Source organism: Camellia sinensis, chromosome 6 (assembly GCF_055761805.1).
Source record: "Camellia sinensis isolate YWXY chromosome 6, ASM5576180v1, whole genome shotgun sequence".
In the NCBI taxonomy this organism is placed as follows: domain Eukaryota; kingdom Viridiplantae; phylum Streptophyta; class Magnoliopsida; order Ericales; family Theaceae; genus Camellia; species Camellia sinensis.
Window position 1 is genome coordinate 173,567,604 of NC_138966.1, and position 60,948 is coordinate 173,628,551.

The 60,948-nt window shown below is 38.1% G+C and overlaps 1 protein-coding gene, 1 long non-coding RNA gene and 1 pseudogene across 3 annotated transcripts; 2 read left to right on the top strand and 1 right to left on the bottom strand.

Annotated features, from left to right (window-relative positions):
- Positions 1-5,164: 5,164 nt before the first annotated feature.
- On the bottom strand, positions 5,165-10,817 carry LOC145793030 (DNA mismatch repair protein MSH1, mitochondrial-like). 2 transcript variants are annotated; one of them, XM_082875356.1, is made up of 5 exons: positions 10,572-10,817; positions 7,527-7,665; positions 7,314-7,411; positions 5,678-5,753; positions 5,165-5,503 (listed from the first exon to the last, which is right to left on the bottom strand). In XM_082875356.1, exons 1-5 carry the CDS (start codon positions 10,685-10,687, stop codon positions 5,378-5,380), a joined length of 555 nt encoding a protein of 184 aa, XP_082731482.1. In that variant the 5' UTR covers positions 10,688-10,817; the 3' UTR covers positions 5,165-5,377. The 2 variants fall into 2 exon arrangements, with proteins under 2 accessions (XP_082731482.1, XP_082731483.1); XM_082875357.1 differs by having other exon boundaries at positions 5,165-5,549.
- A 7,206-nt stretch (positions 10,818-18,023) lies between these two features.
- On the top strand, positions 18,024-19,353 carry LOC145793824 (zinc finger A20 and AN1 domain-containing stress-associated protein 1 pseudogene; annotated as a pseudogene).
- A 3,108-nt stretch (positions 19,354-22,461) lies between these two features.
- Positions 22,462-37,018, top strand: LOC114303400 (uncharacterized). Its single transcript, XR_014331866.1, has 2 exons — positions 22,462-22,641; positions 36,441-37,018. It is a non-coding gene; the product is annotated as an uncharacterized LOC114303400 (long non-coding RNA).
- Positions 37,019-60,948: the final 23,930 nt, after the last annotated feature.

Consider the following 60,948-nt stretch of genomic DNA (forward strand, 5'->3'; position numbering starts at 1 on the left):
AAAATAAAGTGCCGGTCGGCATAATATTTTGCCGGTCGGCAAAATATGCCGATAGATGATTCCAATGTCAAAAAACGGCCGGTGGGTATGCAAATTGAAGCCCCGGAAGTTAGCTTTCCAATGGCGCAAACCTTGCATCAAAATTCCTCCTGTGCAAAAAGTTATGCCCTTTTTCGTGAAGCCACGCAGATTCGATCCAACTGGGATGATGCCCGACTTCAACTGATCATATCTCCCCCACCCGGACTTGGCTCTAGGAGATTCTTGAGTGCAAAATGAAGCCCCGAAAGTAAGCTTTCCGACGGTGGTGGCCCCATAGCTAAACTCCAACTGTACAGATAGATAAGCCCGATTCAGCGAGGGCTGCTCGACTCGCTTCTACCCGGATTCATGCCGAACTTCTCCCAAACTAGTTTTCTTCTCTCCTTTCCTCTCTTCTTTAACTCCAAACCCTTGAACAAAGTGCTTTGAAAGATTTGCCTCTCTTCTAGCCGAAGAAACTGATTCTTTGCCCTGCACATCTCACAACACTGAGCAAACCATCAGTAGTGCCCAAGTCTTAAGGGCGGTCAAAAATGGGGTGTCTACAGTGGGCCAACAGCGGTGGGGACGGTTTAACCTCCAGTTTCCCCAATCAAAACCCCCTTCGTAAAGCAGGCAGTGATCCTCTAGATGAGGATACAAAGCAGGAAGCTGAACTAGGGTTTCTCTAAAGATGGGTCGCAAGACGTATTCATGTTATTCATTATGGAAAGGAATAAAAAGGCGACCATCTATGGCACTTGGTTCACTGGCTCTAAGCTTTAATATCTCTTCGTCGATACACCTCTTTAAAGCCAAGGATGGACTCACGTGCTCCACAACTGGTACTTTTAGGGAGGATGAAGCCATTAGTAAGAATTTTCAGAGGACAAAGCTGAGAAAAGAGTAAAGAGGAGGAGAGAGCAGTAGGAATGAAAGGGTTTGTGTTTTCGGCAAACAAGATAAAAGCGCGAAGGAAAGGGATTTTTAAACCCTTTTGTCCAAAAGTTACCCGAACAAGTTGAATGGGTCAGGTGGATCCGAAATGATTATTTTATGGTTTGGGTCTATGTGAAATTAACACCCTTATTTTAAAATATGGAGGGTCCTAAATTTAAAATGGAGAGAGTTTCTGGAGGGAAACATATGTTGAGTATCCAACTTGACAAAGTGTAGTTGGCTTCGAAGTCTCTATAGGTCATTAAAATAAAAGGCTGACTTCAAAGCCTGATTGTCAAATGGTTTCAGGAGCAAGCAATTGACTTCAAAAAAAGAAACATGTCCCAAATTCAAGAGTAATTGGGATTAATTTGGTTTGAAAGACTTAAAAGCATGCTTTTAGGTTTTCAATGAAGGATGAAGTCCTTCGAAGGAGCCTTTTGTAGGAACATGGTTCATGCTTGATATTTTGAACTTTGAGATAAACAAACATTACAAAACTAGTATTTGGTCAAGTAGCGAAGAAGCTCAAAAGAAGCTCACTCTTTAAGAGTAAACGGGGTAAGGAAAATTCTATACTTCGAACCACGTAGATTGTGTTTCGAAGCAAAGTTTGTTAATTCGAAGTTGTTAGTTAAACAAGAACAAACTATGTTAGCCATATAATTGGAACATAAAGCAAAAGTTACCCTTCTTAAGAGAAAATTTCACACTTTGGAAGCTTTTGAGTTAGGCTTCAGAGCAAAATTGGTTGATTCAAAACTTCTTCGAACATAATGAGGAGTTAAGTCACAACAACCATATAAATCAAGCATACAATTGGAACATAAAACCAGACTATGCTGAACAAAGAAAGAAAAACCCAACTTTATTGATATGAAAATAATTACATTAGAAAGCCTTATTGGCTAAAAATTTAATCTCATAAAAATAAGGAGTAAAAATAATAACAAGGTCATGAAATTTGCTCCAGCAGTGGTTCATGAATTTATGTTCCTTCTTTATTCTGTCCTCTGTCCTATCCAAGCTGGGTGGCTGTAGCTGATATGTTCTTATTTAATGGAAAAGCTGTTCAACTTTCGTTTCGAACTTTATCTCCTTCAATCCTTGTTCTATTTCGTCCATCTCTAGATCATCCCAATATGTAGAATCCTTATTCTTAAAGTCATTATATTCGTCAATAAGATTCTTTACATTGTACTGGGTTTGAATTTGTTTAGCCGAGATGTTGTCCAAAGAATTTGTGGTAGCCAAAGAAATTTATTACCAATGGACAAGAAGCGGGAGTTGATACAAAAAAGCCTGAAGCTCTGCTTGAGTAATGGGGCTGAGAACATGACCTCAAATCATAATGTTACAGGCCCATCGAAAATTCTTGAGAGGAGTCTCATCTCTAAGAACATTGAAGGGCAAGTGAGAAAAGGCTGCAAGCAGAAGTTGAGCTTGGTATCGCTCAAATATAGTGGGAAAATCTGGAGGTTGATAGGAAGGAAGAAACTGATTCTCAAAGAGAGTAAGTTTCAGTTCCTCCATCCAGTGAGGATTCGGAGAAAGAGAAGACGTAGGAGGGTCCATCCCAAAGGAAGAAGGGAATTAGGGATTATTCACACATTCAAGCTAGTCAAAAGAGCAAAGTTTTGCCTTCTTGGCCAAGAATGACGGATTATATCCTTGTGCTTCCTCTGGACGAGGAGTTGCTCGCACTATCTTCGTGGGCACGAAAGATGTATACCAAGCCACAAGTAAGTTGTCCTCCAGACTGCGTTGGTGATCAATGGATACATAGGGGTAAATCACTAAGCTCCAAGCAGAAGGAGGAATTGACAGAGGATCAGCGAATTCGACAAATCGATGGGAATTCACTCTCTTAGTTTGGATTCATCAGGTTCTAGTCAGTTTCCCTAGCCAGTAGACCTGGAGGAAGAAAGAGTAATTGTGTCCTATGCAGAGGGTGGTGGGGCAGAGGAAGAAGCAGTTGTGTCCCATGCAGAGGATGGTGAGGTAGAAAAAGAGTTTCCAAGATCCATTTTTGCAAATGCTATATCCAAGGATTTGTAGTTGGCAAACTTTGGGTCTAAAGGTTGGTACGTTGCGAAAGGTTCCATAACTTGCATAAATTGAGGCGAATAGGTGTAATCAATAAATGCATTGAGATTCTTTCGAGGCCTATAATCATCTTCCATAGACTCCTTGTATGCTCGATCAATGTAAGAAAAGGTATGCTTGGCCATGAGAACTGTATCAGCCTTTTCGAATGCTTAGATAGTGGGAAATGTTCAAGGTATAGAAGAGAATTTAATACAGTACAAACACTGCAATGATGGACGTCAATTGCATTTCTAAGAAGATGCAAAGCCCATGCACATCTTAGGACGTGAGTAAAGTGCCTTGATCTACTAATATCACCAAGTATTGAGTATATTAATGAGAGGGGTAATGTTGGCTGTATAATTTGTAAAAGCTAATCACAATTCAAAACGTGGCATGAAGAGGGTAACTTAGGGAGTTAATACAAGTTGCCAACCAAAGTCAGACGCGTGTCAGCCGATGTTGATAATAATAGATCTGCGTAGCACTAGAGCAATCGAGGAATGCAAGGTGATGTGGCCTAACGATTATTCACAAAGTTCAAATTCAAAATCAAGAAGGAAGCCTAACTATAAAAGTGGCATAGTGAGACTGACTGTGAGAGAGCATGTTCAGCAATCATGGAAGGACATTTCGACGGTTAGAAGCCCACTTTGGCGGTTATCATTGAAAAGCATAAATAGCAGAGAAAGCCCCAGAATGAGATATCCAAAACTCAAATCAAAGACAATTGATTCCTATTTTTCTTGTCATTTATATTTCCTGCATTTTATTTTATGTACTTTCTTTTTGAAACATTTATTTTCAACACTTCCTTTTCAGAGCATAGGAGTCAAAGTAAGAAATTGTTACTTTGATTGTTCACTCAATCATCTTTCTCCGTCTCCCTTCTCTTTTTATTTTTTCTTTTCTTTAATACTTGGCAATTTTGAAGTCCCCTTCATTGAAACAAAAGAACTATCAATGTAATCGCGTGATAATTGGTTTGAATTTAATCTGTAAGGATTTTTCAATCTTTGCTAGCACGCTCACATTTATGATATTTTTCTTCGTAAGAAAATTAGCCAACAGTGTTGAAATTAGTCAATAAATGTGTTGACTAGTAAGAAGAGAGAGAGAGAGAGAGAGAGAGAGAGAGAGAGAGAGAGAGAGGCCATTGCTTTTTGTTTGGCTATAACTTTTTGACTAAGGCCTTCTTTGTCATGACTTAAAAAAGTTAAAAAGTTAAAAAGTCACTATCTTATTTAAGTCACATTATCTGTCTACCACATCACTTCAAACCCAACCCATAACCAATCCATATTGCATAAAAAGTCAAAGGTACATTTATTTAGATCATCCCAAACTATTCCTAAAAACACACGAAGGGTTATTTTAAAAAAAAAATAGAGAGATAATACGATTAAAAAAAGTCAAAAAGTTGGCTATTAATCAGCTTGCCAAAATAGGCCAAAAGATAAAATAGGCTAAATAAGTCAATAAGACAAAATTTACCTGTTGACACTGCCACATCAGCGAACACAAATTTGTTTTTTTGTCTTTAGGGGCACCTTGGTCATATAGCATCACACCATCAAACATATATATACTAGCGGTTGCCACACGCCATGCGTGTGCAATTCAAATAAATAAAAATAAAATAAAACATTTATCATATATTGTGTGTTAGTTAAGTAGTAAAAGCCTTATTCATTTGACATAAGTCTAAGGTTCAAATCCCTTCATCTCATCTATCTATTTTTTTTTTTTTACTTCAAATAAAAAAAAAGACACATGACAGCATAAAAAATAAAGGATTCAAGACGCCATAAGAAGTGTTCACTTTATAATAGTATAGATTTTTTTTTTGAACGATGAAACCAATCCATTAAAAACTCTGAGACGATCCACAAGAGCCAAGGGAGGATTCCACATCCAATCAAAGGGTAAAACCTCATTTACACAGGCCTGAGCTATCCAATGAGCAACCTCATTAGCTACTCTTGGGCACTATCATTTTAAACATATTTTTTAATATAATAATTTAGCAAAAAATTTACTCTAATCTTTTTAAATATAAAAATTAAAATAACCTATTAAAATAACTAAATAATTAAAAAATCTAAAAATTAGTCACTTTCTAAACACCTAAATTAATGGATTGCAAAACTTGCTGATAAACTAGTTGAAATTAGTTGATAAATGTGTTGACTAGTCAAAAAAAGACAGAGAGAGAAACTACAAGGCCATTGCTTTTTGTTTGGCTTTAACTTTTTGACTAAAAAAACACAAAGGCGTGGGAACTTTCAATGAGGGAAATCAGAATAAAGAGATATGTAAAGCACACATATCATACCACGACAGGGCAGCCAGCTCTTGGAATACTGTCTGAACGCAACCTACCAAAAGGATTCAAACCAGCATATTCCACTAAAATACAAGCATCAATCCCAATAGCTTCATAAAAATCCCCAACCTGGAAAAGAAAAGACAAATAACTTGTGGCCCCAATGTTTATCAACCTAAGATGAAGATCAAAAGTATAACAGAAACCACAGAAACCAAAGGCATGAGAACTTTCAATGAGGGAAATCAGAATAAAGAGATATGTAAAGCAAGGATAGGAGTAATGGAAATGAAAATGACATACCCTGCAGAGCAAAACTTCACGAGGAAATTTTGACTTGAACTGCAAAATCTCCCAGTTAAGTGTTCCTTCTTTTAGACTACATCAAACAAAGAATAAACATGCATAAATTTAAATTTAAAAAGAAAAATTATTTCAAGAAGTGACTTTTGTGCATTCATGCATGTCTGGCTGCACAAGAAAGGAGACGGACGAGTTTTGTGCATTCAATCCCGTAGAAATGTTTTGTAATATGGTTGAGTTGATTAGAGAACGGATTTTTAACATTTCCCACTGGTCACATTGAAAAAAATTGAATGCATTGGTTGATTCCCTGCTAAAGAGATAAGCAAAGAATCTATCTAAAAACCAAAGCAAAGAAATTGTTTATATCAGAAAGTATCCCCACACCCAAGCACCAATTAGGGCAAGATAACCCAAAGAGACTGCCAAATTCTTCCCATAAAGACTTTCTCAAACTTGGACTAATGTGACCATATACACCCAATAACCACCACGCCAACCCATCAAGATTTGCAAATCTCACCGGCACTATAAATTCTCCTAATACTTCTCAGAGGTGGCATGACAGCGTTGGACACCTACACTCATCGAACACTTCCTGACAAGTGAACACATATCCAAAACATGTCTTGTTATTTTTATAAATAAAAGAGAAAAAGACTTGGACACGCTTTGGAGCCTTGGAGGACACACGTGCCCATCGTTTAGACACAAGTGAAACACATTACAAATTTAAATAAAATAACTTGAGATCTACTGATAAAAGAAAACAATGTAGACTTAAACCTGTCAATTTGCCTTATTTAATCGTTAGAAATATTTATTGAATTTGACTAACCAAATGGTCATTGAAAGAGTTGAGTGGAGAAGAATGATTCATATAACCAACTTCATTTGATAGGACTTAAGGCTTATTTTGGTTTGGTTTGGTTATGACACATTAAATATTTAAAACTATATTTTTGTGTGACCCCCACGTGTATTGTTTTAAATCTCGACATCAGCGTGTTTGTGTCATGTCCGTATTGTGTTACATATCTATGTCCATACTTTTTATTACAACACAATTTAGCCTCCCAAATACTCGTAATTAATATCCTGTCAAGCTTTTGAACTTCTGTTTTTTGAAGAATTACAATATCAAGACTATTTCAAAATGAGCAAAGTGTTAATGTCAAAGACACCAAGTTACAAGGACATATAAATAAAAACCATACACAAAGGAAAATTGAATGTTGTGATGATTTAGTTGTGTAACTCTATTGTAAGGTTTTAGAAATTGAACATTGTGATGAATTAGATGCATCCCCCTATATGGCCACCTCTACTACAAAGATCCCAGTCATTAAATGATTTAAATCCATGAGGGAAAAGAGGCATTGCATTTTATACATTTGCACCAGATCAAATAGTAGTGTACCTAAAGAGCACATATAGTGAACAATATTTGTAGAGATTATACAAACCATTTAAGACTATTTTCTCCATTATTTTTGAAGTAAAGTAATGCAAATATAAAATTTTAAAAAATAAAAATAAAAACAACAACAACAACAACAAAAAAAACCGAAAACACCTCTTTCGAAGGAAATCAAAACAGAGTTCACCGCTAACCTTAACATGATTACGAGCTCACCTTCCATTTTTCAAGTTAACATCCGACCCTAGTAAATTAGTGTACATGAGCCTTTTAATTAGTTGCACAGAATAAGGCTTTCTGCACAACTGCATCCTCTGCAGCAAGAAATATCAATATATATACGAGTATACAAAAAGAATGTCAGTCATAGTCTAGAATTCCAATTATCAGCTCATGGAAAACTCAACAAGATTCAGTCATCTAGTGCACCTCCTTCCACCACAGAATATGAGAATGATCCTTATCATCAAGGACATTGTTCAATTCTCTAAGTTTCCTGGTCGCTTTTGTGGTCCCTTTAAAAAGTTTCCGTTCTTTCAAGCAATGAATCCGTTCACACTGTCTGATACTGCAATGAATAAACATAAAATAATATAAAATCGAATCCTAAGTGTGCTAAAAGAAAATCAGAAATCAAATATGACAAGAAGTTATGGGGAATACAATCAAAAAAAATTCTTTTAACCAAAATCTAACCCTTAATACCTTATAAAGAATGAATTCAAAAAGGAGGTGAAATGCTGATATTGCAACATTTCATTATTTGTAGAAGATATAGAGATGTGAGTTGGTTTTTTGGCTTTTTAGCTAGTCTGGGGCTAAAAAGCCTCGTTTAAGATAGACTTTTTGGCTTTTTTAACTTTTGTGAAAAAAAATATAAAACAATTATAAGTTGGATGTAACATTTTGTCATATCTGGCTAAAATAGCCTATTTTGTCCTATATGGCTATTTTAGCCCCAACCTTATCTCAAACGGGGCTATAGCATCTCTAATGATGCAATTGAAATTTTTAAGAAATCTTTAATTTTAATTTTATTATTTTTTTGGAATTAGTATTTTGATTAGGTATATTTGGTTCAATATGAAATAGCTTAAAATTAATAAGTTTTCAAAATTGTGTTGATTTAGTTTTCCTATTTTATGCTTTTTTTATTCTACCAGAATTAGGTTTAGTTTATTATAAACAACAATGTATGCCTTAGGTCTCAACAACTTTTGATGATTAACAAAAATTGAAGTTATTTACTCTTTCTCCAACTTTAGATATTATGTTTGAATCAACCATTGCTGATGCCTATTTACGGCTAGGAAGCATGTTTGTGTCAAGGTTGTTACGATCGCAATCCAGAATAAATACCATTCGATCCAACTTGTATTTTGGATCGGACCCATGTCAAGATCGTGGCGGGATTGTGGTAGGATCGTAACAGGATCGCGATTCCATGCGATCCTATTTAATTGGATTTTTTTGGCTGCCTTCAAGTCAACCAGACCTTTATCGGGATAAAAGAAGGAAAAAAGAGGAACCTCTCAGATGCGATTAGGGCAAGAGAAATTGGACATTAAATTTCAGATTTTGTGTAACAACCAACCAGGTATGCTCTTCGAATCTTCCTTCTCTGCTTTTTTTTTTTTTTTTGGTGGCTTTTTTTCTTTCTTCTTCGCAACTCTTCTTTTTCTTCACTTCTTCTTCTCCTTTGCAGTTCGAATCACCATTCTTCTTCTTCTATGTGTTCGATTCTTGCTCTTCTTCACCCGACATCTTCTTCAATGTAGCTCGACCTCTTTTTCTTCCCTTCTTGTTCTATTTTTGTTTGTATATTATATACTATATACTATATATATATATATATATATATATATATATTTGTGTGAATGAAAACCAAAACTTCGATTGAAACATTCTTGCTTTTTTTTTTTAAATTTTTTTAATTTTTCCTTTTTCTTCATTTTTCCTACTTTTTTGTTCTTCATGTTTCTGGGTTCTTCTTTGCTGCTGCTGCTGCTCTTCTTTGGTTCTTTTTTCCTGAACTTTGCTGGAAAAAAATCCTATTTATACCAATTTTCCCCTCTTTTGCCTAAACTTATTTGTCACAATTTGCAGCACACAACTAACATCACAACACAATGTCAGCCTCTGGTTTAGGAAGATGGAGGAAGAGAAAAAATGTTGCTGGCCACATATCTGATCCTAGTAGGGAACATGGCATTTAAGTAGATGTTGCTTCCAAAATGGTAAAATGCATGTATTGTAATGTTACTCGTTTTGGAGGAATATTTAGATTAAAATACGATTTGGCATGCACTCATCAAAACGTTGAACCATGTCCCCCAGTTCTTGAAGATGTTAGAGAAAAATTTATGAGTCTTTTAAGAACTCAAACATTAGAGTCTCAAAATATAAAAAAGGAGGATGCTTGATACGAGTCAGATTGAATGGTATTTATTGGATCGTAGAATCGTACGATCCTACGATCCGGATCGCGATCTTAACAACCTTGATTACAGGTTTCCTTTCATCAGTTGGTATCAGAGCTTGTGCTCAAATCCTGACCATGGCACATGGTCGTGAAGAGGAGCACCTGGTGGTTGGACTACTGCTAATGAATCTGAAGAAGAGGTTTTTAAATGAAGAGTCTGATAACATATTCACAAACACGGGTCCATATTTATTGCAACCATAAATTGTTTGGGATTTACCTCCTATATATGATGAGTATCCGGAGGATGAGACTGAAGCAATTGAAGAGGAAGGAAGGTCTTTTCAAACCATGGCGAGTCTTGAAGGAAATTTCATAATTGGTACTACCAAGGGGTTTGGGAATTCATGCTTTCGAGGTTAATGAGTTTAATTCAACATTACAGGGACAATAAATCCACGAAATGAAGTAACACAATGCACCATCATGCATTTAAGGAAATTGGTTAATTTTCTGACTATTTTATCCGCAAACATGCCTGGTTGGCATCTATGACAGATGAATTTCCTTTGTATGTTTCTAAAGAAACCCAGTGCATTAGATGACACAACAATGCATAAATTGTAGGTGCCATCTTTTTTTTTTTTTTTTTTTTTTTCTTCTTGTTTTTCGTAATTTATTTGATAAAAGAACTATACAAGAAAACACTGAGCATGATTAAATGTTAAAAGTACTTAAATTGCATATTAACAGTCAACTCCCAGTTCATTGAACCCTTATGTTCAAATATAAAAAAACCCAAATTTGCAGCGGAATCAGAGATGTATTAAGCTTTCTACCACTGTATTACAAAAGTTAGCATAACAGAATAAGAGAAACAGAGCGACCCACCATATTTATGAAGATAAAGACTCATTCTTTATATCAAATCAAAACCCATAAAAAGTGAGTATAGAATGTATTTCACTACTGTTCGTGCATGTATAGGCATTACTATATATATATATATATATATATATATAGAGAGAGAGAGAGAGAGAGAGAGAGATTACAGTAAGGGAGGAGAGGAGATAAAAGCACGGCGATGAAGAGGGGAACGGAGGAGGAGGGAGAGAGAGCGCCAGCGAGGAGCCGAAACGACGACGGTTTTGGCTGTTAACCAGTACATGGTTTGTGGGTATTGTGATGTATTTGATTTTGGAAATGAAAAATGGGAGCAGAGAGATGAATCGAATTTAGGGATTTCTAGGTTTGGTGGTGGGTTTGTTGTTCCCGCCAGAAAGCAAAAATATATAGATGTTTTTAGAAAGCACTTTCTGAGTAATAATAATAAAATAAAATAAAATATATATATATATATATATATTTGATCATAAAAAAAATATTTTAAAATTCTAATTAATAATTTATGAACTTTAATAATTCTTTTTTTTTTTTTTTGTTACATCGGAAAGAAAGAAGGAAGTAGAGGGAAGGCTAGGCCCTTTCCCTTGAAATTCCTAACAGGTCTGCCAACAGATAGCTCCGCAACTCAGCTGGTGGTTCATTCACCACCAGCATTTCCTCTGGTTGATCTGCACCTAGCTTGGCTAAGGCGTCCGCACACAGGTTCCCTTGTTTCCAGATATGCTGGATGGTGCACACGCAGCCATTGAAGAGTATCTTGGCATCTTCCACTAAATTTTTGAAAGGGCAGTTGCTGGCAATTGGATCCTTCATCAGCTGCACAACCTGGGCTGCATCCGTTTCGATTAGCACGTTATTGATGCCTTTTTGAAGAAGAACAGTCAGTCCTTTATACAATGCCCAAAGCTCAGCTTCGAGACTGGTTCCCATCTGCATTTTCCCATAGAAGCCACACACCCAAGCTCCTCGCTCATCTCTAAGCAGTCCACCAAATCCTCCTTCACCTCCAACTCGCCTACAGCCATCAATATTCATCTTGATTTGCCCTGCAATTGGTAATATCCACTGAATCAGTCTATAGGTTTTCCTAGGCAGAATGATTAAATTAAGAAAAGCTTGGTTGATCTCTCTAGAGTACTCAAAAATGAATTTGAGGCTCTCTTGGGTATTAGTATTTTTGTTCTCAAACACAACATGGTTTCTATTTTTCCAGATTTTCCAAAGGGCCACTGTGAAAATAGTATACCAAGAGATGTCTCCAGAAAAATGTTTAGTGTTTCTAGAATTACACTTGAGCCAATCAGCCCAAGGTTTTCTTGTGAGACTGAAAAACCAAGTTTTATCAAAGAGTTTAATCCATACATCCTTAGCCTTATAACACTCCCTGAAAGGGTGATTAAGGTCCTCAATTCCACTGCAGGAAGGACAGGTGGAATCATTAGTAAGGCCCCTTTTCACCCTCATATAGTTGGTAAGCAACTTCCCATGGCGCACAGTCCATAGGAAAATCTTCAATTTCTGAGGAAGTCTGAGTTTCCATAACCAATTCCAGTCTTCCTCTATTGCATCTGTGCCTTGGAGAGACAAATACACAGATGAGACAGAGAAAGCACCATCAGGTGTACCTTTCCACAAAGGACTATCCATATCAGAAACATTGGGAGATGGCTGACCCAGAATAAGCTCAGAGATGGGAGCTGGGAAGAGAATTTTATTCCCACTCTCATACCAATTACCATCCTCCCTTATCAAGTCTTTCACAGGTAAACCACTTAGTTCATTGTTATGCATAGTCAGGTTCTGTTGTAGGACAATATCCTCAAATGGTTTATCACCACACCACCAGTCCTTCCATGCATCCACAGATGCACCATCCCCTATTTTCCATTTCACCCCTTTCCGGAGAGTGTTTTTGGTACTCAATATCCCTCTCCAGAGATGAGATGCTTTCCTCTTTTGGTTCCATCCTTGAAGAGGTGTGTTTTTTAAGTACTTGTTTCTAAGTACCTCACACCACAAACTTTCCTTATTGCTAACCAGACTCCAGCCCAACTTGGTAAGCAAGGTTAAGTTTTGGTCCCTGGCCTTTTTGAGTCCCAGTCCCCCTTGTTTTTTCACTTTACACACAACATCCCATTTAACCAGATGGACTTTTCTCTTATCCAAGTTGTCACCCCAGAGAAAGTCCCTATTAAGCTTATCAATAACATTGCTAACTTTCTTGGGGATACTCATAGTTTGCATGGACTCACTGATTTAATCAGTGTTGCTCGACCAGCCATGGATAACACACTAGTTTTCCAACCAGCAAGTCTCTTCTGCATTCTCTCGATAATATCATTAAAGTGACGTCTGTTAACTCTACCATGAATTAGGGGAACACCTAAATATTTCCCCAAATCATTGGTTAACGAAATACCACACTTAGAGCTCAAATCTCTAGCTTTCCTCCTGTCAAGATTAGGAGAAACATAAAGTTTGGACTTACTAAGGTTAATTCTCAGCCCAGAAATATCACAAAATTCCTCCAACACTCTCATGATAGTACTACAAGTAGCCATGGTGGCATGGCCAAATAGCATGAGGTCATCAGCAAAGAATAAGTGTGTGATATTAGGACCTCCTCTACTAGCCTCAATACCTTGCCACTGTTTGTTATTAGCTTTGAGGCTAATCATATTAGAGAGACGCTCCATGCATAGAACAAATAAGTAGGGAGATAGGGGATCTCCCTGCCGCAAGCCCCTTTGGGGTTTGAATTCCTCCAGAGGTGCACCATTCCAGATAATAGCAGTACTGACACTAGTGACACAACTCATAATAAGATCAACCAAGTTTTTGTCAAAATTAAATTCTAGCAAAGTTTGTTTTAAAAAGTCCCAAGAAATATTATCATAAGCTTTTTCCAAATCAATTTTAAAAATCATGCCCCTTTTCTTGCCTCGCTTATGACCCAAGGAATGAATGATCTCTTGAGAAATAATAATGTTATCGCAAGTATTACGGCCAGGGATGAAACTACTTTGGTTAGGTCTCACAATTTTGCTCAAAAAAGGTCTAATTCTGCTCACAATAATCTTAGAGACAATTTTATAAGACACATTACAGAGGCTTATAGGTCTAAAATGCTTGATGCTCTTAGGGTTTTCAGATTTTGGAATAAGAGCAATCAAATTTTTATTAACCTTAGGGGGAATTTGTTTTTCAGCAAAGCAGTTTTTAACAAATTCACAGACATCAGGACCAATAATGTCCCAATAGGTGTGGTAGAACAAAGCTTGAAACCCATCCCGCCCAGGGGCTTTAAAGGCATTTATGTGTTTCATAACCTTCCAAATCTCACCATCAGATAAAGGCCGAGTGAGGTCCAAGTTGTCCTCATGGTTGAGTTTACAATCCACCAAGTTGGACCACTAAGCAAGAGAGACAGTTTGAGGGTCACTGAAAAGGTTAACAAAGTAAGAATTGACGAGGTTTTTGAGTTGATCCACTTGGTCAACCCAATAACCATTGTCATCTTTAAGCATCTCAATCGTTCTTCTCCTCCTTTTATTGAGGGTAGTAAGGTGGAAATACTTAGTATTCCTCTCTCCCTGAGTGATCCAATTAGCTCGAGCTTTTTGGAACCACAAGAGTTCCTCTTGATATAAAACAGTATTATACTGGTCAACCAATTCCTCTTCCAGGTTATGGAGGTTATGGGAGAAATTGATGGCTTGAGAAGCTTGTATGCCCTCAATACATCCCAATAACCACCTCTTCCTACGAAAAATGTTCCCAAACACCTCCTTATTCTAGACACTAGCTTCATGGCTAAGTGTTTGTAACTTAGAGCACAAAGAGGTGTGGGTTTTACCCCAGCACACATCCACCACATTCTTAAAATCCTGATGGGTGATCCAGGCAGCCAAAAACTTAAAAGGTTTACAAATAGAAAGTAATGGTGACTTACCTTGAGTGAACACCATCATGGGTGAGTGGTCAGAGTATGTGCGAGGGAGGTTTCTCACAGCTCCATCCGGAAAGGTAGTTCTCCATTCGGTGTTGCACAGAGCCCTATCCAATCTTACCATAGTGTTGGCCCAGCCTTTCCTATTATTGGACTAGGTCAATCTTGGTCCTGCACACCCCAGATCCATCAGCTTGCAGTTGTTAATTCTGTCATTGAACTTACTATTCCTCCTCTGGTCTTGGCTTAAATTCTGGTGGCTCCTACCATGGAAGCTTCTCTTGTCATTAGGGGAGGTAAAATCATTGAAATCTCCAGCAACTAACCAGGGGTCAGTTATGTGCTGAGCAATGGCCTCTAGCTGCTCCCAAAGCTCATCTCTCTTGACACTACTTGGGCTGGCATAGACAGCTGATAACAACCAGTCGGGGTAGTCTTGCCGTGAGATGATCGCTGTAATTTGTTGCGAGCTAGCTTCTACCACCCTAACATTAACAACATTAGGGTTCCAAAGCAACCAGATTCCACCACTTCGACCGATAGGATCCATATGGCTTGAGGCTGTGAAGCCCATACAATTGAAGAACATTCCCGTTTCTTTGAATTCCACTTTAGTTTCCATAAGCACCATCAGTTCTGGTCGGTGAATTTGAACTAATTCCCTCAGATTCTGTTTGAATTTGTGGTTGCCGGCTCCTCTACAATTCCAAATGAGCAAGTCCATTGATGGAATTTCTTTATCAGGTAGGGGCTCCTGGTTGTCAATTCCCAGATAGCCCCGTATGGCTTTGTGATTCGCTTCCATTGACTTTAGAGGTATCATTAAGAGATAATGCAAGTCTTGTTTCGCTGCTATTTGCCTCCAAGGCATTACCCTCAGCTTTACTTCCTCGTTCCACCATACGGAGGTGATGAGGTGAAACACTTCGTTCCCTGGGGACATACTCACCATCACTCTGCTCTGCTCCAGGTTGTGCACCTCGGTCGGGTGGTTCTCTCCGGCCTCCTCCATTTTTGTCTGGAGGGATTCTGGACTTGGGTTTTGAGATTTCCACCCTATTCCCTGTGCTTACCAACTCCTTACTTGGATTGACTAGTTGAACAATGGCCTGGTGAGAAGTAACAGCTGGTAGGGTGATGGCGCTCTACAGATTAGATATCTCACCTTTCCCCATTTCTGTTGTTTGATCTCGTATCCTCCTGTCAGAGAAGTCTTTCTTCCTCAGTCTGCCTGCCTCACCTAGTTGCTCTTTAGTCAATTCAGTGCTAGAATTCACTTTACTCTTAGCTATTGCTTTAGTCTGATGAACCTGATTGCTTGTTGAGCCCACATATCCAAGGGCTTGTCCTTTACCCTTCTCCTTGCCTGAATGGGCTTTAGCTCCATCTTTTCCCCCCTCCTCATTGAGCACTGCAAACCTATTACTCTTTTGGGCCGCTGGCTTAGCTCCCATTGGACCTCTGTTTTTCCTTCTCTGATTCTGAACCATCATCCAAGGGCCAAAATTCCCTGAGTTTGGGTCTGTCATTTCCTCTTCCCTGGGGCTTGGCCTGGTAGCTTGGTGAGCTTTAGTCATCTGATGTACATCTCTATTTAATGGTTGTTCGGTCCTCTCCGGCACCGGGATGCCTCTGTCACTGCATGCTTCCCTCTGATGCCCAAACCTGCCGCATAAAAAACACAGTGAGTGCAAATGCTCATATTCAACTCTATAAATGTGGTTACCTATAGAGAAGTGAGGAATTAATGGTTGTCTAAGATCCATTTCTATGCAAACTCTTGCATATTTTCCTCTCGCAGCCATAGCAGTGTTGATATCAATTTTTAAGGGAGCACCCAACACTTTGGCAATATGGTAGAGGACCTTCTCATTATAATACTCGATCGGGAGGTTAGGGAACCGCACCCAAATCGCAGTGGTATCCTCCTCTGCTTCATCTGGCTTAAAGTCTTGTTGCCATTTCCTCACTGTAACATAATGATCCATGACCACCCACGGTCCCCCAGTGTACACCTTGTTATAATCATTAACCATATCAAATTTGACAATGAAGAATCCATGACCAATATCCAAGGCTTCAAAATTAGCTTGTAGTCCCCATATCTTGGTCATTTTGATCATAAATAATTTGTAACCGATGGATTTCCCCAATAGGCGTACAATCAAACACTTTTTCCATGGTTCCCGAATTTTCTTCAGGAGACTTGGTGGAATGCTAACTTTCGGAATTCCAGTCCTAACTCCCACATCATCCATTTTCTGCTCCTCACCTTCAGGAGCAGCTTCATCCTCATCTGAGGAAATTTCGTCAACATTACAGTCGAAATTTTTTTCGTTGCCATTTTCAGAAAATCGTGATCTTAGCAGGGCTTGCTTGAAAGATTTAGCTACTTCATTGGTTGCCTCTATGCCTTCCATTTGATCGGTACTGATGGTTTCCCTTACATCAGTAGCTTGATTCACAGTTGCATCTTCAACAGAAGATCTAGGGCTTCGCACATCCCTTTCCTCTTCTTCATTTGGAGCAGATTCCTCCATTGATTCATCTTCTGGTCTGTCCGTTGAGCTTTTAATTTTCTTTTTACTTCGGATCAGATGATCAATCTCCTCTTTGGAGCATTCGGGATCATCCCGTTGGTCTGGAGTTTGCAAATTGCCTCTAACGGTCATCTTCTATCTTTGACTGTGTTACATACCTTTAATAATTCTAATTCGTGAGATTCATCTGTGATATTTTTATCTTGAATTTTTTATTTTTTATTTTTAATTTTGACATCCCACCTCATTAAGGCCAAGTTTAGGAAGACTAAATAAATGCACTTTTTGACTTTTTTTATATTATGTGTAGAAAAAATAGAGAGGAGATGTTGATTGATATGACTTAAAAAAGATAAAAAAATGAAATAAATGCACTTTTTTAGGTTAGCCAAACTTCGCCTAAAATTCAATTAAAACTCGAATGTATCATGGTTGTGATTATTATTACATTCTATACTCTGCTTTTTAGGAGGCCACGCAAAACGACAGCAACTGTATACGTTTCGACTTGTCGTGTGAGTGACCATCGTCTGTCTGTCTTCCACAATCCCCTGTAATAACAGTGAGAGCGGATTTGGTAATTCTCACTATTGTAATTAATTTTTTATTTTTTATTGAAAAATGTGTAAAATAAATAATGTAATAAATTGATTTAGCTCTTTGACATACCAATAGTGTCTGAATATTTAAATTCCAAATATCAAAAAAAGAAATTTATAGAAAAATACAACTTATTAAATAATATTACGGATTAATGGAGAATTTTTTATAAATACAGCATAGGTGAGATTTTGAAAAGTAATTATATAATTGGGAGTTTATATTTAGGGAAAATTGGTTTAAGGTCCCTCTCCCACTTTTCGTAAGGGAAGAGGTCCACAAAATTATTTTTTGATGCCTAAAGTTCCTAAACATATATCAGAGAAATTCGACTCTTTGTCCCTGAACTATCGAAGGTTGTTTGTGTGCCCAAGCCAACATAAACCTGAAGGCCGTTTGCTATCAAAGCATCGAACACGAAGAGAGAGATTTTGATTCACAAATCCTAACCTAAATTTTTTTTTGGTTTTGTGAAGGAAGAGAGAGAAAGAGAGATAGGTTCTGAAGGGATGAGCGACAGCACCGACAGCACGAGCTTCCAACCATCGGAGACAAAGCTCTGCCCCAACGGGTGTGGCTTCTTCGGCGCAGTGGCGACGATGAACTTGTGCTCCAAGTGCTACAGAGACTTCCGGATCACAGAAGAGCATACCGCCTTGGCCAAGGTCGCCATGGACAAGTTGGTTGATGGGTTTCGTGTGGAGATCCGTGTTGGGTCGTCGTCTTCGGCGGTTGAAACCGCTGTCGAATCGTCGGCGGCGGCGAAGCATAAATTTCAGCCGATACCCGCTGCTTGGTTGGATTACTAGGCTTGTATGTAATATTTGTTACACGAATAATTGCTTATATAACTGTAGCTTCAAGTCTAGACCCTGCTGCTAATGTTTGTAAAATCAAATTCAGTGTAGCTTTGTATAACAGTTTTTACAAATGTGGTTTCTTTGAAGCACTGCCCACTCCATGACTCTCTGATTCGGGAGAAATTCTAGAATTTCTCTGGAAGAGGAGAACTGAAATTTTCTGTGGTTTGATAAATTTTCTCTGAGTGGGTCAAAAAATAATTTTCTCTGGCATGTTTAATTATCTCTGTGATGTTTAATTTTCTCTGAATTTTTTTGGTTTAGAATTTCTCTGGAAAAGAAGAGAGAACCGTAATTTTCTCTGGACACTTCAACCCAGAGAAATTCTTCAACCACCTCACTGTAGCACACAAATAACACACCGTAGATTTGACTGAGTTGGGTTTTTGGGATTGATGGATGAATGGATGACATCCAATAACTCAAGCCATTGTTTTAGGTTGTTGTTGTTGTTGTTGTTGTTTTTTTTTTTTTTTTTTTTTTGGTGATGCAAAAAATTTCTCTAGTTTTAAAGAATTTCTCTGGATTGAATCCAGAGAAATTCTCTGGTGATGAGATTTTCTCTGTATATATGCATCCAAGTCACTGAAGCCATCAAACTCCTTATTGAATTGCCAACTAGATCGACTCTCCAAAACCGGATTCAAAAGAGACTCCACTAGCGCAGTATGACCAGAGTAACCAGAAGAGTAGAATGATTGTGAATTGTGGATATCTGTAATCATGGATGATTCAATAGAGTTTGCAATTGCTGCAACAGTGAGTAATGCTATCATCTAAGTTGCTGCTTGGATCATCATGGTGCAGTGGCTGACTGGGCAATGAAGGATATTTCTCATTAAGTATTTTATAGAATGATTTCTCAGCAGCATGAAGAGTGAAGTCCTGGATTGTTGATTAAATGGCTTGCTATGTTTCCAGGTATGTTTTCATTGTTTCAAGGGGTTTACAAGTGAATTTCTCTGGTTGGTCATTCTGATTCAGAGTATTCTCATTCTGATTCACTGAATTGAATTTCACTGATTCAATTGAAAATTCAAGAATTTCACTGAATTGATTCAGTGAATCAATGGACTCCATCTTAATCAGTCCAATTTTACCAAAGAATAACACTGAATTGAATTTTCTCTGGTTTTGACCAGAGAATTTCTCTGGATTAAATTGAATTTTCTCTGGGTTTGGACCAAAGAATTTCACTGGATTGAATTTTCTCTAGTTGAATTTTCTCTAACTTGAATTTTCTCTGGTTGAATTTTCTCCGGATCGAATTTTCTCTGCATTGATGTTGAGGGACCTTAGACATTATAAAAATATTGAATGTCCTTTATGCTATACAATAATAATACCAGGGACCTTAAAAAAAAACCCCCTTATATTTACACCCTATAAATTTCTCACTATGGTTAACTTATATATTAACAGTTGTTTTTTTATTAAAAAAATTAAAATAAAAAAAGTATTGTACGTACTGATAAAAAAATATATCCATTAGTATAAACACTCCCCTTGCAAAGCCAATAAATCTCAATATTGTAACACAACTCACTACAACAAAATATACTTTTGGCGATTAAAAAAAAAATTAGTCGCCAAAAGTTATAGAATTGGTGACTAAAAATAATATTAATCGGCAAAAGTCAAATATTTAGTTACTAATTTTTTTTAGTCGGAGAATATTGATTATTGGTGACTAAAAACAAATTTAGTCGCTAAAAATATTATAATTAGCGATTAAATTTTTTTTTTAGTAGCCGTATAGGTAGTTTTGACTACTAAAATTGTTTAGTAGCCGAATGAAAAGAAAAAAATTATTTTTTAACTTTGGGCGACCAAAAGTTTGGTCGCCAAATGTATATTTTCAACAACAAAAGAATATCTTAGTAGCATATAGTTAGTTTTAGCTACTAAAATTGTTTAGTAGCTGAATGAAAGGAAAAAAAATATTTTTATCTTCGATGACCAAAATTTTGGTCGCCAAAGGTATATTTTCAGCGACAAGAGAATATTTTAGTAGCCGTATAGTTAGTTTTAGCTATTAAAATTGTTTAATAGCCAAATGAAAAGAAAAAATATATATATTTTTATCTTTTTGATCGCTAAAAATATATTTTCAGCGACAAAAGAATATTTTAATTGCCAAAAAACTAAAATATTTAGAGGGAGATTTCAAATTTTGGAGGGATTAAAAAAGTTAGTGACTAAAATATTTAGTCGCAAATTGTTATTAATTATATATGTATTTTGTTTCCAACCCAAATCGTAACAAACCAACAACTCTATTTACATTTTTATTTATTTACAGAAAATCATTAATACCATCAAAACAAATAATTTATATAATGTAAGAGAGATGCAGCTATAGTAGTCATGACAATTTATGAGTGAAAAAAAATAGTAAGATTTTATATTATTTGTATATAAAATATATATTCCATATGATTTAATAATCTAAATTACTTTAATATCATGTAATGACTAATAATTTATATGTATATTTAATATTTTTTATATATCTATATATGTATAATTTGAGTTTCGGGTTGTTCGGGTTGTTTGACATCTTTGCCCAAGTTCGTCCAAATTTAATTTAGGTTTCTGAATTTTTGCCCAATCCCGTACCGAATTTGAAAATATCTTGTCAAAGCCCTAAAAAAATTTGGGCTGGGTTCAAGTTGGTTGGGTTAAGCCCGCCCAAGTTGTATCCTTATGTGATATTTTTCCTTTCAAAAATATTGACAACACATAATGAACCGATCACATTGCACTAAAATTGAAAGTATGACGTTTAAATAATTCTAATTGAAATTACGAAAATTAAAGTGAAATGTAACTTACCTCATCCTCATTAATTGGGAAGTATGAATCCTTAGATTTGAATTTCACCAATTCCTATAATCCTCCCCCTTTCCCTACTATCATTTAAGTATTGTTCAAATTTTACAATGACTTTTTTGTCCATAAAATTAAGCTTTAAAAGTTATTAATTTAGATAGTTGTCTTCAATTGTACCACATAAGTTGACATAAAAAATTCTAATAAATAAATTAATGAAAGTGATAACTGAAGGGCGGAAAAAAAAATTTAATTTATGCGATAAAGGTTAAACAAACTTTTTATTTTTATTTTTTATATTTCCTATTAAAAAAATCAATTATATTCACATAAAACAAGCTTCTGTGGAATCCATTTTCATGTGGATTGAACGTGCAATTGAGCCCACAGAGCTCATCACAAATCTTATTCCAGTGATTTAAATAGTTGATTTTATTCTTATTATATTTATTTATTTTGACCCCTTCTATTAGGGGATTCAATTGATACATTTTTATAATTAAGGAATTTATTTGTACACTTTTATAGTTTACATATAGCATTATTGTATATATAGATATTTTCCCTTATCGTATAAATAATTTATTTATTTATTTATTTTTATTTTTTTAACAACTCTTATCCTACTCAGCAAAAAAAAAAAACTCTTTATCATCTTGATGCCCTCTTTTTTTAACCGTTGGCCATTTAGTTGAATTTTTTTTTGATACAAATTGATTTTTTTATATATATATTTTTTGTTTTTTTAGTGAATTTTATAAATATTTATTTTTTAGAAACACTTTATCTAAATATGCTTAAAAAATATAATATCTGTGAAATTTTTTTTAAAAAAATTCAACAAATACAAAGAATATTAAAAAAAAATTAATACATTTTCGTATTTTATTGTATTCAATAAATTTTTTAAAGATTTTTGTATAAATTTTATACTTTTTAATATATCAGGATTAAACGAATTTAAAAAGTTAAAAAAATTGATTAAAATATTTTTTAAAATTATTAAAAATATAAAAATACAAATTGAAAACTCAAAAAAATATTTTTAAAAATTCCAAACAGTAACTAGTTCATCTCCTCCTTATTGTACTTTGCGCCTCTTTTACCGACCAAAATTATTTTTGGTCTCCAAAAACACTTTCGGCGACAAAAATTTTAGTCACCGTTAATTTGTCTTCAGCTACAAAATAAATAGTCGGCATATATATTTCATTTGCAGACAAAAAATTGATTTAGTCGCTAAAATGATAAAAGTTTTGGGAGGGAAACAATATTGTTGCTCGCGCTTCCTTTGTTAGACGAAATGATATTCAAACTCTCTCACACCCAGACTGTCTCACCACCAAACATCACACGAAATCACTTCACCGTACGGAGGACATCGGCACGGCCACTCACAGCCGAAAATCACCACCGCCACAGCCACAGATCACAGGTTCTCTCTCTTACTCTCTCTCGCTCTCGATTTGTTTGTGTGTGTCTCTCTCCCTTGCTCACAGTCTCTCTCTCTCTATCTCTCTCTCTTCCATCCTTTGTCTCTCCCTTTTCTGATTGTTCATTTAGGGTTTAATTTCGTGTTCATTTAGACTGTTCCTCTGTTTCCCCCTTTTCTGTTTATTTATTTTTTTTTTTTTGTGGTTGTTGCGGTTTCCCCCCCTCCATTTCCTCCCCTAGACGTGGCAAGTAATGGGTTGCAATGCAAGAGTTTCAATCTCCCTTTCAATCTCCCTTGGTTGTGCGGTGTCTCCTGTTTATGTATAGTTTATTTCAGTTTCATAGCTTCAACTTTTCTAACAACCTTTAGGTTTGGAAGCTGCTCTGTTTTATGCCCAAATGATTGGATCTCTTTATTTTTCATTTTGTTGATCACTTATGTAATGCTCACAAGATGTTTGACGAAATAATTTAGGGTTATACGGGTTTACATAGATGAATTTTTTTATATTAAGTGTGTTCCCTGAACATGTCATTCCTAGTGCTATTGAAAAACTGATTATGTATACCAATAGTATGCAAGAGTAGAACACCATCCTAAACCTTAGTAAGCAAAAGACAGTACAAAGTAATAAGTGCAGAAAAATTTAGGATTGCAAAAATAGTGAATATCTTTAGCCCAATATTTCGTTATAAGTTGAAAACAATGTTATTTATATAAATTTGAGAGGAAAGTCAATGGCTAGAAATACAATTAGTCCTACATTTTATGCATGGTTGGGTTGGTTTAGAGCCCAAGTGTAATCAATAGCTAGAGATGTTGTATTAAAAAGAATATCACGTTGGAATATAATGAATTAACTTCAGTTCTCTTTATTCTATTTTCATATCTATTTATTATTGCATGAGCTAGGAGAAAAATGATGTTCTTTATTGAGGTTTTATAAGTTGAGATTAATCAATGGAAAGCAAATTTGACAGGTAACTAAGAACCACTAAACCACATATACAACCAGTCAGCAGGTAGTATTTTTTTTTTTTTTTTTGGGAGGGGGGCTGATGGGGGCTTCCATTGTTATTCAGGCATACCATTGTTTTGGAAAAACAAAGCTTCAAATTTTATCTTTCCAAGATCACTAGTCTTTGACTACAATCTTTCACTCTAGCATTGTCATACCCATAGCCTAGCATTCAAAATACTATAATTATAATTTTTTTTTGGGGTACTAAATGATATTCCTATGAATTTTGTATTCCTTTCTTATGGGTTGACGATGACTGCCATCTATATTGTTGTTAATGCTGACAATTTAATTTGGTGAGATGAACTAAATTGAACATCATGTGATGGGGGAGTAATTATGGATCTTCACAGAGACTGAATTTTTCCTTTTGTGTATTTTGGTATGGGATGTGAACTACCTTTATTTCTTATTGAAAGTGACCCTTGCTTATATTTCAAATACCAAATCTGTTGTTGGAAGATATGGACATTTTTCCTTTGAGCATTGAAGTTTTCTAATTCTTTACCTTTCCCTCTCTCTGTCTCCATCTCTTCATTTTTCTTCTTCTTTTTTATTTTATTTTTATTTTTATTTTTTTTTAAGAAAAAGAGATCTGAAGTCTACCTAAGGGAGTTTCTTGAGCTACAACATGATATAATTTAGTGCTTGCAAAATACTGCAATGTCTTTTTTTCAATGAGTTTGGTAAATGAATTTGTACTAGTTAGAAATGTAATGGCCAGGAAAATAAGTGTTACTCTAGATGTCTTTAGGATCTGTGAGAATAATGGCTGATAACTATGGTTTAACAAGGAGGAAAGAAGAGTAAGAAGTGGAATAAATACAAAATGGGGTGTGGATGGGGAAGAAACACTAGAGGCCTGAATTTTTTGACTTGCATGATCTTAATTGGTGCAATCTAGATCTCGGTTAAATAGTTAGTGTCAACAATAAAAAATCAGTATAAAAATTATTGAGATGTTGATACTGTTAAGACCTCGTGCTTTATTGTTGCCTAGAGATAATAGACACAACCATTGTCGTCAAATCGTGAATCGGTTTGCTAAAATAGTGGATAGTGAATTGTGAATTGTATCGAATCTTCTTTAGCATAATACATGATTTATATATGTATATACATATAAAAATACACATACAATAGAAAAATGAAATAAATATCAATATAACTAAATTTATCTATGTTTACTATTATGAGGTTAATTGGTTCATATTAATTTGACTTTGAATATCGTTCTTATTCGTTGAAATGGGTTTCATTGATGGGTTTACATTTTCTCTCTGTACATTGATGGGTTTATATATTTCTATTTGATTGATGGGTTTTGTCAAATAACCTACGATTATAATGGGTGATTGCTAATCAAATATGAGAATTATGTAAAAAAAGAAGAGGAGTGAAGAGAATATGTAATGATGCATAAAATGACATGTTCTCAGAACAATGGAATTCCGTTAGAGCCAAAAACACCTCAAACTTTATCAAAAAAGGGCGTTAAGGGAGAGAAACTATGAAGCAGCGCTCGAACCACCGTGTGGCTGTCACGAACAGCTTTCCCATCATAAATAGAACCTGCGACAACAGACGGAATGTAATTTACACTTGTAGGTTAGGAGTTAGAGCCAAAAACATCTCAAACTTAACCAAAAAAGGGAGTTAAGGAGGCGAAACTATGAAACAGACTTGAACCACCGTGTGGTTGTCACGAACATCTTCCCCATTACGAATAGGACCTGTGACAATAGACGGAATGTAATTTGCACTTGTAGGTGAGGAGTTAGAGCCAAAAGCACTTTAAACTTAACCGAAAAAGGGCGTTAAGGGGGAGAAACTATGAAACAGCACCTGAACCACCGTGTGGCTATCATGAACAGCTTTCCCATCACAAATAGGACCTGTGAAAATAGACGAAATGTAATTTGCACTTGTAGGTTGGGAGTTAGAGCCAAAAACGCCTCAATCTTAATTGAAAAAGGGCATTAAGGGGGCAAAACTATGAAACAACCCCTGAACCATCGTGTGGCCATCATGAACAGCTTCTCCATCACAAATAGGACCTGTGACAACAGACGGAGTGTAATTTGCACTTGTAGGTTGGGAGTTAGAGCCAAAAATGCCTCAAACTTAACCGAAAAAGGATGTTAATCGGGCGAAACTATGAAACAGCCCCTGAACCACCGTGTGGCTGTCACGAACAGCTTCCCCATCACAAATAGAACCTGCGGCAACTGATGGAATGTAATTTGCACTTGTAAGTTAGGAGTTAGATCAAAAAAATCTCAAACTTAACTGAAAAGGGTGTTAAGGGGGTGAAACTATGAAACAGCCCCAAACCACCGTGTGGTGGTCACGAATGGCTTCCCCATCACAAATAGGACCTGTGACAATAGATAGAATGTAATTTGCACTTGTAGGTTGGGAGTTAGAGCCAAAAATAATTAAATAAATAAATAAATAATTCAATGAAATGTTTGTTCTATAATGCTTTCTCCAAACACCAGCAATAATGAAATACTTTTCTAAAGGTATGACAATAATTACATCACGCAAATCATAGAACTAGTAACGTGAAAATTTTCCCATAAAATATGAAGGTACAAGGCCTTGTTTGTTTTACTAAATATAAAATGGAAGATATAATATGATGTGAGATTTAGTCAGGATATATAATGAATAAAATATATGTATTGGATAATATATCTTCCAAATCATGTTTGTTGACGTGATATGTAAGACTGGATATATATTATCTATGTTTGTTTTACAAAATATATTGTGGGATATAAACAAATAATTTCCAAGATTGCCCTCATAATATATTTTAAATTCCCATATTGCCCTTATGTCCATCAAAACCAGATCGTTCAGTTTAGGAAAAACTAATGCAAATAAACAAATTAAAAATTCATATTATTTTTTATTTGAACAAATTAAAGATTTATGTTAAATTCAATTATTTTCCAAAACAAAAAAAATATATATATATATATATATATATTATTTAATGTCAACCTGATAATGATAAAAAAATTATATTATATTAAATTCAATAATTTTACCAAAAAAAAAAAAAACTAATATTCATTCTAAAAAATTCTATCTTACAAAAATAATCATCGTTGAATGAAAAAAAAAAAAAAAAAACATCTTCATTCATTTATTCATCGAGCATCATTATTCTTATAAAATAATCCAAACCATTATAATTAAAAATAACCACCATTCATTCTAAGCAAGTGATAACATTTTTTTACAATAGACAACTTAACATATTAAGCATCATGATTGTCACCATACATCATATTTTATATATGCATGTCCACAAGCTTACTTACAACCCCAACAATTACAACAAAATTAGGCACAAAAGCCATTTTTAGGGGATGTACACTAGTTAGTTTGTCAAAATATATCTAAACCTCCTAATTACTATGCAAAATAGGCACTACACATGTGCCTCAACAGGAATAGCTACAATAAATATTATAATCTATAGATAGATATCTATCATTAGCCTACAACAAACACACCTAAACATACCCAGCCAACAACAAACATACCCATTCCATTTTGTCTTCTTCAAGCAAGCTAAAGAACAAATCAACCCTTTCAGCATCTTTCACAATAAGGGTAGCTTCTCTCAACCTGTCATTCGTGTTCAGTGGCAGCTTGACTAGTTCCCCATTAACCAGCTTCGTAGCTTAAGACAAGTCATGGGCATAACCAATCCTATGAGCAATTTCTTCCATGGTAGTGTTGGTTTTCTCAAAGAAGGAACCAAACTCAATAGCCATATCAGCAAGACCCTTTGCAATACCTTCAGCTTCCCTAGCTCTTTTCTTAGAAGTTGTGGCTGTCCACCTTGGTTGCATGGAGTCTCAGAAGTTGATAAGGAACAATCAGGCAGATCAACAATTAGAGTGTAGCACTCCTTAGTAGTTTGGTTATCTTTTTCTACGGCATCAACCATGTCAGTAGGTCCTTCAGCCAAGACTTCAGTGGCTTTATCCTTGCCAAAGAGAATTACTGTCAGGACCCAAACCCGTCCCTATAGAATTAATGTCATGACCGGCCAATAATCATAGATTACCGACGGCCTCCATACAAAAAATCTCTTAATATAAAGTACGGGGCTTAGCGAAAGTTTAAAATGACAAATAAATTATCCATTGAGCTGTGCGTATATGTAGAGAACTAGTATAATAAGCAAAGTTTTGTTCCAAAAGTACATCCATCGCAGTCATACAAAAATTTAAGTCTTACAAAACATAACCTCAACTATATACAAGTACAAAATTACTGAAACACACAAAAAGGGGTTCGACTAGCATGGCTCCACCCGAGCCTGGTTACTTCACTTGGAAGCTCCACCAAAGGCTGACTTGGGTAGACTCGAGGCTTTCCTAACTCTGTTGCTCGGCTTACCCACCTACATATATATATATATATATATATATATATATATATATATAAATAGTGAGCTAGAGCCCAATGATAACAGAATAAAGAGGTTATATGAATGAAGTTCGATAACATTACAACGTCAATCTTAACATCAATAACCATTTCAAACAAACATGTAGAACATTCGATAGAGTAACAATGTTGTTATAACGATAGCACCTCAAGGATCAATCAATATATCATAGACAATGCGACCATTAAGGTCTAATAACAAAGATTTCTATATTTCAATTGTCCAATGGGCCACGACATTGTTTCCCCCGGGCAAAGGTCAATGGGCCATGGTATTAATCTCCCCCAGGCAAGGGTCAATGAGCCATGGTATTAATTTCTCCCATGCAAGAGTCAATGGGCCATGGTATTAATCTCCCCCAAGCAAGGGTCTATGGGCTATAGTATTGTTTTCCCCAGGCAAGGGCCTCACTAAAGGATGCCAGGAGTACAGTTTCAAAACAGAACTACATTTATTATGAGAAAATAATGTCGACCAGTCCATCAATCATCATAACGTTTCAATAAACCATTCAATCAATCATATATCAATTTCGATGAGAATAACATTTTCGAAAGTAAACGTAACTTGAACATATCTTTATAAAGTTATTACTCGCAATGGTTTGTGTTGTCACTAAGCCTCGAACGTCCACCTAAGGAAAACACATAACAAAGCACAACTGAAACTCCATTTCCTTTTAATTCAATTCTCTTTATGTGTTTCTAATTTATTATATGATTATAGGAGTCCAAATGGTGCCTAAGAATGCTTGGAGTGTCATGAAGATGCAAATGTGCTTTTAAAAGACTTTCTCAAAATTTGCTGAAAACAAAGTCCATGCTCGAGCGCAACTTCCCACCTCGAGCAGAGGATAAAAAACAAAGGTGGTCGCTCGAGCGGTCTGCAAAAGTACTGGTTGTATGAAATTTCCGCTCGACGATCGCTTGAGCGGGTATTGAGTAGAAAAGGTTCCTCGCTCGAGCGCCACTTTGGTAGCTCGAGCGACCTGTAAAATTTCAGAAAACTTCTGGGAGCTCGATTTTCACGCTTGAGCGATGCTTTCCTCGCTCGAGCAGACATGACGAATTCTGGGATTTCCAGAACTGCATTTGAGCTTCAAAGTTGTTGTTCAAAGGCTCCAAACTCATACTGTAGACACAAAAACATGGTAAAACTTTATAAAACATGTAAATATAATTAATTTGGAACCAATTGCTCAAAATCATGAACCAAAATCCCAAAATCCATCTTGAACTATAAAATTGAACCCATGCATGAGACCAACTTTTTAATCTCTTTGCAAAACTTGATCAAATGGTATGAAAAGTGTAAGAACATGAAATCTCTTTAAATGAATGCGTAAGGGTTCCATGCATGTAAAGAATTTCATGGAATTCAAACTCAAATTGGGAATCATGCATGCATGTATGCAATCATGCTCAATTCTTCCATAACCAAGATGATCCTAGCATATACTTTCTAAACTCATGCAATTGGTCTCATAGCTAGGTGAATTCATTTCTTATATGGATTATCTACAAGAATTAAGTGTGGTTTCCATAACTAGAGTTAAATTCAAGTGCAATCCTAGCTCAAATCTTCAAGTCTTCCACAATTCTCTACAAATCTCCTTGTTCTCTCTCTAAAAGCAGAGCTCTCCTCCCTTCTTTCTCAAATTCTCAGCTCAAAGATATGTTTTAGTCTATTTGAGCTTATGTAGCTCATATATATGTATGTAATTAGCTTAAGTTAATTAAGCCTAGTTAGTATTAATTACTCCCACTTCATTCTAATAAACTCAAATCAATCATTCTAATTATTTTAATTCGAATCAAATTTTAATTAAAGTTGCCATAAAATTCTAAATATTCTAATTATCCTATCGGGACAATCAATTTCGGTTTCTAAAGCCGCCTAGGTTCTTAATTTCTAACTCTAAGTTGTCAATTTGAATAGATAATCCATGTAACAACAGATAATTACGAAATTAAACATGCAATCACATAAGTAAACACACAACCATGCAATTAGGCTTATTAAAATAACATAATATACTAGTTTGGAGGTCGGGGTCGTCACAGTCTCTCCCCCTTAAAAAGTTTGGTACTCCAAACTTAAGTGACCTTCAGATGAAAACAAATGCAGATACCGTTGCCGCATCTCTTTGTCTTTCTCCCAAGTGGCCTCCTTCCCATAATGTTCTTTCCATTCAATTTTCACCATAGGGATAGTTTTGTTTCTCAATTGCTTCACTTGCCAATCAATGATTTGTACGGGCCATTCTTCATACATCATATTCTCGTCAAAAGCAATCCGATGGTGATAAATCACATGGAATGGGTCTCTAAGATACCTACGAAGTATGGATACATGGAAGACATTATGCACTTATTCCATTCTCGGTGGCAAGACAATACGATAAGCTACAAGACCCAACCTTTCCAGGATCTGAAATGGTCCGATATAGCAAGGAGTCAGTTTTCCTTTCTTGCCAAACCTCATTTGTCTTTTCATCGGTGTTATTTTAAAAAACACGTGATCTCCCACTTCATACTCTAAATATCTTCTTCGCTGATCCGCATAACTTTTCTGTCGGCTTTGTGCAGTTTCGAGTCTCTATTGGATGATTTTGATCTTCTCGGTCGTTTCTTGCACAAGTTCGGTGCCATAGATAATTCTATCAGCAACCTATGTCCCACAAATTTGTGAACTACACTTTCTGCCATATAGCACCTCATATGGTGCCATGCCAATGCTAGTGTGGAAACTATTATTATAAGCAAACTCAACCAACGACAAATAAGTTTCCCAGCTGCCTTGAAAATCCAAAACACACATACGAAACATGTCTTCTAAGGTCTGAATGGTCCTCTCGGTTTGCCCATCAGTTTGTGGATAAAATGCTATACTAAATCTCAATTCTGTTCCCATTGCCTCCTGCAGACTATGCCAAAATCTAGAAACAAATTTAGGATCCCTATCTGATACAATAGACATTGGAACCCCATTTAGTCGAATAATCTCGTCAATGTAGATAGTAGCAAGTCTATACGCAGCAAAAGAAGTCTTTACGGTAAGGAAATGAGCAGATTTAGTCAGTCTATCAACTACAACCTAGATAAAATCAATACCTTTAGGCGTTCAAGGCAAGCCAACAGTAAAATCCATAGTGATATGCTCCCATTTCCATTCCGGAATAGGAAGAGACTGAAGCAAACCTGCTGGTTTCTGATGCTTCGCTTTTACCCGTTGGCATTGTGAGCATTTAGAGTTGAAGTTGGCAATCTCTCTTTTTATGTTGGGCCACCAATACACTAACTTCAAATCTTGGTACATTTTGGTGTTCCCTGGGCGCATAGCAAACACAGACTTGTGGGCTTCTTCCAAAATTTTCCTTTTCAAATCCGTATCATTTGGAACACACAATCTCCCTTGAAATTTTAATACGGAATCTTTAATTATGAACCCTAGTTTAGCCTTGGTGTCAAGTTCGTCACAAATTTTCTTCAAAAACTCATCATTCATTTGCTTTCATTTAATCTCCTCAATAATGGCAGGTTGGGAAGACATCGCGGCTATCAAGCTATCTTGTTCATAAGGAACCACTTCAATTTTAAGTTTTTCAAGCTCCAGTAGTAGTTCTCTCTGATCTGTGAGTAAACAGGCAAGATTCCCCACATTCTTTCTACAGTATTGGCTCTACCCGAATGATAGTGAATTTGCAAGTCATAGTTTTTGATTAGTTCAAGCCATCGTCTTTGGCACATGTTCAACTCTTTCGGTGTGAAGAAGTATTTCAAGCTCTTATGATCTGTGTACACTTCACATTTGCTCCCATACAACTAGTGACACCATATCTTTAATGCAAACACAACTGCAGCAAGTTCTAGGTCATGTGTAGGGTAGTTCTTTTCGTGTGGTCTCAATTGTTGAGAGGCATATGCAATCACCTTGCCATTTTACATTAAAACACAATCCAAGCCCTTATAAGATGCATCACTAAAGATCACAAAACCTTCAGTACATGAGGGAATAGTAAGGATTGGGGCTGTAGTCAGTCTTGTCTTCAACTCTTAAAAGGCTGTTTCTCTCTGATCCGTCCACTCAAATAGTTCCCCTTTTTGAGTTAACTAAGTCAATGGCACAGCAATTTTTGAAAAGTCTCTAACAAATCTTCGATAATACCTTGCCAATCCCATAAAACTACGAACTTCTGATACATTATGCCAATTAATAATTGCTTCAATTTTATGAGGATCCACAGATATACCATCCTTATTAATGATGTGCCCCAAAAATGCAATTTCATCAAGCCAAATGCACACTTTTTAAATTTCCCATACAACTGTTTTTCTCTAAGTGTTTGAAGAGTTAGTTTCAAATGTCGTTCATGCTCATCTTTACTTTTCAAATAAATCAAGATGTCATTAATGAATACAACAACAAAGTCGTCCAGGAAAGGTTTGAAAATTCTGTTCATTAAATCCATAAATGCTGCGGGCACCTTTGTAACTCCAAAAGGCATGACTAAAAACTCATAATGCCCATACCTGGTCCGAAAGGTGGTCTTTTCAATATCCTCAGCCTTAACCTTCAGTTGATGATATCCCGATCTCAAGTCAATTTTCAAAAATATCTGTGCCTCCTGCAACTGATCAAACTGGTCATCAATACGCAGAAAGGATATTTATTTTTCACCATCACCTTGTTGAGCTCTCGGTAATCAATGCATAATCGGAGAGTGTCGTCTTTCTTTTTCACAAAAAGTACCGGTGCGCCTCATGGTGATGTACTCGGTCTGATAAACCCTTTATCAAACAATTTCTGTAACTGAATTTTCAATTCTTTCATTTCAATGGTAGACATACGATAGGGAGTTTTAGAAATTGGTTGAGTCCTCGGTTTTAGAAGTTGGAGATTGTACCTGACACTACTGCCTCGGTATTTTCCTTGCCTCCGTTCATTTCTTGTGGTCGATGGTGTTGTAGTTGGTTTTGTTGTAGGAATTGATCCAATCGAGCTTGTGGCACCTCGGTTACCATCCTGACGTAAATGTGTACAATCTTTCGCCATGTGTCCTACTTTTCTACATTGGTAATAAGCCCCCATAGTGCGATAGCAAACACCCCGATGTTTCTTTCCACAAACAGTGCAAGTAGGTGTTGAGTTGCCACTTTGGGTTGACGCCGAATTACTAGAATCCCCAGACTTCAACTTTTTATTCGTTGATGGTGTCCTTTTATTGAAATTCTATCTCCTGCCCTTTCATTCCAAGTTCTGCTTACGGTTGGTCACATTTCTCTTTGCTATTAGTGCCCTATCAAGTACATCCATATATGTTGGTAATTTAAGCACATTGATTTTATCTAAAATTGGATCACGCAATCGTCCCTCAAACTGTCTGGCCTTTTTGTAATCTGTATATACCATATGGGGTGCAAAGCGAGCTAACATTATAAACTGAGCCTCATATTTAGCAATTGACTTGTTTCCTTGCTTGAGTTCCATGAATTCAGCTATCTTTCTGTCCCGCACACATTGGGAAAAATATTTCTCGTAGAAGATTTCTAGGAAACGAGCCCAAATAGCATCCTTATTATCATCTCGAACCAACATCCACCAATGTCTGGCATCATCTTCTAGGGCGAGCAGCTAACTGTACTTTCTGAGCTTCAGTACATGGGAATACTTCAAACAATTTTTCAATCCCCAAGACCCAAGCCTCGGCCTTCAATGGTTCAATTCCGCCATGAAACACTGGTGGCTTCATCTTTTTAAATTCTCTAGTCAAAGCAATAGTACAGGTCTCTGGCTGACACCCTAGAACTGGAGGAGGCGCAGGCATTGAAGGTGGGGGTGGTGCTTGTTATTATTGTTGCCATTGCTATTGTTGTCTTATGGCCTCAGCCATGTCGTGCATCATTCGTTCCAGTCTGTCTAGTCTTGAGGAGGATGTCTCCTCTAGCTCATCACCCCTTGTTCTCACCATTTTCTATATAAAATTTGTATTATAATAAACACAACAAATAAAATATGTCCTTATGTACAAATTCAGAACATGTAATCATACAATTTCTCTCACTCTAATATGTAATTGCACATGAATGCAATCCTGAAGTCTATTCTAGACTCTCTATAGCTCAATGGACAAGTGAGTGAGATATAACTCGTGCTCTGATACCACTCTGTCAGGACCCAAACCAGCCCTTATAGGTTTAGCGTCATGACCAGCCAGCAATCATAGATTACCTACGGCCTCCAAACAAAGAATCTCTTAATATAAAGTACGGGGCTTAGCGGAAGTTTAAAATGACAAAGAAATTATCCATTGAGCTGTGCGTATATGTAGAGAACAAAGTTTTGTTCCAAAAGTACATCCATCATAGTCATACAAAAATTTATGTCTTACAAAACACAACCCCAACTATATTCAAATACAAAATTACTGAAACACACAAAAAGGGGTTCGACTAGCATGGCTCCTGTAGACACGCCATTTTTTACAGCCCTTCAAGACTTGAATGCTCTTGCAGGTACATCTGATGATGAGTCTGATTGCTCGCCGAGTGCTCAAAGTCCTCAGCAGAATGCCACAGGTTTGAGCTTTCCAAACCCTGCATTATTTTTGTCTCATTTTTGGACCATGTCTTGGCCTCTCTCCCTTGCAATCTTGGGTGGCTTGCCGGCCATCTATGAGGGCTACCGGCCAAGGCTGTTGGTCTACCGGCCATTGATGTGCCTTGCCGGCCATCACTTATGGCTGGCTAGCCACTAGTGTTTTCTGTAGATATTTTGTGCCAACTGTGCCAGTTGGTTGCACAGAGGCTTGCATCTGCCCACACGTGGAGGGCTGGATCTCTTTGTATGGAATTCATATTTTCTATATTTAGGGAAGCCCTCTCTCATGTTTTGAGGTTGGAAGAATTAAGACACAAATTTTTCTTTCTCTCTCTCTCTCTCTCTAGATTTTCCCTCTCTCTCTCTCTCTCTCTCTCTCTCTCGTATTTCTCTACACCTTTGCCTACTTACACTACACTTACCCTTAACCAAAAGTAATCACCTTTAAGCTGAGGTTGTTTGAGGGCCTCTTGGAGCTCTACAAGTTGTTTTGGCTTGAATTGTTGCTTTAAACCACTCTTCTCTTCAAGAGGTATAATACTAGTCTTTGAAGCTTGCTTTACTTGTTTTTCTATCTTTTTCTTACTGTTATGGGCTGGTTTTGAGCTATAAAAAACTTTGTTTTCATGGACTGAAATTGGTGTTTTGGGCCATTAAAGGTTAGAGGGTGGTTTATCCCTCTTTATTCCTTGTCATTAAGGCCTTTACACCTTTGTTTCCCATTATAAAACCATCTTTTTTTTGGCCCTTTAACCACTGAATTTCAAAGGTTTTACAATTTTTAAGTCCAAAATTGGAGGGGTTAGCCTTCCCTTCTTGTGTCTTGTTTGCTAGTCTAGTTAACTTCATATGTTAGCAGGTTTTTCTAGCTTTGCTTAGCTTAATTTCAGCATGTTTTTGCTTCTGAAATAGCCTGCTTTAGCTCTGTTTTAGGCTGTTTGGGTCAGTTGAGTCTTGTTTTGCATGGTTATAGTGCAATAGTCCTCACAAGCTTGGTGTTTTAGGCTCTAGACACCTTCTTGTTTGAGTTAATAGCATTTGTTTATGCTTTTGTCACTCATTTTCAGCATTTAACCATCTCTGCAATCTCCCTGCTTTCTTGGTTTTATTTTTGCTTTGAAAGTGGTTCAAACCATTTGCTTGTTTAAAACATTAAATTGAGGTTTTATACTTAATGGTTTAATCCCTTTGGAGGTTCATTACCAACGGCATGAGGTCTCTTTTATGCCTAAAACAACCTTCGATTTGAGTTTTCTTTCCACTTAGAGGACTTAATTTACCATTTGGACTTAATGTGATTAAAGGATGGTTGGTAACTAAAATGTGCAAATAAAATTGATAAGTAAAAGAGGCAAGATAAGCATCTCTTTGTGTTGCATTGCATGTGTTCAAATTGGACGTTAGTTTGAGCACAAGGAAAATGGGACATTTCATACTCAAAAGTGATGAAATGTGCCATTTTCCTAGGTCTCCATTGCCCTTAATCATGCATAATAGGGTGATGGTTCTCGAGTGTTTGGCTTTGCATTTATTAAGCTTGCACACCTTGAAGCACAAGCCATCATGCAATGAAATTGTTTTGATTGGTGCTTTGTGATTTAAGTTCACAATTCCTTGGATTTGTCTATAAAAAGGAGAGGTGAATTATGCTGACAACCCTTGAAAAAAATCTCTTTTTGCTCTGTTTGTGCTCTGTTGTAGCATGGTAATCCAATGCATCAGTGGCCGGCAGTGCACTATCAGTGGCCGGCAAACCCTCCCTTTTGGTTGGCAGAAGGCCGGCAGCAGCCATCCATGGCCGGCAGGTCACTGATGTGAACTTCAGTTGATTTTGGTAAAATGGAGCAGAAAGATTCTGGAAATGCTCAACCCTGCAAATAGAGGTTTTCAAGAGCAAAATGGAGGTCTTTTCGGGCCAAAACCAAGCATGTACATCTTGCACTTCCCGAGATGGAGTAGTGGCAACATAGTTTAATGTCTTACATGCTTAGTTCGTGTGCATTTGTGTTGTAAATTAATTAATTAGTTTGCTAGTTAGTTAAAGTGTTGTAATAATTAGTAATTAGTTTAGCTAGTAATTCATTTGGCTTGTAATAATTAGTCTAAATTAGCTTAATTAGATTAGTTTAATCAGCTAGCTAGTTAGCTCTTATTCATTCAGACCCTCCTTCGCGAGGGCGTAATGTTGTAATAAGTCTGCGTGTGTGTGTATGTATGTTTTCCAACCCCATGTCTTTCTTCCTTTTATTTAATCGCTTTTGATGGTTAGTTTAGGGACATGTTTCATTTAGCATACTTTATGCCTTATGCTTGAATCCATTCATTCGTATTGCATGCACTGAGGCTCGGCGCATCATTCTAACTACATTGTAATTTCAATACCTTATTTGAATACGTGTTTAATCGCATGTTATCAAATCGATTCATATGCCATATTAGTAGCTGAGCCTATTAATTGTATATTGCATGTGTTGCATTAGACACTTTGTATAGTTATGAATCATGCATATTTTTCTAACTCTTTTATTTATCTTAGCTCGGAGTACTAGGTGAGTTTTTATATTTTAGCATACTCGCATGAATGTGAATGTTACCACGATTAGCATGCTTACCATGAGGCTATGTACTTAAATGTTAAACTACTTGAATGCCTGTAGATGAAGGCTCGTTGTTTGAATTGGAACGATTCAACAAATGTGTGTTTTAAGCCCACTATGTTTGGTGGCAAATCCGCAAACTTTAAGCCCACTTGAGGTGGTAAATTCAAACATGTAGACACCCCATTTTTGACCGACCTCAAGACTTGGACGTCTTCGTTTGTGCACTCGATGATTGTGCTTGTTCGTGCTTATTTTGAGCGCTCGAAGTTCTCGGCGGAATGCCTTGTCTTTGAGCCTCTAAACTGATTTTGTTTTGTGCTTGTTTTTGGGCCAAACCTTGTTGTCTCTTGCCTGGAAGGGAGAAGGGCCTTGTCGGACACTTGTTGGCCTTGTTGGCCACCTTTTGTTCTTATCAACCACTTGAAGTGGCCAGTCAGCTACTTAGAGTGGCCGACGGCCATTTATGTCTTTTTTCAGATATTTGTTTGCCAGCTGTGCCAGCTGTTATTCACTAAAGTGCATCTCCATACATGTGTATGGAGAGATGAATGCAAGCTTTTCTCTTGATTTTCTATATATAGGGGATGCTCTCCCCCATTTGAAGAGGTTGGATTTTTTGGATCAAAATTTCCTCTCTCTCTTCTTATTTTGTGCCTTATAGTTAGATTTCTCTACACTTTTGCACAAGGACCCTTAACCAAACATTCTCATCTTGGAACTAAAGTTCTTTGAGGTTTAGTTTAAGCTCTTGAGGGAGGTTTGAGCTGGAGTTTGTGTCTGTTTTGTGCTGTGCTTCAAGAGGTATAAGACTTACCTTGTAGGCTTTGTTTTGCTTACTTGCTTTGCCACCTTTTTGTACTGTTTTTGGCCTGGTTTTCAACTACAAAAAACTCTGATTTTTTAGGCTTAACATGATGGTTTGAGGTCATTTTGTGTTAAGGGGTAGTCTACCCTTCTTGTTGCCTAATTGCGAAGCTTTTTGTGCCATCTTTCAAGGCTTTCAAATCAAACTTTTTAGACCTTTAAACCACTGAAATTCAGAGGTATTTCAATAGCGGAAAGCATGTTTTGAAGCCTAAAAATAGAGGGATTGGCCTCCCCTCCTTGTGTCTTACTTGCATGCCTAATTAGTATCACATAGTAGCATGTTTTTATAGCCTAACTTAGCTTATTTCCAGCATATGTTTACCTCTGATTTGGAATGATTTAGCTCTGCTTTGGGCTGCTTTGGTCATGTGAGTCATGTTTTGCATAATTGTAGTGCAAATGACTTCATTAGCTTAATGATTTAGGCCTTTAAAGATGCTTTGCTTGAGTTGGTTGCATGTTGTAGTGTCTTTTTACATATGATTTCAGCATATATAGCTCTGTCACATGCTCATTTGTTTCACTCTTTCTTTGCTTTTTTTAGAGTTGCTCTTGAGTCTTATTTGCAAGCTAACCTGTGAGCATGTTTTTCTAGCATTTTGTACCTCAACCTCAGCATGATTTAGTCACTGTTTTGACTGGTTTTAGCTCTGTTTTAAGCTGGTTTGGCCCTTTGAGGCTTGTGTTGTGTGGTTGTGGTGCAACCTCTTTCACTAGCTTAATGTGTTAGGCTTTCTAACATGAATTGCATGAGTTGCTTGCATGATTTAGTGTCATTTTGCACTCCATTTTAGTACTGAAATCTCTGCAATCTCCCTTTATTCTTCACTCTTTCATTTGTTTTAAAAGTGGTTTTGAACCCCTTGTTGGCTTGAGTGTGGAATTGAGACCCTCATGCCTAATGGTTTAATTCCTTCGGGAGTTCATTACCAATAGCATGAGGCCTCTTTCATGCTCAAGGTACTTGTGGTTTAAAGTCCTCTTTCTATTAGAGGACATTAACCTTTGGACTAACCAATTAAAGAATGGATTGGTAAGATTAAGTATCTTTGTGTTGCATAGCATGTGTTTGGATCGGACGTTAATCCGAACACGAGAAAAATGGGATGTTTCGTACTCAAAGTGATGAAACGTGCCACTTTTCTTCGTCACCGTCACCCTTGATCATGCATGATAGGGTGGTGGTTATTTTGGTCTTGTTTGGGCACTCATTAAGCTTATACAAGCTTGGTTCTCTAGCCATCATGCATTGAAAATGCTTGGTTGATGGTTCAAAGGCCAGGAGTTACCCTCATTTGAGTTGTGCGATGATAAGGATGTTGTACACACATTTCTTGAAAATACATTGTTTTGCCTCTATTTGCTCTCTGTTGTAACAAAAGGAGAAGTCCAGGGAAGAGGTGGCCAATCGGCTAGTTTTAGTGGCCGACCGGCCAGTTGAAGTAGCCGACAGCCACTTTTTGTAGCTGATTGGCCACCAACAAATTTTTGCACAAATGTGCTCCTGAGTTGGAGCAAAGGCATTCTGGGAGTTGGTGCAATTTTCAGTGATCAAAATGAGTGCAAACAGAAGCATCCGATGGCAAGGCAATGGCATTTTTCGGGTGGATCAACCGAGCATGCATGCGTCCCTCGCCCTCGAGGCCATTTAGTCGTTTTTGTTAACTTAGAATAAGTTAGCTATTTCATTCATACAAGTGTTGTAATTAATTAGCTTAATCCGTTTTGTAATATTTTAGCTAGCTTAGAATAGTTAGTTAATTTACTTTAATTTTGGTTTGTAATAATTAGTTAATTAGAATAGTTAATTAGTTTCGTGTTGTAATAGTTAACTTAATTAGCGTAGCTAGTTAGCTCATTCATTCGGACCCTCCTTCGTGAGGACACAATGTTGTAATAAGTGTGCGTGCGTGTGTGCATGTCTTCTAACCCCACGTCTTTCTCCCTTTTATTTATCCGCTTTCGATGGTTAGATTAGGGATCATTTTCGATTAGCATACCTTATGCTTGCATGTTTGCATCATTCATTTGTCTTGCATGCACCGATGCTCGACGCATCATTTAAACTGCATTGTCAATTCAATACCTATTTGAATATGTGTTTCAAGGCATGTTATCAAATTGTGTCATATGCCATATTAGTCGCCGAGCCTATTAATCGCATTATTGCATGTGTTGCATTAGGCATCTTGTATAGTTAAGATCATGCATATTTCTAACTAGTTTTTGTTTTGGCTTGGAGTACTCGGTGAGTTTTGTGCTTTAGCATGCTTGCATGAGTGTGATTGCCATATTGCCATAATAACATGCTTGCTATGAGGCTATTTGGTTAAATGATTAACTGCATGAATGACTGTGGATGGAGGCTTGATTGTTTGAATTGGAACGATTCAACGAATGAATGTCTTAAGCCCACTTTGCGAAGTGGCAAATCATGTTTTAAACCCATTTGAGGTGGCAAATCTGCGTTTTAGCCCACTTGAGGGTGGCAACTTCAAACCATTTTCGAAAACAAACATGAATTGAATTTGTTCCAATTTTCGCGACATAGTCTATACTTGCTTGTGGGCGTCACATAGTAAAGTTAGCTAGATAACCAGAATAAGAACGCATAATGTTTATAAAACAACATATCATGATAGTAGAGGCCGATCTTTGATCGAGCGAGCGGAGGTGCTCATTTCAGGACCTTCCCCTCTCGTACCCAAGTTCCCGAGTAGAGATAACTAATGACAGACACGTGGCCTTTGGCACGAGTTAGGGTTTCCTAAATTTTTCAAAAATAAAATATTTAGGTGGCGGCTCTGTAATTTGGCAAAGCAGTCCAATTTTGGCATTATTTGATTCAAAATCAATTTTCCAAAATGATTTGCCGGATTGGACTCCTTGGTGTTTATCAGTTTTACATTGTACTTATGAAACTAGATTCAGAACCGTGACAGGAGTCCGAACTATAGAACCAATTCGAGCTCTCCGAAAGGGGGCACGAAAAAGTCGACTGAGGGGTGCTGATTTATCAGAACTGGTGTGTTCTCCCTTTCTGGAGTTGAAGCAGATAACTGGGTTTGACTGAGCACAAGTGAAGTAGTCAGTAACTATTGAATTGGCGACTGCTAAACCGGTGAGCTATGCCTGACTCTCCTCCGTCTTATAACCGGAGGTGGCGAAGCAAACATTGGTTGTCCTCCAATAAGATCCTCAGATCGGTAAATCCACCTTATTCAAGTCCAGAGTGCTCGAGGGGTAATTGCCTCGTCTGAAGCAATTGTGAAACACTACCTCTGCAAAAACAAAAATAAAGTAAAAGAAACAAAAATCAGAAAATGCATAGCAACTCGACTTAGCAGAGCAGGTTTGAAGAACTGATGCTGTTCGATGAGAGGATGCTAAAAGCACTGTACCATGTTCAAGGTTATCAACACAGGATTGCTAGGGCTTTTAACAAAAAGGTTAAGTCCTGGAATCTCAAAGAAGGGGATTTGGTACTGAAAGACAATTGAGCTCCCATCCATGACCCTAGGGGCAAATTTAGACCCAATTGGACTGGTCCTTATATCATTAAAACTATCTGGTTGGGTGGAGCTATTATTCTTATAGACCTGGATGGCCTAGAATTTTTCCAACCGATCAATATGGACAAATTGAAGAAATATTATCTCTGAGAGGCTCGCTAGGCCGAAAACCCGAAAGGGCGGCCTAGGCAAAAGTTAGAGCACAAAAAAAATTAGAAAAATTAAAAACTGAGCTCACAAGGTTGAAAACCCTAAAGGACGGCCTTGGAAAAAGTTAGAGCACAAAAGGAGAGCATTAATACTCGAGTGAACCCGAACCGAACTACGTAAGGCCTAATTTCTATCTTTGGGATACGTAGGCAACTTCATTATGAAGTTCGGCCATAAACACCCCCACCTTCAACTGTCTTGTCCATGTGTTGATCAAGCCATCTTTGTCTCTTCTTTATCTGGATGTTCGGTTGTGATCCTCTCTGAGAACTGGTTATAGTGCTGAGCAGTGTTATTCAGTCAAGGGGCAATTTATTATCCTTCGGATATGGGGTTATACATCTCAAGGATAGATTTTGTGCGTATCAAGTGGTGATCCTTATCGAAAATGGTTTTGAAAAGTTTTGATAAAAATTGACTTTGCTCAAATTTTACTTTTTACAACTTAGACCATTTTTGGACCAAAAGGAAAACTTTCAGTGCTCACAACATTAATTTCATTGATTTCAATACAAAGTTCTCAAACTCTCGATACAAATCAAAGCTACTTTTATTATATTCATAAAACTTGAAAAGTGGAATCAAAATAATAAACTAGAGGCATAGATGAGTCAGGTGTTCCTGCGTCCCCCGCTTGTGCTTGTGGAAGCTTTGATGCTAAAGTGGGCCTGGGTTGTGCCTCATCTTAGAGCCAAGTCAGGCACTCTCCAGAAAGTGCGTAACTGAAACTAGGGGTAAGAGCTAGACGCTCTCTCGTCCTCCAAACAGTGAGGTACCAGGCTAAATGTGAACCTTGGACAAGGAATGAAATCGGGTATTCTACCCCCTCCTCTGGGCAAGTCTGATCATGTCCAAATTGACGCCTGAATCAAAACAGAAAGTAGAATACATAGTGTGTTAGGCCAATTAACTCAATGTCATGTTGTCGAGTCATGCGGTAGCTCATTTCGGTCAGATTAAGCCAGGGACATCGCCAAGCAATGTCAGCAGTAGACCTGTTGCACATCCAATGGCACCACCACCCTTCATTCGGGAAATTTACTAGCTATTGGCGAAAAAGTATGCTCGGACTGAGTATACGGGGCAAGAGTCCATTACCTTCAGCTTGTCCATAAGCCATTGTAGGAAGAGATGAAAGAAAAGAGAGATTAAAGAATAGAGGTATGTACACTAAGAGAAAAATGAGAAAAGGGTTTTGAAAGAAAAACAGAGCATGAGTGCCGAGAGATGTGAGAAACACATATCAGAAAGGGCGGGAAACATTACCTGAAGAAGTAGTGGACTTCCCGCAAATTTGGTTGTCTCTCGCCGATGAAAGGTATCTAAGCCCATCAAAGTCTCGGCCAACACCAAACCAACGCAACTCTTGCCCTCTTTCAAACCTTGGGCCACTTCAATTAGCCGGATGTTAGACCCTCCGAAACTGGGGGCAAGAAAGAACTGAGCTAGCATGTACAAACAAAGGGCGTGCTGCCGAAAACCCCGCCAAAGAAGATCGCCGCGGTCTCCAACGGCAAAAACTCGATGAATCAGACTAGGAATGTCCAGTTCTCCGTTATGAACTAAGGATCAGGCTCTATGTAGAGTAAGCTCACACATCCTTTCCAAAGCTAGGATATGACCGAAACGGGCCTGAGACAAGATTTCCTCATCGCGCTGGACTCCATTAACACTTGAAATTCCTTGATTATCGGGCATATCTCTTGTCCCCCGAAGTTAAAAACACGTGTAATCGGGTTTTAACATCTAACCGCGGTATGTAGGAACAGAAAACAAAGCGGAGAACGGCTCAACGGGAATAGTGCATTTATGCCGAAACCCCAGAAGTTCATTTTTTCCGAGCCATCTAAAGTTGCAATCCAATTCGAGAGTTTTTTCGACAAAGAATGGCTCCATTTTGTGAAGAATTTGTAGCTATGAGGTCCAACCTTTTGTAGAAGATAAGGCCGTAAGTGGAAGCCAGGTGTCAATGTTTTGGAGGACTTGCACATTGATGGCCGGCAAGGCTTATTGATGGCTGGCAAGCCACCCTTCTTGGCCGGCACATGGCCGGCAATCACCATTTATAGTCGGCAGTCTCCCTCTCTAGCCTGCTGTCCTTCTTTGTGCTGGAAAGTACTGAAAGCATGTGTTTTGTTTTGTTCTTTGTGTGTTTTAAAAGTCCTGTTTTGAGTCTTTTCAGGCTTTAGCATGTTTGTTGAAGCCTACTTCTTTTGTTTTGCTTATTGAGTTGTATTTGTGTTGTTGTTTATCGAGTTGTTGTTGTGTTGTTTATCAAGTTGTATATCGCTGTTATTTCAGTAGTTGGTCGGTTCATTACCCATTTAATACTGTTGTGGCAATACAAGCATTCGGTTTCCATTATCAAATTCAATCTCATTTCCATGCTAAGTGGTGCTCATGATGCAAAATACAACACTTTTTCAAATAAAAATTGGTTTTCATTTTGATCATGGTTGTTTTTACAAAAAGTGCAATACAAGTTTTTTAAGCAAATAAAACCTTCCTGAAGCTGTACAATATGCTAAAACTATAAGTAAAAAGAAACTAATAAAAAATACAATAAATCAGCGCTAGTCGCTTTAGGCTCGAGAAGCCTTCTTCGTCCTTTTCCTCAGAGGAGAGAACTTTTGGACACTGTTTCCATCGGTGCCGCTGTCTCCCTCTAGACCAGAGTCTAAATCGGAGTTATCTCTGCTCTCTGCCTCGGAGCTTGTCTCGGTATCGCCCTCGTTCTCAGAACCCGAGTTGGCATCATCATCTCCACTCTTAGATGAATCTGAATGCTGACTTGCTACCTCCTCAAAGTTGCTCATCTCGGCATCATCATCACTCAGAACGAGCTTTGAAGGGCCGCTCCCATCTCAGGTGCCTCTGCCTCTGCCTCAGCCATGTGCCGGACTCCGTCTCTCTCTCCTCCTTGCTGTTGGAGAAGGTACTGTTGGTGCAGGTGCTATAGCTCCCGCTAGTGCCATCGGCATGGGTGGGATCTAAAAAGATAGTTGTTGTGTATTAGTTATAACATGTGTATTAGATGCAAGTAAAGTATGCAAAATGAGAATATACAAAAGTTAGATATAGTGTAAATATATAGTATGCAAGTGCAGTATGTCAGATGTGGTTTATCGATGCAATGTATCAGTACGGTGTGGGATGTTTTCAGTAATGTCGGTGTGTCAGTGGACTCAGTGTGTCCGTGAAAAGTTGATGGCTGGAATGAAAAACTGAAAAAACTTACCAGGATACTGTAGAGGCTGAACTTTTCTGTATCATTCCCATCATCAAGGCTATCAGCTCGAGGGCACCTCCTGTATACTTGATCGATGCCTGCAAATGTATTTCATTGATTAGTATCTGCCATAGATATTTCTGAAATGAAATATGGAGTGCAAGTGCTAAAGTGTGGTTCATACTGGAGTCGAGCCTCAGACCCCAATAAGCTTATGACCAGCCGATGCGGGCTTAATCGGGACTTGGTAGGGCTCCCTGATGTGTCGTCAGCAAGTCAGCGTGGTGGGGAGCTCTGGATCAGCCCTCTACCCCGCTCGGGAAGCCCCTCTGCCTCGGGCCCTGCTCGCTTGGGCCATTTTGTGCCTCGCTCTCGCAACAGGAGCCCCCGCCTCCTCACCTCTGCAAACACCCATCAGGGGTGGCATCAGGTGTGTCAAGATAAAGTCTGCATAGTCGCCCTCTGCTCGAAGAAGTCGACCTCGAGGCCCACCATGAACTGGATGACCTCCTCAGCGGATAGGCTCTCTGTGGACTGCATGGACTCTGGTGGAGCCATCGAGACAACTGGGTCAGACATGTCTATAATCTGGCGCACGAAGCACTCATCTAAGAACCAGGCCCAAACTAGCCCCGCACCCCCTTGGCATCAAGGCCCATGGCTGCCACCTGATCTACAAACAAAAGTTGTATAGAGTATTAGTTGTTGTTAGTTACTAAGTGAACATTTTCAAAGCAGAAATGAAATAGCTGTGCTTTTGGAATACCTCATGGGCGCCTATTGTATCGAAGTACCGATAGAAGAAGGTGAAAGGCTCGCAAGTCCTTTGGCGAAGCTGACCATCGTATATTTGTGAATAGGGTACCATCAACGGAAGCTCCACGACGGGCTATGGGATGAGAATCGGGAAGTATGCGTATGCCCATAGCTGCAGGGAAAATACAGTGGTATGTGATCAATATAGTATCGAGCAGATACAGAAAGTACAAAGCAAAAAGCACAGGTATTGAACAGATATAAAGCAAGAGCTATAAAGAAATAAATGTAAAGTGTAAAGAGAAAGCTAAGGTGTGTACCTCCCAGGCACGCCAGTAGCCTCCAATCAGGCCTCCCTACAGACGGGAGGTAGAGCTCATGTATCCGTACAATGTGGTGAGGCCAACTCCGCCCTAGTTGTAGAAACGAACCCGATGAAGGGTCACCAGGGCACTCAGCAAATACAGGCCAACGGTATTCCATCTGTTCGAAAACAAGGTGGTACCAAAAAGAAACATCAGGATGCCCCTGTGTACTGCTCAGTCTCCTCTGCTATCTGGCGCTCAGTCCCTCTGAAGCGTTCTGCGAACCAAGTGTATCTCATCATCCCTGCTCGGTCTATGGGGGGTATGCTCCTAGCAGCTCGAACCAAGCCGCCTCCCACTCCTCCATATCAGTGTCAATAGAGATCGGATCACACCCTACATCTAAGCCAGTGATCATGGCAAAGTCATAAGGAGTCATCGTCATCACCCTTGCAGTGGAGAAATGGAAGGAGTTAGTGGTATCCCACCACCTTTCCACCAATACTTCTAAGAGGGGACGACTCACGACAACCTGAGTCAAGCAAGAACAAAAGAGGTCGAAGCCAACCCCATCGATGGCGTCTCAAACTCCAGCTGGGAGCTCGTCATACCAATCTCTGGCAATTGTAGCGCCATAGCCTCTGAAGGCGCGAGAGTTGCCCTATGGTAAAAAAAGACAGTGTATGAAATGTATCAGATAAGGGTAGTGCATGAAATGCAACCAAATGAAAGAAATGCATCAGATGAAGACAGTATATGAAATGTATCAGATAAGGGTAGTGTATGAAATGCAACCAGATGAAAGGAACACATTAGATGAAAACAGTGCATGGTTAGATAAAGGCAGGGTATAAGATACAGTCGGGTGAAACCAAATAAAAAGCAGTGCAAGAAATTCAAATAAAGAAAGGCAGAATATCTGAAAATAGTGTTCTTACCTCGATGGCAATGGCCGATAAGTGAGACTTTGGCTCCCTCAACAAAAGGTCCTCCGGCGCATCGCGAGTGAACTTAGTGAAGCGTCTAATGCCTTCGGAGGTAGGCAGTATGTGTGTCTGTGGGTGATACCGTACCGCATCGAAAGGCCGAACCCTCGGCGGTAGCGGCTTCAGCTCAGCCTCGGGCTCAAACTCTGCCTTTAAGTCGACCTTAAGGTCAACTATCGGCTCCTCTACCTCCGGCACAGATGGAACTACTGGGGGAACCTCCGGAGGAGCCCCGTCATGAGGAATCTCATCTGCCGACTGGAAATAGTTGCGAAATGGGTGAAAAGTGAAGAAAAATGAAGAAGAAGGGTAAACTTGGAAAAAGTCAAACCCTAAGAGAGAGAAAGTGGAAGAAAAAGTCAAAGTCGAGAAAAGTGCACAAAACTCGAGAGAAACTCGAGGGGAATGAACCTAGAATGGTGGAAATGAGGAAAGAAACTCCGAAATCGGATTTCAATCAGTTCAAAGTGAAGGAAACAAAGGGGATTTAGTGAATCAACTTCGCGTAGGGTGTTGAAAAACGCATAAAAAGTGTAAATCTAGAGAGAAGAATGGTCTAGAGAGAGAGGGAGAGGATTTTTGAGCAAGGGAAAGTGAGGAAATGAAGTGTGGTGACCCATACTTAAAGGCTCGAGCCGAAAACTCCATTTTGCCCTCAATTTGCCATCGATGGCCGGCAGTGTTCATTGTTGGCCGGCACCTGGCCGACGGCCTTCTCTCATGGCCGGCAGGTGGCTGGCAGCTTTCATGGGGTTCCTGATGTTGTTTTGTGTCCTTGGTTTCCAAGAAGTGAAAGGATTATTCATTTGTTTGGTTCAAAATGCCTCTGCGGAAGCTCGAAACTGTGTTTTCGGTGTGCAATGTTCGTTACTTATCAACGTGAATGAGGTGTATCCTTTAAATACATTGTAATTCTTTCGAGAGATGAATCAGAAGTTGCCTTTGAGTTTGTTTTCATCAAATCATGCTTCGATATCTTGCATAAAACGTGCATGTCCTATTCATTGTGGCATAGAACATGTACTTCACTTTGTGGCATAGAATATGCATTTCACATATGTTGTTGTAAGACGTGCTTCTCATGGGAATTGCATGCGTGCCTTGCGTTCGCTCTTGAATTATGCATGAAATATGCTTTGTTTTGAATTACGCATGGAATATGTATTTGAATTACGCATGGAATATGTATTTGAATTCTGCATGGAACGTGCACTTGCTTTTACACATAAAATATGTCCCCGTTACCAATCATGCATAGAATATGCTCATGCTTTTGTTTCTTGCATAGAACATGCCATTAACACTGTATCTCAGTTGTTAGTTTCGCATAGAACATGCATTCATACTGTATCGCACTTGTTAAGTCTATTTCCTTCACATGCACAATATTGTATGTGCGGTTTATTTAGAGGAGTTCCAGGTAAAACCATTCGTGCCTTTTGAATCGCATCTTTCACTTTCTCTTCTTGCATAAGATGCGTTTGGACGTATTCACTTTCTCCTCTCACGTGAGACGCGTTTGGACGTATTCACTTTCTCCTCTTGTGTGAGACGCGTTTGGACATATTCACTTTCTCCTCTTGCGTGAGACGCGTTTGGATGTATTCACCTTTGTTTCCCATTATAAAACCATCTTTTTTTGGCCCTTTAACCACTGAATTTCAGAGGTTTTTTAGTGGCAAAAAGCTCTTTTTGAAGTCCAAAATTGGAGGGGTTAGCCTCCCCTCCTTGTGTCTTGTTTGCTAGTCTAGTTAACTTCATATGTTAGCATGTTTTTCTAGCTTAATTCCAGCATGTTTTTGCCTCTTAAATATCTTGCTTTAGCTCTATTTTGGGCTATTTGGGTCAGTTGAGTCTTGTTTTGCATGGTTGTAGTGCAATAGTCCTCACAAGCTTGGTGTTTTAGGCTCTAGACACCTTCTTGTTTGAGTTGATAGCATTTGTTTATGCTTTTGTCACTCATTTTCAGCACTTAACCATCTCTGCAACCTTCCTCCTTTCTTGGTTTTATTTTTGCTTTGAAAGTGGTTCAAACCATTTGTTTGTTTAATACATTAAATTGAGGTTTTATGCTTAATGGTTTAATCCCTTTGGGGGTTCATTACCAACGGCATGAGGTCTCTTTCATGCCTACAACAACCTTCGGTTTGAGTTTTCTTTCCACTTAGAGGACTTAATTTACCATTTGGACTTAATGTGATTAAAGGATGGTTGGTAACTAAAATGTGCAAATAAAATTGATAAGTAAAAGAGGCAAGATAAGCATCTCTTTGTGTTGCATTGCATGTGTTCAAATCGGACATTAGTTTGAGCACAAAGAAAATGGGACATTTCATACTCAAAAGTGATAAAATGTGCCATTTTCCTAAGTCTCCATTGCCCTTGATCATGAATGATAGGGTGATGGTTATTGAGTGTTTGGCTTTGTATTTATTAAGCTTGCACACCTTGAAGCACAAGCCATCATGCAATGAAATTGCTTTAATTGGTGGTTTCTGATTTAAGTTCACAATTCCTTGGATTTGCCCATGAAAAGAAAAGGTGAATTGTGCAGATAACCCTTGGAAAACTGTAGACGTGCCCGTGGGCCTCATGCTACAATTCGGACTCCCTTTGTGTCGGTTCTTAATCTGATCTCACAATGTGCAATGTGAGATTGATAAATCACCAAAGATTCCAAGTCTGGTAAATCGTTTTGAAAAACAAATTTCTTTTTTGAGAAAGAAGTGCCAAACATGAACTGCTTTGCCAGATACAGAGTTGCCACCGAAATGTTTTATTTTGGAAAAATTTAGGAAACCCTGACTCGTTTGCCTAAGGCTACGTGTCTGTCATCACCAAAGTTGCCTCGGCTCGGGAACTTGGGTACAATTGGGGAAGGTCAGCTATGAGCACCCCCGCTCGCCCGATCAAAGATCGGCCTCTACTAACCATGATATCTTGTTTTGAAAACATTATGCGTTCTTATTCCGATTATTAGCCTAGATTTACTACGTGATGCGCACAACAAACAAGTATAGACTAAGTCGCCTAAATTGGAACAAAACATTTCATGTTTGTTTGTTTGAAAATGGTTTGATGGTGCTACCCGCAAGTAGGCTAAGACATGAATTTTGCCACCCTCAAGTGGGCTTAGAAAATATGGTTTTGTCACTCTCAAGTGGGCTTAAAACTGGCATTCAATGCATTCAATGCATTGTTCCAATTTAAGTAACCCAGCCTTCACCCATAGGCATTCAGGCAGTTATAACACGTAAGCACATAGCCTCATGGTAAGCATGCTATCATGGCAACACTCACACTCATGCAAGGATGCTAAAACGTAAATGCTTACCTAGTACTCCAAGCCAAAACAGAAACTAGTTAATTAATCAAATGCGTGATCCTAGTTCATGTTAAAGTGGCTAATGCAACACATGCAAGATGCAACTACAATAGGCTCGGCTATTTTAAGATGGCATATGATGATGCTACAACTAACACGTATTCAACTTGGAATTGAAATACAATGCAGTTAGTATGATGTGCCGAGCCTAGTGCATGCAAGACAAATGTATGCATGCACGCATGCATAGCATAAGGTATGCTAATTTAAATATGACTTAATACTAACCATTGAAAGAAGGTAAGTAAAAGGGAGAAAAAAGTGGGGGTTGAAAGACATGCACACACTCATCCACACTTATTACAAATTTGTCCTCGCCCGGAGGGACCAAAAGAATAATACAGTCCAAATAATGAATCAACTATCCTAGCTAATTAATTATTACAGACCCTCTAATTGATTAACAAATTAATCACAAAAATGATTTAAATGTGAAGCTAAAGAGACTGCCGCAACTCTGCCTCGGAATACGCGAATGATGCATGCTTGACTCGCCTCGATCGGAAACTCACTGCCATAGCACTGTTGCCTCTGTTTACACTGCCCTGCTCCTCTGAAAATTTGCGCAAGTCCCAATGATGCTTCTCTAAACACTGGGGAGCATCACCGACCAAGTGGGAATACCACCGGCCGAAGGGAATGGTCATCGACCATCGGTTGAGCCATCAGCTAATTGTATTTGGTCGGTCGGCACTCCAAGTAGCCGGATGACTATTTCTTCTTGCAGAATCCTGCAGTTGACAGCAATAGAGGACAAGCAGTGTATGGCATGGAATTCTCAAGCAAATGTGAGCATGGCCACACTCTCTATCATGCAATGGACTCAAGGGAGCATGACCCTCGACCCTCGGGCCATCAATTATGCATTTTGATGCGTGATGGCCTAAGAGGCCAAGTTTGCCTCTTAATGTAAATGCATGGAACAAACAAATGAATGTCAACACCCTATCATATTGAGATCAATGGCATTGGCGACCCAAGGGTTGAGACGTGTTTCGTCACTTTGAGTACGAACACACCTCACCCCCCGTGCTTAGCTTGACACCCCAAACCAAGCAATGCAATGCATGTATACAAACATGGCTCAAGTTATGCAACATAAGGCTAAGATGCAAAACATGTCAAATGCAATGCAATCTATCATGCAAGCATGCAATGTCCAAACATACAATGCAACTAGCTAAGCAACATGCAAACATGCAAATGTAATGCAATGTAAGTATGCAACCAATACAATGTAACATGCCAAACATGCAAAGTATGCGAGGATGGACTTATACTGAAATGAGAAGGCCTCAGCCCTCACCAAAACAGTGGCCAAAGATGGTGTAAATGGTGGACAAATGTTCATGCGAACATGCACATCAATGAGCCTAAGACTAAGGCACAAAAAAAAAAGAGCATTCTACCACCGCTATCATGACCACACATGGTATGAATTAAACAACCAAAAACAGAGTTTCAACATGCAAAATGAGCCCCCCAAACCCGCTGATATGGCAGCCCCAAAGACTTAAACACTTAAGCATGCACAATGCTCATTTCAAGGCACAACAAAATAACTCTTCAAGGCATGAAAGGGATGATAAATGCAATCATACGAGCATGGGAAATGACTCCAAACCACTGAAACAACCCAACTCAAGCATGCTCATGGCTCACACCCTCAAGGCTCACAAGCCAAAATGCAAAGAGGCTATACCAAACATGACAAATATGATCAAAAAAGCACCCAACAGGCCTCAAGCATGGTAAGATATGGCTAAGAACTTCACAAAGTTAGGCCAAAACATGAGAGCATGGTAGGTTAAATGCATGATGCACTTCTAGGCCAAAGAGAGGAATGCAAAGCAAGTATATTAAACATGAAAGGGGCCATTAATCCAACCAAAAACAGAGGCATAATATGACCCAACAACACCCAAAAACCTCTGAAATGAAGCCAAGAACAACTAATCATGCATGCTACCCTTATGAGCCAAAAACAAGGACAAAAGAGAGACAAAGGGAGAGGGGTGTCCCTCCCCTATGCAAGACCTCAAAACCTCTTTTTCACCACTGAAAATCCACTGGATTTCAGTGGTGAGAAGGCCAATACACAAAGATAACCAAGGCTTAACAAAGAAAGCACAAAAAGGGCCAAACAAGGCCTAAGAGGGGGATGTCGACCCCCAATACCAAAACAACCTTAATGAAGTATCTTAAGCATGCAAATACAAGACTTTTTTTAGTTATACACAAAGTCTAAAACAGTAAGCAAGAACAGCAAGCTCAGCCCTCTTCTTCTGATTAAAACCGACCCAAAACTTCAAGAACAAACCCTCAAGGCCTCCCAAGTCGAAGTATGGTGTAATGCTACGTGTCTTAGTGCAAAACTAAGAAGAAAACACACCTTTAGGCTCTCAAACCCACACAAATGAAGAGAGAAAGGGAGATCTAGAGAGAGAAAGTGTATATCAGATATATATATGTATTTTGCTTTGGTTTTTTGCTGAACCAAAACAAAGGAGGAGGATGGGGCTCTTATATAGACCAACAAAAGTGTTAAGCTTCCAAGAGAAGCTAACAAAAGGTATCAAGGCTTCTTAAAGAAGCCAAGGCAAAGGGGCCAAGGTTTCTTGAGGAAACTGGGACAGGGTTCAAGCTTCTTGAGGAAGCTAAGACAAAGGTCCAAGCTTCCTTAAGAAGTTAGACCAAAAAGGTGCAAAAGGGGCAAAACAGCCACACTCGTACATGGGGAGGAGGGTCCGTGCATTCCAGCACAGCTGGCATGCATTATGCTTGTAAAAGGCAAAAAGGTGGTACCGGCTAGCAAAAGAGGCCATCGATCAAACAGATGGTCGGCCGACCACACCAAGGACCGACCGGCCAATGGTATATTTCACCAATGGCCAGTAGCAAGAATACACGGCCGATGGCCTCAAGCCAAGGCCGGTGAGGGTCAGGGGTAGCTAACAAGCTACTCTCTACCCTCAGGTACAAAAACACACAAGTCCTTGGTGCAAAACCAAGCACAGAACAAGCAAGTCGAGAGATCTTGAGGCAAGGCGCGTAGCCGAGACCTCCAGGAACTCAAAATAAACACGAACATGGATGGTCACCGAGCGTTCAAATGGTGACGTCCAAGTCTTGAGGATGGTAAAAAATGGGGTGTCTACACCCCATTTTTGCTTTGTTTGTGCTCTATTGCAGCATGGTGATCCAATGCATCAGCGGCCGGCAAACCCCCCTTTTGGCCGGCAGCAGCCATCCATGGTCGGCAGGTCACTGATGTGAACTTCAGTTGATTTTGGTAAGATAGAGCAGAAAGATTCTGGAAATGCTCAACCCTGCAGACAAAGGCTTTTGAAAGCAAAACGGAGGTCTTTTCGGGCCAAAACCAAGCATGTGCATCTTGCACTTCCCGAGGCAGAGTAGTGGCAGCATAGTTTAATGTCTTACATGCTTAGTTCGTGTGCATTTGTGTTGTAAATTAATTAATTAGTTTGCTAGTTAGTTAAAGTGTTATAATAATTAGTAATTAGCTTAGCTAGTAATTCATTTGGCTTGTAATAATTAGTCTAAATTAGCTTAATTAGATTAGTTTAATCAGCTAGCTAGTTAGCTCTTATTCATTCGGACCCTCCTTCGCGAGGGCGTAATGTTGTAAGAAGTGTGCGTGCGTGTGTGTATGTTTTCCAACCCCACGTCTTTCTCAATTTTATTTAATCGCTTTTGATAGTTAATTTAGGGACATGTTTCATTTAGCATACTTTATGCCTTATGCTTGCATCCATTCATTCGTATTGCATGCACCAAGGCTCGGCGCATCATTCTAACTACATTGCAATTTTAATACCTTATTTGAATTCGTGTTTAATCGCATATTATCAAATCGATTCATATGCCATATTAGTAGCCGAGCCTATTAATTGCATATTGCATGTGTTGCATTAGACACTTTATATAGTTAAAAATCATGCATATTTTTCTAACTCTTTTATTTATCTTAGCTCGAAGTACTAGGTGAGTTTTTATAATTTAGCATACTCGCATGAATATGAATGTTTCCATGATTAGCATGCTTGCCATGAGGCTGTGTGCTTAAATGTTAAACTGCTTGAATGTCTGTGGATGAAGGCTCGTTGTTTGAATTGGAACGATTCAAAAAATGTGTGTTTTAAGCCCACTATGTTTGGTGGCAAATCCGCAAACTTTAAGCCTACTTGAGGTGACAAATTCAAACCATTTTCACAAACAAACATGAGTTGAATTGTTCCAAATTGAGCAAACTATTCTGTACTTGCTTGTGCGCCTCACGTAGTAATGCTAGCTTAATAATCAAAATAAGAGCACATAATATTTATAAAATATCATATCATAATTAGTAGATGTCGATTTTCGATCAGGCGAGCGGGGGTGCTCAATTCATGACATTTCCCTCCCATACCTAAGTTCCCGAGCTGAGGCAACTTTGGTGATAACGAACACATGGCCTTTGGCACGAGTCATGGGTTTTCTAAATTTCTCTAAAAATAAAATATTTAGGTGGCGACTCTGTATTTGGGAAAGCAATCCAATTTTGGCACTTTTGATTCAAAATCAATTTTACAAAACAATTCGCCAGATTTGGACACTTTGGTGTTTATCAGTTTCACATTACACTTGTGAGATTAGATTTAGAACTATGAGAGTTTGAACTGTAGGGCTTTGTTTCGAGCTTCTGAAAGAGGGCATGAAAAGGCGACCCACAACTCCACCCGAGCCTGGTTGCTTCACTTGGAAGCTCCACAAAAGGCTGACTTGGGTAGACTCGAGGCTTTCCTAACTTTGTTGCTCGACTTGCCCACCTACATATATATAAAAATAAATAGTAAGCTAGACCCCAATGAGTAATAACAGAATAAAGAGGTTATATGAATGATGTTCGATAACATTACAACATCAATGTTAACATCAATAACCATTTCAAACAAACATGTGGAACATTCAATAGAGTAGCAATGCTGTTATAACGATAGAACCTCAAGGATCAATCAATATATCATAGCCAATGCGACCATTAAGGTCTAACAGTAAAGATTTCTATATTTCAATTGTCCAATGGGCCACGGTATTATTTCCCCCGGGCAAGGGTCAATGGGCAAGGTATTAATCTCCCCCAGGTAAGGGTCAATGGGCCATGGTATTAATCTCCCCTAGACAAGGGTCAATGGGCCATGGTTTTAATCTCCCCCAGGCAAGGGTCAATGGGCCATGGTATTAATCTCCCCTAAGCAAGGGTCTATAGGTCATAGTATTGTTTCCTCCAGGCAAGGGTCTCACTAAAGGATGCCAGGAGTACAGTTTCAAAATAGAACTTCATTCATTATGAGAAAATAATGTCTCAATAGGCCATTTCATCAATCATTATAACATTTCAATAAACCATTCAATCAATCATATATCAATTTCGATAGGAATAACATTTCGAAAGTAAACGTAACTTGAACATATCTTTATAAAGTTATCACCCACAGTAGTTTATGTTGTCACTAAGCCGCGAACGTCCACCAAAGCAAAACACAATTGAAACTCCATTTCCTTTTAATTCAATTCTCTTTATGTGTTTCTAACTTATTCTATGATTATAGGAATCCAAATGGTGCCTAAGAATGCTTGGAGTGTCATGAAGGTGCAAATATGCTCTTAAAAGAGTTTCTCAAAATTTGCTAAAAACAAAGTCCACGCTCGAGCAAAGGATTAAAAACAAAAGTGGTCGCTCGAGCGTGACTTCCTTCGCTCGAGCGGTCTGCAAAAGTACTGGTTGCATGAAATTTCCGCTCAATGATCGCTCGAACGGTTACTGAGTAAAAAAGGTTCCTCACTCGAGCGCCACTTTGGTCGCTTGAGCGACCTGTAAAATTTCAGAAAAATTCTAAGAGCTCAATTTTCACGCTCAACCGACGCTTTTCTCGTTCAAGCGGACATGACGAATTTTGGGATTTCCATAACTGCATTTGAGCTTCAAAGTTGTTGTTCAAAGGCTCCAAACTCATACTTTAGACACAAAAACATGGGAAAACTTTATAAAACATGTAAATATAGTTAATTTGGAACCGATTGCTCAAAATCATGAACCAAAATCCAAAAATCCATCTTGAACTATAAAATTGAACCCATACATGAGACCAACTTTTTAATCTCTTTGCAAAACTTGATCAAATGGTATGAAAAGTGTAAGAACATGAAATCTCTTCAAATGAATGTGTGAGAGTTCCATGCATGTAAAGAATTTCATGGAATTCAAACTCAAATTGGGGATTCATGCATGCATGTATGCAATCATGCTCAATTCTTCCATAACCAAGATGATCCTAGCATATACTTTCTAAACTCATGCAATTGGTCTCATAGCTAGGTGAATTCATTTCTTATGTGGATTATCTACAAGAATTAAGTGTGGTTTCCAAACCTAGAATTAAATTCAAGTGCAATCCTAGCTCAAATCTTCAAGTCTTCCACAATTCTCTACAAATCTCCTTATTCTCTCTCTAAAAGCTGAGCTCTCCTTCCATTTCTCTCAAATTCTCAGCTCAAAGATGTGTTTTAGTCTATTTGAGCTTATGTAGCTCATATATATGTATGTAATTAGCTTAAGTTAATTAAGCCTAGTTAGTACTAATTGCTCCCACTTCATTCTAATAAACTCAAATCAATCATTCTAATTATTTTAATTCGAATCAAATTTTAATTAAAGTCGTCATAAAATTCTAAATATTCTATTAGCCTATCAGGACAATCAATTTCAATTTCTATAGAAGCCTAGGTTCTCAATTTCTAACTCTAAGTTGTCAATTTGAACAGATAATCCATGTAACAACAGATAACTACGAAATAAAACATGTAATCACATAAGTAAACACACAACCATGCAATTAGGCTTATTAAAATAACATAATATACTAGTTTGGAGGTCGGGGTCGTCACAGTCTCTCCCCCTTAAAAAGTTTGGTCCATCAAACTTAAGTTACCTTCAGATAGAAACAAATGCGGATACCGTTGCCGCATCTCTTCTTCTTTCTTCCAAGTGGCCTCTTTCCCATAATGTTCTTTCCATTCAATTTTCACCATAGGGATAGTTTTGTTTCTCAATTGCTTCACTTGCCGATCAATGATTTGCACGAGCCATTCTTCATACATCTTATTCTCGTCTAGAGCAATCCGATCGTGATCAATCACATGGAATAGCTTTCTAAGATATCCACGAAGCATGGATACATGGAAGACATTATGCAGTTGTTCCACTCCCGGTGGCAAAGTAATACAATAAGCTACAGGACCCAACCTTTCAAGGATCTGAAACGCTCCAATATAGCGAGCAGTCAGTTTTCCTTTCTTGCCAAACCTCATCTATCCTTTTATCAGTGTTACTTTAACAAACACATGATCTCCCACTTCATACTCTAAATCTCTTCTTCGCTGATCCGCATAACCCTTTTGTCAACTCTGTGCAGTTTCTAGTCTTTGTTGGATGATTTTGATTTTCTCGGTCGTTTCTTGCACAAGTTCGGTGCCATAGATAGTTCTATCACCAACCTCTGTCCAACAAATTGGTGACCTACACTTTCTGCCATATAGCGCCTCATATGGTGCCATGCCAATGCTAGTATGGAAACTATTATTAAAAGCAAACTCAGCCAGTGGCAAATAAGTTTCCCAGCTACCTTGAAAATCCAAAACACACATACGAAACATGTCTTCTAAGGTCTGAATGGTCCTCTCGGTTTGCCCATTAGTTTTTGGATGAATACTGTACTAAATCTCAATTTTGTTCCCATTGTCTCCTGCAGACTATGCCAAAATCTAGAAACAAATTTAGGATCCCTATCTGATACAATAAACATTGGAACCCCATACAGTCGAATAATCTCTTCAATGTAGATAGTAACAAGTCTATACGCAGTAAAAGAAGTCTTTACGACAAGGAAATGAGCAGATTTAGTCAGTCTATCAACTACAACCTAGATAAAATCCATAACTTTAGGCGTTCGAGGCAGGCCAATAACAAAATCCATAGTGGTATGTTCCCATTTCCATTCCGGAATAGGAAGAGACTGAAGCAAACCTGCTGGTTTCTGATGCTCCGCTTTTACCTGTTGGCATTGTAAGCATTTAGAGTTGAAGTTGGCAATCTCTCTTTTCATGTTAGGCCACCAATACACTAACTTCAAATTTTGGTACATTTTGGTGTTCCCTGGGTGCATAGCAAACACAGACTTGTGGGCTTCCTCTAAAATTTTCCTTTTCAAATCCGTATCATTTGGAACACACAATCTCCATTGAAATTTTAATACGGAATCTTCAATTATGAACCCCGATTTATCCTTGGTGTCAAGTTCGTCACAAATTTTCTTCAAAAACTCATCATTCATTTGCTTTCATTTAATCTCCTCAATAATGGTAGGTTGGGCAGATATCATAGCTATCAAGCTATCTTGTTCATAAGGAACCACTTCAATTTTAAGTTTTTCAAGCTCTAGTAGCAGTTCTCTTTGATTTGTGAGTAAACAAGCAAGATTCCCCACATTCTTTCTACTAAGTGCATCTGCTATAGTATTGGCCTTACCTAGATGATAATGAATTTGCAAGTCATAGTCTTTCATTAGTTCAAGCCATCGTCTTTGGCGCATGTTCAACTTTTTCTGTGTGAATAAGTATTTCAAGCTCTTATGATCTGTGTACACTTCATATTTGGTCCCATACAAATAGTGACGCCATATCCTTCATGCAAACACAACTACAACAAGTTCTAGGTCGTGTGTAGGGTAGTTCTTTTCGTGTGGTCTCAATTGTCGAGAGGCATATGCAATCACCTTGACATTCTACATTAAAACACAACCTAAGCCCTTATAAGATGCATCACTAAAGATCACAAAACCTTTAGTACCTGAGGGAATAGTAAGGATTAGGGTTGTAGTCAGTCTTGTCTTCAACTCTTGAAAGGCTTTTCTCTCTGATCCGTCCACTCAAATAGTTCCCCTTTTTGAGTCAACTGAGTCAATGGCACAACAATTTTTGAAAAGTCTCTAACAAATCTTCGATAATACCCTGCCAATCCCATAAAACTACGAACTTTTGATAGATTAGTCGGGGTAGGCCAATTAATAATTGCTTCAGTTTTATGAGGATCCATAGATATACCATCCTTATTAATGATGTGCCCCAAACATGCAATTTCATCAACCAAAATTCACACTTTTTAAATTTCCCATACAACTGTTTTTCTCTAAGTGTTTAAAGAGTTAGTTTCAAATGTCATTCATGCTTATCTTTATTTTTCGAATAAATCAAGATGTCATCAATGAATACAACAACAAAGGTGTCCAGGAAAGGTTTGAAAATTTTGTTCATTAAATCCATAAATGTTGTAGGCACATTTGTAACTCCAAAAGGCATGACTAAAAACTCATAATGCACATACCTGGTCCAGAAGGCGGTCTTTTCAATGTCTTCAACCTTAACCTTCAGTTGATGATATCCCGATCTCAAGTCAATTTTTGAACATATCTGTGCCCTCTACAACTGATCAAATAGGTCATCAATATGCGGCAAAAGATATTTATTTTTCACCGTCACCTTATTGAGCTCTTGGTAATCAATGCATAATCGGAGAGTGTCGTCTTTCTTTTTCACAAAAAGTACAGGTACACACCATGGTGATGTACTCGGTCTGATAAACCCTTTATCAAACAATTCCTGTAACTGAATTTTCAATTCTTTAATTTCGGTGGTAGACATATAGTAGGGAGTTTTAGAAATTAGTTGAGTCCCCGGTATTACATCAATTGTAAATTCAATCTCTCTATCGACAAGTTGGCTGGGTAATTCAACCGAAAACACATCAGGAAAATCTCTCACCACTGGTATATTGTCTAGAGTCATGTCTATAGTTGGTTCAGTCATTACACTACACAAATACCCTTGGCAACCTTTATTTATCAATTTTTGAGCTTTTATGGCAGATATGAGATATGGTGGAGGAACTACCCCTTTCTCTTCAAAATAAAATTCATCTTGTCCGGGAGGTCGGAATATTACTCGTTTCAGAGGACAATCAATAGTTACATAGTATTTAGCGAGGCAATCCATACCTAAAACAGCATCAAAATGTCTTATGTCTAAAGGTATTAAATCAGCATACAAAACAGCATTCTCGAGAAATAATTCACATGCAACAAATACAGTTGAACATAGCATGAATTCCCCCGTAAGGGATACAACACATAATACATAGCTCAATGCTTCCATAGGTCTATTCAAAGTTTTAGCAAAAACCACAGAAACGAACGAATGTGTGGATCCTGAATCAATTAAAGCATAAGTAGGTTTACCACAGAC

Bases quoted from the DNA above. Each gene is read 5' to 3' on its own strand.
- LOC145793030 (XM_082875356.1), bottom strand. From the start codon at position 10,687: ATGTACTGGTTAACAGCCAAAACCGTCGTCGTTTCGGCTCCTCGCTGG. The intron at 7,666-10,571 runs GTAATCTCTCTC...TATTCATTGCAG, and splicing joins ATCTCCTCTCCTCCCTTACT to TATCAGACAGTGTGAACGGA. The intron at 5,754-7,313 runs GTGAGCTCGTAA...TGTTTGATGTAG, and splicing joins GTTAACTTGAAAAATGGAAG to TCTAAAAGAAGGAACACTTA.